The sequence below is a fragment of the Lonchura striata genome, chromosome 15 (assembly GCF_050655825.1).
Source record: "Lonchura striata isolate lonStrDom1 chromosome 15, ASM5065582v1, whole genome shotgun sequence".
NCBI lineage: Eukaryota > Metazoa > Chordata > Aves > Passeriformes > Estrildidae > Lonchura > Lonchura striata.
The window spans coordinates 9,296,176-9,367,205 of NC_140717.1; the positions used below are offsets into that span (position 1 = coordinate 9,296,176).

Here is a 71,030-nt window from a genome sequence, read left to right on the forward strand (position 1 = left end):
AGAAGGCTGGAAGAGCAAAGCAGGTTTCAGCATCATTACCCAAAGAGCTCAAAAAGCTGCCGCGAGCCTGTTGAACACGGCTGGGCTGAAAGGTGGGAGAAGAGCGTTTGTGTGAACATACACGTGTTGGTTCTTGGTGCTTTGCCTCCTGTCGTTCGCTTTCCTGATAGGTTGAAACCAAATTCTGCAGCGCGTTGAGATCGCGGGTGCTTTGGCCTGACCCGCGGTATGTGTGGAACTGCCGCTGTGGGCAGGGGCACACCCAGTGTGTCCCGAGGGTCACCTCGGAGGGTCCCCGCGGGTATCGCTGCCCCGTGGCCGCGGCGGAGGAGGAGGAAGATGCTGCGCGCACCCGGCCGGCCCTGCCTGAAGAGCCGGCTCCCTCCAGAGGGAAGAGCCGGGCATGGCACGCGGTGGATTCAGCACTCACGGAGAATGAAAAGGGCTTCATCTTCCGGAGCTGGGAAATACGCGATGAGAGGAAAATACAGATCAGGGGGTTAAAGGAAAGATTTTATCTTTGAAACACTCTAGCATAAATGAGAAGGGGCAGTCTCCTGTGAGTTACAATTTGAGGATACTCAGCCAGCAATGGCTTAGCCATTGCTCTAAGCTGGTGTTATTAAGAATCCACTCTGCATGTGTAGAGGCCAGTACTTGTGTATGGATGCAACGTTTTTCAAAACATAAACATGTTTTTCTTCATTTAATAATTCCAATTGAATTGATTGCTTAGATACATAATTTACATAGGTATCTGACAAATCTAGGTGAAAGTTTTCTATTATTACCACTATCATGAGCTCAGCATGTGCATATAAAATGTGCTGTTACAGTGAGATGCCTATTGTCAGTGGGAATCTTGATAGTGTATCAGAGGTTTGAGATTTGCAAATCTCAAAGAATAGTATTTAATACTTTTTTTCCTGCCTGGTATGTTGCACACACAGTCAATGCAAAAAGGAAGAGCTGTTTTTAAGATACACGTTAATTTTGAGAAACACAGACGTGTCCCGTATACCACATGTATGTACATGTACAGGTCGGCTCTGCAAAGGCCCACTGTCCTTCAGGAGGGCTGTGTAAGGCATTTTGTGTGTTGCATATGCCAGAAAACCCACCCTCATTCTCCCCATTAATAGAAATGACCTATTATAAATTTACCAAAGATACCATAGTTTTATAAATTGGCCACATATGTCTGTGTAATATATTTATTATATCACATTTCACAGCATTTCTGTTTTATGAAATTCAGCCTTGAATTTGTCACATATGTTTTGCATATATGTGCAATAGTTGGCCAAGTATATCCAAGGAAAGTATGATAAATGTGTTCTTTCCATATGGGAAATTAAATGTTTTTCCAGATTTAAAAAAAAAGTTTATTAAGAGCAGCCTATGCAAAATAATTACAATAAATCACTCACTTCTATTTAGGTTAAAATTATAAATTTGGACTAGTAATAAAGTGATTAAGAACAAGAGCCAGAAAAGTTTCATTTAGGATCTAATTCTATAAGGAGATGGAGCAGCATAGATGGAAGAGGCCCTAGACATTCTCAAGGCTTGCTGCTCCATGTTGTGACATCCTGCCAGGCTGCAGAGCAGCTTCCACCTCCTGCTCCCAGTGCAGCTGGAGCTGCCGAAGGACAGCGTCCATCCCCTCTGTGAGAGCGGCATGGTGAGAGCAAGTGACCTGACATCTGCTCCAGCCCGGGTCCTGCACCTCTGTGAACAGCTCCTGGTGCTCTCTGGAGAAGGAAAGGGAATGTTTTCCTGCAGTGTAACCTCCTCCCTGATGCTCTTTCTGGCAGCCAGTGGGCAGGGCAGGACACCTCAGGTGCCAATGCTGTGCTTAGTGCCTGCCTTCACAGGAGTGACTGCACAGGGCTCCAGGGACTCAGACTGATGTCCTTGGGCTTTAAATTGCAAAAAAGTAAAAAATGGAATAAACAACATGTAAAACTTAGAGAGGCACCTTGGTGTGAGGTGTTAGCACTATTGCTTTTGTCACTGGTTTTAGCTTGGATGATGGGCATTTGTGTTTTGCTCCCCTTGCTTCGTGCTCCCCCTGTTCCTTGTTCCAGGAGGCAACGCTTCCCCTTGTCGCGGTGCTCTGGCCTGGCTGCTTCAGCTGCCCTTTGTCTGGGGCGTGAGCTCCAACATGGGCAGCAAGAACCAGCATGAGAGTGGAGGGGCTGCAGGCAAAGCCATCATCTGGAAAGGCCGGAGGAGGGGTGGGAAGGGGCAGCCCTTCTCCCAGGCTGGTTCTATTTGAGCACTGCCTTGCACATTTCTTTTATTTCAGCAAATATGAAGTGAGTCTTTCATTCTATTCCCTTTCCTCCTTGTTGTCAACTACTTCAAACCAGATGAGCTCAAGAGATAAAACTATAAACACTCAATGTCTCTATTTAGCAGGATGCCAAGTCTGCATGCCATCAAAATATCTGAGGCAAAAAAATCTGAACAGACAAATACGTACTCTAAGTGTTATGTTAAGAGCAGCCTAGATGCTTTTCCATGAACACAAAAAATGCTTTCACGAATCACTAAGATTTTGTATCAGCTATTTTTAAAATTACCATCAGGACAAGTGCCACAGCCACATTCTCTGTCATGTTAAAAATTATTCTGTAGGCCCAGTGCACCCACTGCCTTCTTACCTATGTCAGAACATGTTTATAGCAAGCAGTGCCATGGGGGCTTGGAAAATGTACTTTTGCATGTGTGAGATGCCAGAGCTATGAAGCAGAATAATGGCTTAGCATTTGAACATGCTTGCTAATTTCCTGATCTGGACCTAATCAGGATCAATCAATCCTGCCACTGGTTGGAAAAAGAGACCACTGCTGTCCAGAAAGCATCTGAGGATTTCTATGTTTTTTTGCTGCCCTAGCTTATATATACCGAGACTAAAAACTAGAAGGAAACAGCTGTAATCTCAAATAAATTTAACAGCCTTTTTTATTCACTTTTATTTTTTTAATAATTAGAACTTAAATTTTCATTTAATTTGATACTGTGAGATCCTTACATGAATTGCCATGTCTGTCCCATTCCCCCCATTATGATCTTAATTCTGGATAGCTTCCTTCACATTATAGAAGAAACCTCCAGGATGCCCCAGAAGAGTAGGATATAGACAAACACAGCCAAGTTTCCTTGGAAAAGCTATAGTAGGGGGAATTTCAGAATATTACACATTAGCAGAAACCCCCTTGCCTTTCTCCTTAGTCACGGCTGATACTTTCCCGGTAGCACAATGGTCATGCTTAAACATCAAACTTTAAACATCAAAATCAGCGCTGCCATAACATTGTGTGCTATTAATCCAGGCAGTCATGTGCCATGTTTTATGTAATGATCCACACTTTCACACCACAGACACACAGCCAGAAAAGGAAACACATTGATTTAGCACTCAGTAATCCTTGTTTAATCCCCAGTCCTTTGGTTTACATCACTAACATGGCTCCTGCAGTAGTCAGTGTTCTATCTTTGTTCTTGACAGCCTGAATTAAAGGAAAGATTTATTAATTTGCAACTTGGCTTTGTAGATGCATCTTAAATATGCTAAAAACAAAAGCAGTCCAGAAGACAGTATTGGCTTAACTATAAAAATCTGCTCTTTTAAACTCAAACTTTTTCAACAGTCCAAGTCAAGCTGCAGAGTAATTTTTTGGCTTCCTGTAGCAATTGCATTCTGAAGGACTAAATTTAACAACTGTCTTATTGCATGTCCCCAGCTTACTTCCTTTTCACTCATTACTACAAACACAATCTCCTCTTTCCTTGCTCATCTACATTAAGGACTGCAGTGTTTTATGGCTCATGCACTGATAAGAGAAAGGAGTTGTAACTAATGGATTAATTTGCAAATAATGTTAGAGGGTCAGAGATCCCATTCATTCCAGTGGTGATAAATATTCCATGTAATTGCTGCACAAATGCTGGTGTTTGGGATTTATTTTATGAATGCTCGTTGCTTTCTTCCCTCTCATGGTGCCAAAGACGGTGATTCTTTGATTCTTAGGAGGAAGCCTTTTGTAATAATTTAGCTGTCATCACCTTCACTCCTGAATCCTCCAGGCCAGGTACAGGCTAGCCCTGTTCCTTTCTGGCAGGTGAGATTTCAGAGCTAACTCCAGCACCTTAAGGTGGCTCTTTGCTCACAACCTTCTGCTAGCAAGTCAGTGGAAATCTTCAGTGACAACCATGCTCATGGCACAACTGTAATTTTATTTTCTTTTAATTTAAAAAATGTTAATTTCTTAGATGCAATCAGCAATCTGTATTTCACGGTTACAGTTATAATCAGACAATTGTGTTTTACAGCCTATACTGATACAGACTGTCTTTCCTATTGGAAACCATTCTTCTTTGTGGAAGTCCAGGTTAGTTTCTTAGGCAAATAAACTGTTAGAAGACTCTCACAATCAAACTATGGCATTTAGGCTCAACTCTAAATCAAACTAGTGTAGTCTGGTTGCTCATTTCAAGGAAACTAAAATGTGAAAAAAAAATCTGTTTTCTGTGTGTTTAAATAAAATTAGTAGTGATATTAAGCGTTAAATAAGTGTATTGTGAAAAAGTATGGCATGGATAGTGCCTTGGATGAGTGTGTTCCTGCAAGCAGCCCTGCAGCCTATGTCCTTCGTCCTGAAGCTGATGAAGCTCTCACCTGTGTGTCTGAGATACAGTTCATGTCCTCATTTTCAATTTTTACTTGCATGACAAGTTTCTTTTTAAATCTACCTCATCTGACAAACATAAATATTCAACTCCCAGCAAAAGGTAATAAGTTAGATGAAAGCACCCAGTAATCTTTAGAGTATCTTCCAAAAGCCATATTCGTAAATCTAAACATCCCTTATGAGTCTCCATAATTACTTTAGCTACAGATGTTGACAGGAAATGGCAATTTTCAGAGAAAATATACTCAAGAATTCCTAACTTTCAGCCTCTGATCTAATAATGCTCTTAATAAAGCATTAATCCTTCTTTCCAGAGGGGTGCCAGAGTATTTGCATCAAAAATTGTTTCTTACAGTAACCATTTGCCCAGGATGGGTGAGCCCTGGATTTCCTTTCCTGCTATTAAACCTACAGTTCAGTTCTGTGGAAGTGCAGGCTGCTGTTTGCTGCCATGGAGGAGGAATGCTGGTACCCTCTGGGCCACATGTGTGATGTTGTACCAGACAGCACAGGCAAGAGGAAATCTCTGTGCAAACTTCCTAGGACAGGCCCCTGGACCTCGTGCAACAACACATTCTCCATTTCTTTATTTCATTGTTTGTGTCGATTCTGATGTATTTTGAGAAAGGGGAAAAAGACCAAAAGAAAAGGTTTCTTGCAGCAGCAGGTTTGTGGAGGGTGACTGGATGTCATTCCAAAAGGCTGAGGCTGGAGCTGCCTGTACACTGGGGGCAGCTCCTCTTCTGTGTGGGAGGTGGATGACGGGTGGAGACGTGCAACTCTGTCTGGTAGATGTAATGAACACCACCACCTCCCCTTGACTCGGGATCACACAAAATTAGGCTTTAACTTTCAACTGCAATGTGATCCTCCATGCAGCTACTGAATAGTAAAGAAATAATCAAAGAAATGCATTATTTAAAGTGTCACCACACTTTAAATAATGTGTAAGGCCACATTTTATTTAGAAAAGCCTGGCAACAGTATCCTGGTTCTGTGTTTTAATGTAAAGAGCATCAGGCTGGGTGCTTAAGGCTTTCAGTCCAGCAATATTCTCTGTCTGCAAGGCACAGCTGGACAACAGACGCAAACCTTAATTTGCATGTGTGTTTTCCCTAAAATAATTTTCAAAGTCTTTGATGTTGCTGTTCACTTTTGGTTTCTTTTTCTTTGATTTCCACCTCTCTATGGAGCAGAAACAGTTATTTCCAATAAAGTATCAACAGTGCACAGCCTGGACACAGTTGTCACTGCAGCTTTGTGACGGAATCCAGCAGTACCCTGGCTCTTAGCACACTGGGGTGTGTCTAATACACTTTAGAAGAAGGCAAATGCTGCTTTGTGAGTCAAACAAAAAAACTTAATGAATGAATTTCAGTTTCCATGACTGCAGAGATGACAAGTTAATGGAACCATTCGCACTGTGTGGATAAGGATTTACCCATGTGATTCCCCTAAATATTAATGGGAGCTGTGCAGCTGAATCCCCAGCTTTCCATGCTGAAACTTACCCCTGACTCTCCAAGGAGAAGGGTGCTAATTGGATTGTCGAGTTTAAATCCTTCAGCTCATCAGTCTATGGAAAGGATTTAGCACTGGCTCTGTAAAAGGCTTTACACAGCTTTGCAGTGCAATGTTGGGGAAGATTTTTTTCCTTTCTTTCTTGTGATTAATTGTGAGGCTTGAGGTGACAGGAGACATAATGAAATTCATAAATGCTGAAGGCCATCCCTAGTCACATTCCTGGCTGTTGGTTTAAGTTAGGAACTGACAGAAGTGTGAACAAATCAAGGGTGTTCTGATAGCCTTTCAGTTACGGGGAAGAAAAAGTAACTGACAATGAGAAACCACTGGAGGTGGTTTAATGGGTATAAATTTTCAAGAAAGAGTGATGTTTTACACTGATTTAGATTCTTAGATACATAAATGACTTACAAACAGACATATTCTGCCCCCACTGCAGTTTGAGGGATTCCAGTCCGTTATTACAAAAGATATTGGCACAAGTTATGTCAGCAACCTGCCAAAGGAAAGGTGTTGCAAAACCTGTAGCAGAACTCAAAGCAACTTTGGTCTTTCTTTGTGACTGGCCTTGTTCTGCTTGTTATGAATTTTAAAAATCCACTTTCCTCTATGGAAGACAAAACTTACAGCTTAAACAAGCAGCATAAGAATTAACCTAGGACTCTCACTTCAGCCTGGAGACAGATTCTACTACTTCCCCAGATGCACATTTGAATTACAGTGCTAGGAATTGCTTCACCAGTCCTGTTTTCCTAGTCCATGGCAGTGCAGGATGTGTCATGTCTGAGCATATATGGACCAGACACTGATGCGCTGATCTTTGGAGCCAGCTGCCAGCAGTCTGTCCCGGGGGTTGCTGTGATCCGAGAAGGACACGCAGTGGACGGTTGCTGTGTGATAGTCCAGCACTGCTAAGGGCTTCAGCTTTTTCCACCCAAAGATCCTGATGCGATAGTCCCACCCTGCTGTTGCCAGAATCTTCTTGTCTGGACGGATGGTGATATCAGATATGCCAGCGTTGACAAGTTCGTGTGTTTTGTAAACCTTTGTGAAAAAGTTACAAATGAGCTCTAGTTGTTCGAAACAGAAGAAAAAGGAATCTTTCGGTACTTTAGCAGGTGTTGTGCCCACCCAACACACCAGTGTCACACAGGGAGCATGGAGCTTTTCACCATGTGGTGGATGGTGCTTGGTGAGAACGATAGAGACAGAAAACACCTTAACTTGAGCCTTCCATTTCCAGAGAAATTTTCACAAAATAAACCAAACTCTTGTATGCTTTTAGTTTATTTTGCATTTAAAGCTAGATATATTCTATTACAAGTGAAGCTCTGAATCGAGGTTTTGAGTACAGATTTGCCCTTTTCTTCAGCTATTCTTGTATGACCTGCAATGTTCAGAGCTAAGGCAATATATTTTCCCTGCTTCTGCAATGTTGCCAGGCTGAGACCCTTCTGAGTTGATGCTTAAGCTACATGCTACTAATTTCTACTACTGTGACCCCTTACAAAATCTCCAATAAGTTGTTTTAGTATTTACCTCAGTCTTGAGAAAGGAATGCTTCCAGGAATTGGGTTACAGTGTCAGGAAATCTGTATTTCTAGTACTACTTCCCAAGAGACTTCTATTTACACCAAATCCAAGGAGGGGATTATAGCCAAGTTACTGATTTCAGTCTTGGAAGCCTTTTGTTACTCTTTGGAGACTGCGGGGGCACAGAGGGGCACAATTCAATTGGGAGACATTTGGCTTCCTTCAGGAGGCACTGGGGCTGCACAGGACTTAGCCCCTGAAGAGTTTTCACTGACATAAGTTTCTCTTGAAGCACAAAGCTCAAAGTAACACACCTTTGTTGTTCTCACCTCAGCTACCTTTTCTGAGTGAGCAGTGTGCCTCTGAAACACATGTGGAATATGCACACAAGTGTGTGTGTGTATTGGAACAGCTCAGCTTCTCTCAAAATGGGGAAAACACCTTTGGCTTATAAAGCTGGCCCTGACCTGTTATTTGTAAGTACCATTGGAAACAACACATTACTGCCACTGTCTCCTTAAGCCCGAGTCTGTAGCTATCCTGTACCAAAGCTTAATATCATCCAGTGCCTGTTTTAATTCATTGGGTCATGTTTACTGTTTGTCTGAGGCAGGAAGGGATTGACAAGTACATCACACCTGAGGAGCTTTCCTCCTTCAAGGACATTCCATACTGCATACCTAGTGCAGGGTTATAAAGACATATTACTGCAGATAATTTTAACCTTTATACTGGATGTAGAAAACTCCAGAAATGTTGGTCAAGGTTGATTTCAGATGCAGCTGAACAAATCTTGGAACCTTACAGGCACAAAGCCATACGCAATTATTTTTCAACTATATAAGAACTGCCCAGCTACCTACTCAAACAGCAAGAGCTGTGCAGTTTGGTAAGACAAAAGGTTGAATTAAATTTGACATGCTTCTTACATGCTCTATACCTTTATTTTTCAAAGACAACCTGAAGAATGTGTCTACGACAAATTGAGAACAGAGGACAGCAAGTTTTACTCAAGCCTAATTAGAAATAGCAGGCTATATGGGGGCCTCTTGGTGGGGCTGCTACTGTAAAACTTGTGCTTTTTGTTAGTACATGTGCTCCAAACTCCCCAGGGTAGGCCTAATGCAGCATGGCCTCAGTGGCATTTTTGTTGGCGTAAATGTCCTGGCAAGGGAAAGATTTATTCCTTACATCACCAGCCTGGCAAATGTAGGATGGATCTTACTCCGTAAGTGAGATTATTAGCTAATGGCTATAAGCAATCCCAGGTGTGGTGCTGCCATCATTAATGTCAATTATCTCGGCAAGATCCATACAGCACAATAAGGGCCACTGGAGAAATGGAATCTCCTCAGCAAGCTACAGCTTGAAAAGGAAGCCTGTAATGGCTGTGGAACATGAGGGAACAGTGGGCATTTGTATGTGATCTGCAAATACAAGAGTGAGAGGGAAAAGCAACACAAAGGAGAAAACTTGCTCAAGGTATATGCAGCCAGGTGTAATCCTAGTGCCAGGATTTGTGCCATCCCAGGACTTAGTACAGTAAGTCACTAACTACAGCAGTCCAATACCAACATAATTTCCTAACCAGAAAACCAGCTTGTAATTTAGAAAACAAAGAGGTAAAAACAGGTGAGCTAATTTCAGCCAGTCACAACCAAGGACACTTGCATCTACAGCCAAAACATGTCTTTAAGCCCTCTGCTTATTAGGAAAATAACCAAAATAGCAGCAGACTAAGCCTCAGCATTTGGGGGAAATGCCTCAGCAACTAAACAAAACTTACATTACAGCTTACAGAATTTTTTTCTCTTGTCATATAAAGAGAAGTTTCTATGGTTATCAGATTTCTTAGTTCTGCTTTGTTTATTCACCTGCAGAAGCTGTTTACCTCCTACATCTACCACAAACATCATCACATAATTACACTATCTCATCCAAATCAGAAAGCTCATAACCAATCTCATCATTTGCTGACAGTGATGAATTCAGCAACTTTCCTGTAGGAGACAATACAAACTTTCCTCATAGCAATAAACTGCAGTTACCTTCATCATCTATTCATTGACACACTGGAACATTGCCACTTAAAACAGAGCTGCAGTACCATCATTGCATCATTCCCCCTCCAACGGCAGATATCTGTGCACCATGGTTACTTATTAAAACCTTTTTGAATAAAAATAATGTGCCACTGAGTGGCTTTCCAACATCTACCATTACCTCAGGTACCAGGAATGTCAGGGAAAAAAATCCCCATCTGGTTTATATTATTAATGCAATAGTGGAAAAAAACTTAATCTATGTCTTTGACAATCTCATAGTGCTCATATGAAAGATGCTTTTTTTTAGGGCATTCATGCTCCCATGAAGAACAGGAATATTGCTTGTAGCTTATACTACTTGGCATTTGAATTTCTTCTGAGGCAACCTTCTATCTCTCAGTGTGAGGTGCTGAAGGTGTAGCTAATCTTCCATTCCCTGGGAATGGGAATACCTTGTGGAAAACAATACTTGCAATATTTCAGGTGAACAACTGTTTCTCCTGCAAGTTGTACCTGTAGTCCTGTGTACCATTAGCTCCTAAGTGAAATGTGCTGTAAAGAACAGTATTTGCTTTTATTTTAGGAAAAAAGTGTTGCTATAATTAATATGAAAGAACAACTTTCTCTCTACCACCAGAGTATTTGAAAATTTAAGAAGCCTGTCATGATGTCAGATTTCTGCCACCTTTACCTTAGAGAAAGAGTCTCAATACTGTTTTTCATACTGGGATTGCTCACCTTCCTTCCACTTCCCTTAGTTAAGGACACCCGGTGCAGATGGTGACAAGCAGGAGGAAGCTGGGCAAAGGGAGGCCAAACAGGACCAAAAAGCCAGCCAAAAAAAAAACCCAAACCAAGACAACTGTGTATCAGACACCTTCACTACTTGTTCAGAGTGCAGAGTGCCTCTTTCACGTCGTGTTGCACTGTGTATTAAGGTTCAGCTGCCTCCTCAATGAGTGCCATCTCCTCCAAACTTCACTGGGATTGGATGTGTTTGCCCTGCCACCCCAGAAATGCAGGTGCTGTGGTGATGCCTCACAGATTCCACACCTTTACAGTGTCCTCCAGGTGATGGGTTACCACTGGATGTCCCAGCATGTGCTTTTCTTCCTGTAGCACCATTCAGAAAACAGCATTCACTTGCTGTAAAAAAAACCTCCATAAAAGCTGCAAGGTGGAACAGCAACTATTGTTCTCCCTTGAACTGGTGTATCCAACAGATTCTCCTCAAGGATGACATGGGCACACAGGGGCTGATTCAGGCCCTCTCCATGGGACAACTGCCACTTTAAAAAGGTTAAAGCACCCAGCAGTGGAGAGACTATGCATGGGGCTGTTTTAATTTTCATGAGCCTTTTCTTCACTTTATTTCTACACCTACATTTCCAGGTCGTGCTTACTGCCTTGGCACTGTTGGAACACTTGCTAAAGTTGTCTAGATGAAAGCAGTATTTATGGCCATTCCCTAGCACAGCTCGAGCTGGGGATTACACACCCTCCTTCTAACCCAGCCATTCAGAGTACCACAGCTCAGACATGAACTGGGGGAGCCAATTGCCTGACTTTGTGTCTCTGGCTGGGCCCTGTAGGTGCCAAATGAAGCTGGGCGCCTAAACCTCATGTCCTCTTGGTGCTAGCTGGGCTACTCCTACTCTTTCTGTTTGTGAAGTGCTTAATGGAATACTTCTGTCTTTCCCACAGTGGAAAGCTTGCTATAGCCATTCAAGCAGAACCTTTGGAAAAGCAATCCTTTGTTTCTCATTTTTATAACTCATTTATAATGTTTAGGACATTCCGAGAGCTGGATACTACAAATGTGATAAATGAAGATACAGAGGCAATGGCTTGAATAATGCTAGGCCTGTGTGACTGTTGCAACTTTGGTAAAACCAGAAACATGTGAGAGAGTGTTTTTCCTTTTTTTTTTAAATCCTCACCATCTTTTGCTAAGTCTAGTCACATAGCACAGACATTCTAACCAGTCTGTGATTAATTAGCTAGAGATCTGCAACAACTCCTCTTCATGACTAAATATTTTTTTAGTCTATCAAACTGTTAGTGCAAAGTGGGATAAATGACACTAGAGGGCCAGTGATCCTGACCTGGAGGTTCTGTTGCTCATTGAGGCTCCAGATGCTAAGCACCTTTTCAGATGAGCCTGAGATCCCCTTGGCCTTCTCCGAGTCAAAGTCAAGGCTCATCACTGGCTCCTGGTGGCAAATGAGTCGGCTCAACGCTTTTCCCATTGGCACATTCCATAGGACAACTGATCCATCTTCATAGCCAGCCAGAAGCACAGGTTGTGAACCACAGCTGAGCTGATTAAGGAAAAATAAAATTGTTTGAGAAGTAAATAATCTGTTAAAAAAATTACCATCCCAGTGTAGGTTTTAGTCCAAGCACCAAGAGAATAAATTAAAATGCTGAATGATGTAGAAGTGAAAAGAAGCTTAGATACCTGAATGTCAAATTTTGATATTCCATCCACTTACATAAATTATTACTAGGTAATACGCACTTAAACATCTACATATCAAATTCTAAATTTTATATATATTATACATATTTAACATACACATACATACATATATATGCACACATACACACACACACACACACATATATATATATATATATATATGTATATATTATTTCTGAAAATCCAAACGATTGCCCTCTATAACAACTGAAAAGAGCCTGACTGAAATTTTCAGGAGCTTTACTTCATGGTCTGAACTTTGTTTGCACTTTATAGAAAAAATTCCACAGCGCAGCTGAGAGTTACTCTCAAGCAATACAAGCCTGTGTGGGCATTGAGAGGTGCCAGGCTCAGGGATTCCAGTTCCACACTGCCAGGTGTAGGGCTGCACGGAGGGATTGCCTGCCCAAGTACCCCACAGTGCTTGAAGGTGAACACTGAACCTCCCAGCAGGAACTGGTGGGGCAGTCACCAAGGGGTTAATGGGCGCCCCAGTCCCACTGTAACCAATTGAAAGCTATTTTGATTAATGATGTCACAGGCCAAAGGGCAGGGCACCCTGGGCAGACACCTAATTTATTTAAGCCTCTGAAATAACTCAAAGAAGGGAACATTACTGGATTACATGTCACACTTAAGGAAAATATTCATCATTGCTCCAGCCAAAAGACGAATGATCCTGTAAGCAGTACCTGGTTACAAGAGTGAAGATGCAAATCCCTAATGAAAAGCAACTAAAAACCAGCATCTGTTAATGCCAGTTATTTCTTTAATAGGAGAAGAAATATCAAAATAGACATTGGGATTATTACCACCTCATGCAGGCACATCTAAGAAATGTATCCAATAGGGTACTCAGATCTTTCCAAACACTGTCTGCTCCTACATGATTTGTTTGCTCAGTATTCAATTAAGATAAAGGGCATAAAGAATTAATTTTCACCAGTATCACATTATTGAATGAGTTCAAACTTGCTAGCTGTCAGCGTCATGAGACAAGCCTGTAGTGGCCAAAGGCTCACTGCCTCTACTAATGGTCCAGATTGTTCTCCCACTGGTTATTCTGTGTTCTGGGGAAAGTTAAACTAACAAGAGATGGGTGGTCTGAGTAATACAACTGCTGAGTACCAGCCTCATGTGCTTCCTCAGCCTTAGCCTAGAAAAGTGTTTGAGGAGTACAGCTCAATGAGCAGGGAACAACATTACTCCTTAAAAGAAGGAAACCAGTGGGAAATCCTTGTTAATTTAGGAAATCCCCTACATCATCCTTCTGAATGGTCTGTCCACACCTGGGATCTTGGAGGAGCTCCTTCCTTTTTTTAAGATCCTTTTTCCTTTGAAAAGGTGGGAGCATGCTCTGGCTAGAAAGGCCCACAAAGCAGGTTTCTCACAGTGCCCAGAATTATGAACAATTTTTCTGTCAAAATTTTGATTTGCTAAAATAATATCAGAACAATTAATACCTTGATTCATACATTGCGTCAGATACATGTGAATTAATGTTAACTCATCAGGTATTTTGGATTATCTGGTTTTGGATACCAGATATCAAAAATGTTTTAAAAAAATCTGAATAAAATTAGTATTCCAGATTTTATTTGTATTTAAAAAAGGGTAAAATTTTCAAGGCAAAACAAAATATTTAATAGTACTTTTAAGTTTAAAGAAAGTGCCCAATTTAAGCACGAAAAACCCCACAGTTATTTGTGCTGCTCTTCTGTGAGCACAAGACTCCCTGAGAGCTGGGGTTTCACAGAAGTTGTAGCTGTCATCAGGCAGTGAAACACGTCGGCTGCTCTCCCTGCCCCAAGCGGGATGGTGGCTTCCACGGGAGCTCCTCAGCCTTATGCAGATGGCAGAGACAGGTGAGTGCCCAGAATTTCGGGAATGCCAAGCAAAACCCTTTATTTTTTTGTGTTGTAGGGATAGATTTGAAAAACAGTAATTTGCAAGTGAGATCTCAAATTGGTGTTTTAAAATCCAAATACGGTTTACTATGAAATATAGGTCTCCCACACTACTTCTTCCTGACTTTCCTAACCATATGAAGTGTAATATTTCAATAGGTACATGAACTAAAACAATAAAAGTTATTGAAAGATCAGTGGAGCTCTTGGTCTGAGCCTGGACTCACCAAGCAGTGCTTCACAACGGCCTATTTATTTCAATTCCCAATAACAGACACTGCTGGAGAGAAGTCTCACCATTCATGTTCTGTGTCAGTAGAAAAATTAAATTATAAATCATTGCTCTTCCTAAGCAGAACATTTTGTTGTTGCATTTGGATAACTGTCAAGGAAGGAAGAAAAGGTGATCTGCTGTCAACTCAACAGGAATAATTGCAATAGTTTATATAAAGTAATAACTCGGCATTTCCAGTTTTGACATGTATTATTCTTGTTGAATTATTTTGTTTGCACCATTATGCAATATGATGCCTTCCCCAAGGAGTGCAAAAAATTTAAGGGAAGACTATTCTCACTCCTACAAATCCTACTCCACCCAATTAGTAATAGCAGGAAGGTGTGAAACTGAGACGATGTATTTAAGAACATGAATCTTCAAAAGAAAGTGATTGAACTAATATTTTAAGGACAAACCTAGAAAAATAAGGGGGAAACTGCTCAAAACAACAAAATAAATAGCTGCAAGCTTTTTGACTGCTGAGGAGAAGCTAGTGAGGCTTAATCTACAAGCGTAAGCTCAGTTGCTTTCTGCTCTATAGTAAAGTTTCTCATTCACACTGCTGCTGGGGAGGTTTGTTGTTTACCTGAATTGCAGAAAAATATATCTGGCTGCAGCCCCCAAACTCTCATTGGCCAACCACCCCCAGCACTCTTCCTTCAGACCTTTATGGGGCTCTCCCTGTCAGCCTCTGTTTCAACTTGTTAATTTACTGTGCCATAAGCAAGATCAAATAGTCTCTTAGGCAACCCCTGAGTGCTGGGCTGGGAGTGCTCATCTCCTGGGTATGTCTGTATTGCCCAACACAGCTGTGGGCAAAGAAATCCTGGAGGGCCTCTGTTCAGGAAGGGGTGCAGCTGGGTGAGCTCGTGTTCTCTGGTTTATGGTTACAGGTTACTCAGAGAGCCACTTCCAATGCAACCACAGAACAGAATGCAGAGCATCACCCTGGTACACCACATGCAGTTATTTCCCTAAGGGTACCCTCTTCCTCGTGACTTTAAACCAAGTTGCACACATTTGTAAAAGAGCAAATACAGCAGTGAGACTCTAAGAGATTATCTAGACTTGCCTGGTACAGTCTAGGAAGTTATGGTGAGTTCTCAAAGTCAGAATTTGAATGGAACAATTTACCTCTCCCAGTTCCCACTCCTCTGCTTTATCCCCACTGGCAACAAAATCAAAAACTATATAAAATTAAGACTCTGCACCTGCTCTGCTTCCTAGAGGAATATCAATATTAATGCATGCAGAAAATAGGGCAAGACAGAGGACTTCTTATACAGGCAAGAAAAATTTTCAACACCGAACATTTCCACAGTTATCATCATCTTATTAAAAAATGTCAAGGACACAGAAAGACCCATTCATTTCATCAAGCACTGAACACTGATTGCATTTTTAGGAGAAACTTTGTTTAACAAAAACCTAATCAGCCTATTTAATTTCCTCTTTTTTTTTTTTCCTAACTTTTAATTACAGCATGGAACTTCAACTGTGGCCTCTCTTGGCTTTTGTCTGAAGTCAGCAACTGAATTTCTCTAGCTATCAGTCTGTTCAGGATCTTGGGTGAACACACTGAGGCCTCACTTAGATAATATTTTCAACCAAAACCAACACAAATGTTCCAATGAGCCTGCAGGAATTACAACCCTGGCATCAGCTCAGCTGATCCTGTAGACCTGTAGCAGTGTGTTGTCAGGGGGGTCACATGGGGGAATCAGCTTTGCCACCAGTTCTCTGGAGGTTTCAAGCCAATCACCTGAACTCCTTCCTCCCTCTACTGCCACCTTTTTGTATTACTAGTGTTCACTGTTGGCAACCCATAAACATAATTTGCTAAACATTTTGCAAATGTGGGTTTTTTTCACTAACTTCTCTAATTTACCTTTTTGCTTGTAGTCAGTATCACCATAAATATTTTGTTCCTATTGTATATCTCAAACAGAAATGTACAGAGTGTTTCCTCATCCTGAGGGCACTGAAGTGAATGGAATCTGCCATTAAAACCACTGTTTTTAAGCAACCCAAACATTTCTCATCAGTCTTAATGCAGTGAGAAACCATATCAAACCACTGGCTTTGGTAAGTCACTCATTTTCCTCTTGACTGATGCAAAAACTGTATCTATCCTAAGGATACAAAGCTTTCCTTGAGCATTTGCAAATCTTCCATTAAAGCTTGGAAAGCTCTGAAAGTTACATTAAGGATGTTCACAAATCTTTCCCCCCTTTAATAGTATAATTACTTGATTGGTTTGATTATAAATCAAAATCCAAGTGAAGAAAGATTCATGTACTTCATATAAAATGAATCACAGGGAAAACATTTCACAATTAGCAGGCGCTCTTGCCTTACCTGCCATAACTTCAGACACATGGGCATGCCCAGCTTGGCACCCACCTCTGGTTTCAAGGTACAGACTGACGTCTTGGATGGCAGCTCCAAAATCTGAACCTGACATCAGGAAAACAAAGAGGAATTGGTCAGGCTCCAGGTCAAAATTCTGCTGTTAAAAAAACAAGTCTTTTAAGGTGATTAAAGTTAGTATAGGCTCTTCCAGTAAAAACTGTCTGGAGGAAACGGAGGAATGCATGCTAAGTTGGAATTGTAAGGGGAATCAACAGCTAGCTAAAGAAGTGCATTGTTTTAGGAAAGACTAGAGAAATCTGCTACAGTGAACACATCCTTTTCTTCTACTCTTCTATTTAATTATAGCTTTCTTTTCAAACAGTGGATGACATTGTGCACACAACAGATAATACTGCAGACTACTTAATCTGAACACAACCCCCTGCTTTCTTTCCCCTTTTACCAGCTTTGTTGCTAATTTTTTGGCTGTATTCACCTGTGAACACTTGCATTCTCCCCTCTGTGCTGCTGTGGTAGCACAGCAGAGCTTGCATGGAAATACAGGCAGTGTATACAGGCAAAGGGGATCTTTTATTCACTGCTGACTGCACTAACAAATTGTAGCCCCACAATTACTGGCCAAGGCCGGCTGCAGCAGTGTCTGCACACAGGTATTCTTAGCACAATGTTGTCTGACCCTGTCTAAAGCAGGGTCAGAAAATGCTGTGTTAAACACCTGTTCTCTCTACAGAGCAGCATCCATTGTTGCTTGCTCTGATGGTAATGAATCATGGACCTGGTTTGTGGTTTTTTTTTTTTTTTAAAAACATTGGGCAAGTTGTTCCTCTGCCAAGGAAGTAGCTCATTTCCACCTCAGGATGATGGCAGGCAAGATCACGGGAATCTGCCTTTTTAATTTGGTACTGGAAGATTTTGAGACTCTTGACTGACATGGCAGTGCCTCAGTTCTGGGCTCATTCTCAAGCCTGGAACTCTGGAGAAACAGAAACTCTTGGGTATTGAAAACCTGCTACCAGGAAAGTTGCTGTTTCTCACATGCGCACTTTATCACCAAGGTGATCTTTTCTTCTAATTAAATAAACAATGGTCTGCATTATGTGGTAAAATTAAACTACTTGAAACATTTGATAAATCCAGCATCACCAGCCACTAGGCTCTTCCAGAAATGTGCAAGAGCCCAACAGCGCTGTTGGACAGCCCCAGTTGTGCGAATTTCCTTAAGCATCTGAGATGAGGTATTACACAAATATGGCTCCTCTGGGAACCATCAATCAAGAGCACGGCAGCTGTGATGGCTTTCTAATCCCATACCTTTAGTTCAAAGCTTGCCAGAACATCTTCCTATTTCTAGAGGCTGTCAGCCAGCCTGCCAAAAGCCAGCTGCACTGTAAGACTGCAAGTACAGTGTTCTATACATAACATACAGAACACTTTCAAAAGCCACTGAGCAATAGAGCAGGAAACTGTTTTCCAGATTTGAGGAATAGTGACTACAGCCAAAAGCCATCTAGTCTGCACACCAAACCTGGGAACAGACCAAAGTTTGATCATCTGGGAATTCTGGTTCTTTGGAGCTTCACTCTTAACAAAAGATGCTTTTCTCTTGTCAACTTTCTTGCTAGCAACATAATGACCAAGTTAGCTGTGGCAGGAAATGGGCTATAAATATGAAGATGACCTGCCCTCATCTTGCCTCTTTCATCACTGTCTCTCCAAAGGGCATTGCCTCCTAGGCAAGACCAAAACTGCAACTTTTATGTAATAAAGAAGGGTAAGTGTGCTGTGATAAATGCACTTCTGCAGGTTAAAAGAAAAAAAACAAACCTTCTTTGCTTTACCTTGACTAAAAACAGATGAACTAGTACAAGGCTACAGTTGGGCTTGCAGAGGCCAAAGAAAAACAATGAGAAAAGCTTTGTGCAGAAGGCAGGCAGGCATGACCTGCTGCCTGAGCTGGATTGACAGCTCCAGAGACTGTCTGCATTAAAGGCAACTGAGCCTTAGAAATAAATACTATTTCACATATTTTGACAACTGTAACCTAAAACTTGAAGTTCCGTGTTTATACTGGTTTTGCTTAATAGGAGAAAGATTTGCCTTTGCCTGAGGTTAATAGTGTTCCTGGGTGGCTAAAACTGGCCACAAGGAAACACACCCTTTCTCTTTTTCACATTAATAAAGCTTTTACCATGTTTCTGGCAAATTGGCAAGAAAAGTGCATGTAACTCATAATTGGTGATTTAAATGCAATCATGAACAAATAAATGCCTGTTCAGATCTCATTATTTATGGACTGAACCTCCTTTAAGACAAAATTAGTCTTTTTTTGGACACCAGCCAAGCATAAACACTTATTAAGTCTTAATTTTAATCATAAGCTGCAAATGTACTGTGTCTCACACAGTGCTGTCTGTTTGGAAGCACTATATATTATGGGAGCTTATGTGAACTTATTGAAACATGACACAGTTCTAATGCAAAGGTTCACACAGAGTGAAACTCTTCTACCTCAGGAGATTGCAAATCATTCTTCTCTTGCAGGGCCCAAGCAAACAAATGAGAACAAAACAGAGATGAGTTGTAAGCAACACCGAGGTAAATGTCTTCTATTTGGGTCAGTTGATTATTTAATACTTCATTACCAGGACTTCTCCTGCTGACATGAGAATGCACTTGTCAATTTTGTTTAACTTAAGTATTATTGAGTACTGCTTTAAGATGGGGGGAGTTCTTTGTTTGATCAGAACAAGGTATGGGACTTAGAATGGTTGTATTTACTGATGCAGTGTATGTGTCCACAGGCATATCTAGTTTTGTAAAAGGGTGAACATTCTGACTGTGAGTCAACAAAATACTTAAATATGTGCTAAACTTCTGTATAATAAAAAGATCACATTTTCTTGTAATACAGGCACTTATTACTTCATGTGTAAAATATGCAAATTTCAGTTTCAAGATACACAACGTATAGTCCAGAAAAGAATGTGAACTTTTATGTTCATCAGCAATTTGCACTTAGCTACAATACTTCATTTCATATTTATGCCACTTTTTTCTTCTTTCATAATTTTGGTATTTTGATGTCAAGTATTTAGTATTGTTTTTGTGTGATATCCTCAAACAGTCCATTGTAAAAAACAAAACTAATTTCTTACAAAGCAAAAGTGGACATTGCCAACAAAGCTGTCAGTCAGAGTGCTGCGATAGTGGCATTAGATGTGGACTTACCCAGCAGGAACTGAAACAGACCCTGCAATTATCTCACACAGAGCACACCTCTGGCAGGTAATGGTAATTCAACTATTTCCAGCCCCAGTTCCAGGTAAGGAATTAGCCTGAGGTGAAAGACCACGTATCGCATTACAAATCACCTGCACCTTCCCTCTTCTCACCAAGCCCGATTCAGCTTCAGATGGAATATAAGCTCCTCTGTCTGAGGACAGACCTGCTGACCATTAGTTCCCCAGAAGGACTCTTGTTCCCAGTATTCAGCAGCACCAGAAGAGTTTTCAAAACTCTTGCCTGTAAAGATCAGCAGCAGCTGCAAGTACTTAAATGCCAGATAAATCTTGGGGTGGTATCCTTGTTATTAAAGCTGAGTTACATAATTCAGTCATCCTTGTGGCTATAAAACTAGTGATTAAAACCCTCAAAGGTTTCTTGTGCTGCCTGCTCTTGAGCAGAGAATTCAGTGGCACTGATGTTTCCCCTTCTGAACGACGTCCTTTCAGTACCAAAAGCAACCTCAAGCACAGAGAAAGAGACACTTCCTACCTCCTCCAGGCTTCTGGCTGCCATGGCTATTAGCCAGCGTCCCTGCGCCACCTTTAACAGAGAGCATCTGCAGAATCCCACATGCTCCGTGAAGACAGAATCCGTCAGTGAAGTCCGTCCCTCTGCTAAATCCCACAAGCAGATCCTCTGGTCGCGCCCCTGACTGTTACAGTGAAACAAGTTATCCACGAGCTGCAGTCTGAGGAAGCCTGGCTGCCTGCAGGGCAGTAACTTGAACTGGGTCTTGAACACACAGTAAAGGACCAAGCTTCAAACAGCTTCTGTGGGGGCGTTAATTGGGTATTTTATGAAATGGGGGGGAGTTCAGTGTCCCCGAGACCACCACCTTTCTGCCAACTGTGGAACTGGCCAAGAGGTTCAATTGTCCCTGGGAGGGGAGAGGCTTGGGAGCCAGTCAGATACACTGCAATCACAGTTTCCTTGTGCAGGGAGACTTATCAGGCTGAATTGTGCTATTTATATATAAGAATATATTTATAAAGTCTCATGAGCAATTGAATATATACACAGTAATAAATACTTACATTTTATCATTGGTTAGATCTAATTTAAAAGGAAACAAAAGTATCCCAAAGATTTACACATGTAACACTCATTTGCCCTAGCAATGAAATGGAAATGTCACGTGTTGAGAGCTGAAAGGCAAAAAGCAAGACAAGACCTCATCAGAGATAAATAAAAAGTGCCAGTTAGTCAGTGGTCAACTTCCCACAGCTACAGGCAGGGCACAGAGGGCTCCTAGGACCGTGCACATGTGGAGACATGGAGAGAGACTGGCAGCTCAAGGAAATGCTGGGCTGAAACGCCCAAGGCAGAGCAGCAGCCGCATCCCAGGTATGAGCGCAGCTCCCATGGACTCCTCGGCACAGCCCCGTCCCACAGGCTTTGTGCTGCTCCCAGGCAGGCAGAGCGAGGAGGCCACAAAGGGCACAGCAGGAATTGTTGCAGATTTTTGTGATCCCACTGGCTCCAGTAGCACTGTGCAGAAGCTTCCAATCCATAAACTATCTTAGCACAGGATGCGTGTCCTCAAGTTATCATCTGGGCAAGGAGTCATCAAAAATCCCTTCCCCATGTCTTACTTTAATTAGCAGTATCACCTGAAGAAGCACGAAACCAAAATAGGAGATGTAAATCTACAGACTGTTGGGACTTCTTCAACATCAGTGCTGTTCAGCTGAGTGACAAACTGACACAACATTTATAGCACTGTGGATACAAACAGTGTGATACTGCAAGAAATTGTCATGATTTAGCTTCACAAGAGAGAAATATAAAATAATTATAAATGCTGTCCTAAAACTACACTGCTATGTGAAGTGTTCGAACTATACTGTAAAAACAGAGGTACAGAAAAACTCTATAATTATACAAACAATGCTCATTCAATATGATTTTATGGGGGAGAGTGTTGATAATTGTACTTAAGCAGATAAGAAATATAAATGCTAATGAGCTCCACTGTATATTATGAGATGTCTTCTCTAGATAAACATGTCAGAACACCTCCTAATCATACAGACACTTTGGCATCTACTCTAGATCACCTGTCTAATCCAAAGTACACAAATCTTCCTGACCTTCCCTTGCTAAACAAGAACAGAAGGTATTTTGCAACAAAGCAAAACCATGAAACTCAGCATTCTTGCTCATTTTCAGTCTTTCACTCTCCATCTCTGATTCTTCTCTTTCTTCCTTCCCTTTTCTCCATCTCCCCTCTATTTATAAATTCTTTTTTTAATCTTCCCCAGAACCAGCATTGAAAAGTTAATCAACTTCAAATCCAAGTGTATTTCCTTGACCCAAAGACCATACCTGTTCTTAGTAAAGAATTACAGGTCCCAGGTTCTTATGATATCATAACACACATAATAAATAAATAAATTACATCTTTCACCCTTCACCCCCACTCCCCTTTTTATTCTACAGTTTTTCTGTCTTTTTTTACTTCAGTACATTTTCATATGTGTTGGAGAAACTTTAAGTGACTCTAGAATTAAGAGAATCCTTTGTGCCCCCCCCCCCCTTTTTTTCTTTCAATTGCAGACAAGAGACAAGAGTAATTTCACTGGTTTTTGCCTGCTTTGCTAACCTGAGAAGCCTGTCTTTACCGCCCATTGTCTCCACGCAGTAGACAGATTTTCTTCCATGGCCATCCAATGCTGTGTCCACTCTGTGTGTTTTCAGGTTCCAGACATGGATAAACCCATTCTCAGACCTGGCAGTAGGAAGAGATGCTTTTAGTGTGAGCACTGCATGGAGGTGATCAGAGTCTGATGCTTTTCATTTTGTTTGTTTGTTTGTTTTGTTTCCAAAACTGATGCTGTATGCACAAGTAACACACCCATCATGCAAAACATGAATGCTGCTGTTTTCCCCAGAAACACTTTGTCAAAATAATACACTTAAATTCAAAAGGAAACAACCATATGATGCTCGGCAGAGCCAGAAATCCTGGTGTATTTACCCAGAGAAAAGAAGGGGAATATCAGGTTCTGGAGCTCCACAGGAAAAATGCAGAGTGTGGACTGGAGCACTGGTGCCTCTGAGCACAAACTGCGGATCCGGAGGTGGCAGAGCCATCGGAGCAGTGAACTGCGGGGGTGAGAAGCAGACACAGATATCACAGAGGGTAAAGCAGCCTAAAGTGAAATGACAACTTTAAATACATTCTGAGCAGGACACTTGCTTCTGCTCTTTCCTCTCTGAATTTTCTTTATTGAATGTTCTATTTGCCACCCAGTTGAGGGTGAAGTATTTCCTCTTAAGATGAGCTGACTAAGCAGGTGTCCAACCTGCTCTTTGCTGCATTCCTCTCTCAGCAAGGTGCTGAGCTGGCCACGCGCATGCACCTCTCGCACACTTGTAAATCCCAAATTGGTCAGCTACTCTCCCTGTGCTAAAGGGAGATAAATACAAGAAACTTGACACCCATAATTTGAGTGGGCAAGAAATTTATCATTCTGCTTTAGCCCCCTGGCTCTTTCCCCTTCCTCCCCACAAAAATACTACTTTTGTAGTGTTTTTTCAGAAAAGCATTACAGTGAACATATCAACTGAAAAGAATTTCAGGTCACAGAATCACAATGCTGGAAGAGACTTTCAAGATCACTGAGTCCAATCCCTGCCCTAACACCTCAACTAAACCATGGCACCGGGTGCCACATCCAGTCTTTTTTAAACACATCCAGGAATGGTGACTCCACCACCTTCTCAGGCAGACCATTCCATTACTTTATCACTCTCTCCATAAAAAAATTTTTCCTAATATCCAAACTGTAGGTGTAGAAGAAAGAATTACAAGTAACCTTGCCCCTAAAAAGTCACAGTTGTACTAAGTACCTAAGAAGAACAGTCTTGGTCTTAATGGGTCACAGCTGTGACTAATAAAGATAGGTGTGATAAAAGGGGTGGGTTGGCTGGACAGGGGGAGCCTGGGGGAAGAAAGACCACCTTGTTGAGGAAGACCATGAGGAGGTAAAGGAGCCCTGAGGAAGAAGGAATGATCCAGAGAGACACACAGAAGAATTAAACAAGGAAGAGAGTTGCTGCTGCAAAAGATCTACTGTGAGGTCAGTCTGGGTCTGATAGAGTTAGAGCCTGCAGTCATATTTGAACTAGGTAAAAATCCTGTGGTCAGAGGCAGCAAGGAAGTACTTGCAGTCCTATTCCAGCAGGAAATAGCAGCAGTCAGAGTCTGTCAGAGAAGCTAACAGTAGGAACTTGCTGTAGTCAGTCAGGATGGCTAAGCTGTAAAAAGAATAAACCAGGACCCTTTTAGCGTTGTTAAATGAGATTCTGTGTCTTTGCTCATTTCTACCCCTAACGGGAGATCTGCTGCAATACCTGAGACTAAATAGGATATCTGAAGGTAACCAATAAAGAAGGAGTAATCTACCTATTATTTGGGCTGCAGCATAAGGGAAAAGGAGAGCAAAGGCCATCTCCTACCTACAGACTGGAGAGGTAATGAACACTCCCTTACCTGGATCTAGTGGTTTACAGGCACAAGAGTAATTTGTGATATAGTCCATCTGGAACTGGGAGTTGATGGGATAATGATCTGCCAGCTTGAACACCTTCTTGAAAGCATCATAAATGAAGATGATTGGGGGGAAAATCCTTCTCTAATGAAGCAGGTGAAGTACTTGACCAGGAAGCTGGCACTGGTGGCCAGAAGAATGAGAAACTGGAAGCCTGACCAGAGGCCGATCCAGAGGCAGAACTCCAGGTAGTCAAAATCATTGTTCCTGCAACATCCAACCTGTATTTCCCTTGGTGCAGCTTAAGGCAGTGTCCTCTTGCTCTGTCAGCTGCTGGCTGGAGAAAGAGACCAACCCCCACCTGATCACAGCCACCTTTCAGGGAGTTGTAGAGATTGATAAGGCCTAAGTCTCCTTTTCTCCAGGCTAAACAGCCCCAGCTCCCTCAGTCATTCCTCACAGGGCTCGTGTTCCAAGCCCTTCACCAGCCTCGTTTCCCTCCTCTGGACATGTTCAAGCATCTCAATGCTCTTCCTAAACTGAGGGGCCAGAACTGGACACAGTACTTGATATGTGGCCTCACCAGTGCTCAGCATAGGAGAATGACCTCCCTGCTCCTGCTGGCCACACCATTCCTGATACAGGCCAGGATGTTGTTGGCCTTGGCTACCAGGGCACAGTGCTGGCTCATGCTCAGCTGGTTGTTGACCAGTACCCCCAGGTCCCTTTCTGCCTGGCCACTGTCCAGCCACACCATCCCAGCCTATAGTGTTACAGAGGCTATGGTAGCCAAACTTGAGGACTTGGCACTTGGACTCACTAAATGTCCTCTTATTGGCCTCTGCCACCTATCCAACCATTCCAGGTCTCTCTGCAGAGACATCCTACCTTCCAACAGATGGACATACACTCCCAGCTTAGTGTTATTCACAAATTTACTAATGAAAGACTCAATACCCTCATCCATGTCGATGAGATGGGAGTGATGATCATTTCTACACAAGAATCCCATTACTCCAGAGTATTTTAATTTTTGGTTCTAAGCATGGTTTCTTGAAAAAAGAAATGCAGTACTTCGTATTAATTGAACGACTACTGTAATTTTATTCCAAGGGTTTTGTATTCCTTGAAGGATCAAGAGATGGATGTTTTCAGCTTGATATCAAATGTGGTCCAAGTCAGCACAGAGCAGGACCAGTATACGGGGGGAGCAGCTGCCCTGTCCCACACAAGGAACTCCTGGCAGAGGACAATTCCTGATGAGCTCACGGGGACAGCCTGTGTGATTCCCCACAGGCACTCACTGCTCTGGCCCCTCACCAGGTATTTCCATTCATATTAACAGCTTTGCAGGCAGCTGTGCACAAACACTGGAGAAGGATGAGGACAGATTTTCTGCTCTGACTTGTTGCAAATGACCCTCCAGACCTGGGCTGAGACAAGGCAACTGGCAGCTGATTAAACTAGAAATATAATTTGCAGTTCATCAAAAAATGCATTACAATAAATATTTTCACCATGAGAAGTGTTTACTCCCTGATCTGTGGCATTACTAGCCATACTTGTTTATATGCTTCTTCTTTTCTGACCTAACCTCACAAAGAAAAGGGCAGCTTCTGCCACTGCAATTGTCACCTGTCATCAAACAAACAGTGTTCAAAATTCAGTAAGGAATGATCAGCAGGTGTTTGTTTACCTGCTGGTTCACAGCAGAGGAATTGCAGAGAATCAGTATGGAGTGTAAGAGCTACGCGTTCCATGGCAAAACAGCCCAACTCTTCATTGCCTTCCCACCTCAGGACCAGCTTTCAAATTGTGTTTAATGGATGCACTTGCTAATGCACCTCATTTGCAGGTCTATATTGAGTGTTTATAGATCAGTTATCACCATGGTATCTATAGGTTTTAATTAAATGCAATTATCTTTTAGGGCTAGTGATGAAACAGGATTCTTCAGCATAATGTGCAGTTCTCTCTCAATAGCACTGTGTAATTAGGTATGAAAATAATGAGCTCAGTGGATACCCTCTATGTTTTAGGGCCCTGACTCATCTCTTTTATGAAGTTGTTGGACGATCCAGACTCATGGCAGGCTGGAGTAGATTTTCAGAAATACATGATGTGCATGTTCACCCCCACAGTGAGATGCAGCTCCCAAGTGCCCATCTGTAACAGGCTCCTCCTGTGTTATAAACCTGTCAAATCAAGGACTTTGTCACCAAGTGAAACCTCTTTGGGGCACTACAGCTGAGTACTGGTGCCCTCAAAACAACATTTTGTAGAACCAGATAAATAAAAGAGTAGCTAAGAGCTTGTCAGAGTGTCCCACTTCACAGTGGAGCAATTCTGGCTCACTGCACCGAGCAAGGAAATAGAACTGCAGCAACCCAGAGGCTATCTGGGATTATAAGGCAGGTTTTTAATAGCATTTTTCTAATTACTGACACAGAAGTTTTTGCTGACAGACAGCAAGTGTGTGCGTGGCTGTGGGAAGGGTTTTACCTGGCATGAAACAGACACTACTAATGCATGTCTTTACAAGGATGATATTTCAGAAAAATCCTCAGACCAGTTACAGGAAAAAAAAAAAAAAAAAACCAAAAACTACTGAAAACATACTTCTGAGGAGCAAGCTATTGAAGGGACTTTTTGCTCCTTAGAGTCTGGTTCTTTCCCTGCTTTCTGCTAATCCAATATGTGAATCTGGAAATTTGGCTTAATATTGAATCTAATGTTTATTGAGTCCTTATTACTTCCTGTCATGATCTGGCAGATGAATGGCAGTGTGACAGTATTTAGTATCTCATTTGCCTTCCAGCAGGTGCTGAGCTATAAAATTTCATCTTTGCTGTCTTTTTTATCCATGAGCTTGGACAAATCACTTAAGACCAGATTTAATAAAAAGTTGTTAGATACCTACAAAGTCCCATGAGGTTGCAAAGAGATGGAAATTTGGGGTACTGGTACTTTAATACCTCCAAGAAAGCATCAATCTGCTCCTGGTGACACACAAGCATGCTCAAAAAAATGACACTTAGTCTACCTTCAACTCACTGGGTAGCTCAGTGTCTCTACCTTACAGGGATAATGAAGTACATTGTGATATACTGATTCAAATAGATAATAGTTATGCAGTGCTTTGCTAAGCAGACAGCTACAAACTTGCTAAATATGATGACTGTGAGATGGTTAAAGCCTCTGGGGAAATTTTTCAAAAGTACCTAAGTGATTTAGAAGCCTAAGACTCATTTCCAAATGAATTTTCAATCCTACATCTCTAGGACTTTTTAAAGTTTCACCCCAGGTGTCTAAAAATGAGTTCTCTAATTAGCACAACATTTATTTTCTTGTTAACTCTATCTAGCCTCAGGGAGATCAATCTGTTCTTGTTAACTGGGGATATCTGCAACAAATTTAATTAAATGAATTTGCTTAGTATTTAGTCTGGTCTGAGAGCAAATTCTGGCTCAAGGGCTTGAACAAGTCTGGCTCAAGAGCTTGAACAAGCAAAATTCAAACTACAGAATAAAGTTCATTTAAAAGCATTTCTGGGCTATACTATATGTTTGTCCTTGTGTTATTATCCTCCTGCCTCCTGTGAAAGGAGTAAAAAGATATGCATACATGAATCATTTTGCTCATGGCAGTATTTGCTTGCAAGACAGCATCACCTGCAAGAGAGGCAATACCTCACCATCAGGCTCTTTGATTTTTTTAAAGAAGATGTTCCACTTTTTACCACTTTTTATTTTTTCCAGCCTTTCCCATGCTGGTAACAGCATCAGCCTTCAGGAGCTAAGCTACACTGATGTGGCACAGACAAAGAGAAGGATTTTTCAAAGTGCACTGCAAACCCTTGGGCTCCTGCACAAGTTACATTTGCTACACAAGTGAGGAGTGGAAACCCAGCTGCTCAAATGAGGGTTGCAATTAGTGAACGGCTGAGTGCACCACACATGAGGTACCAAAAAGGGTTTTGTCTAAGAAAATGCATCTGCTAAATGCCTGAACAATTAAACGTACTTCAAAATTACATTATTTTAAAAAACAATTCACTATTAATATCCCTCACAAATCTTACTTTGCTTAGGTTGCAATTAGAATAATCCTCAAACCATTTGAATTTCTATGCAGTGGTATTTCAGTATCATCACTTCAGCATTTGATATAAAAAAGTTAAGCTTTCATTTAATGAGAGGCCTTTAAAATATGTAAATGTCAAAAGGATTACCTTAGAAAAATCTCTCAGAGAATTAAAAACATTAACAGATTCCCACAGGAAAAATTCCAGCAGAATACAGCAATTCTCCCGTTCCCACTCCTGTCACTTGTATTTCTATCACACATTGAAGCAAAAACAAATTGCTATTAAAATATCATCCAAACACCCTCCTCCCCCTAACAAACTCCACAGTTCACTTCGAGATACCAACAGCTCAAGCAAAGACAGGAAAAAATCCTCTTCTATTTTTCTTTAGGCTTATTTAGAGTAGTAAAAACCTCAGTGGTAAAAAAGCTTTTTCAGGTATAGGAGAAATAAATCTCCCTAGGCATGTCTGGCAAAATTATTTGGGACAGAAACCAGCAGGTGTGCAGACATAATTACTACTGCAAAATATCCAACACATCCAGGTGTGCTCACAAACAGATACATGAAATCCCTGTTATTTTTTGACAATTCCCAGTCAACCAGGTGGCACCCTCCCAAAGGAAAAATCAGAGCAAAGAATGAGTTGAGAAAGATTTGAATAAATTGTTCTTCTCCCTTTCCAGGCTTTTTCATTCATACAAAAGCCCTTCTTTAGCCTACAGTTCTGTGCCTACCTGCACTCCCTGACAAACTCTGCCCAGTGTCACAGCACTTTGTGCTCTAGTATATGAATGTGTTTAGGAAGTGGGTCCTGAGCTGCAACTGCCAAGGCAGATAGTGTAAATAACAGATACCTTAAAGAAGTTAATGGTGCAATGCAAACAATTTTGTTTATTCTATTACATTTGCAATCTCCACCATTAAAATCCAGAGGGCAGCCCTTGCAAGTATGAGCTTTCCAAAAGCAATGTTCCCACATTTCCAGCCTCCAACCACTGCAGACAATGAGGTTTCTCAGTGGTTGAAACTACAAACTATTCTCAGTCCAAGCAACGCCCCACACCAGGTGTGCTGGGAGTGCTGTGGCCTTTCCTTGTGCCTCAAGAGCCTCAACAGAACCCAAGGGTTCCAAAGCACCCGATTCTCCTCACTGAATTATGCTAGAACACAGCAGCACTTAGAAATATCTTACATATCCCTGGTTGTCACAAAATGCTACCTGGTTCTATGGCACTTCTCAGAAGCAGAGAATGGGAATTTAATGCTACAAGAACCCATTGGATCAGTAACATTTTCATATATCATTTAAAGAGATGCCAGACAAATCCACGCAAGTTGAGTGAGCTGAAGTTCACCTCATCTGACTGCAAAAGTGAAATTTTTATAGGTTATTGACTACAAATGGTCTGAAAGCAGGTATATGATTTGGTAAACAATTCTTCAGACATGTTGTGACAAATTTTTAAGCCCAGCTTTTCATTCTGCATATACAAACCAAAAAATATCAGAACACACTGAAACAGGGAAGTCAGCAATAAAAAGAGATGTTGTGAAACTGAAAAAATCTCTTTACAGCACCCGAGGTGAAAAGTAACTCAGTGATACAAAGAAATGCCTTTCTAGGTCCTGCAGCAAGGCAACACCCACAAAACACTTAGGGAACAGTGAAAATCCCAACCTAAAAGCCAGACACCTTGCTTTTCCAATTCTTACCCCAGCTGCCTGAAACACAGGATATGTCTGTTGTGTGAAAAGACAGAAACGTGCACCAGCAAAAGTAAAACCAGCAGAAGCTTGATCAAGAGATGAGGGAGTGCTACACAAACAGTTGCAAAGGTCAGAGCCCCAAAATGTATGAAAATTCATCTGTCAGTCACATAACAACGCAGCTTTCAGTTTAAAACTCCCATTTATATCTTCTTGAGATAGAAACTGTATTATACTTCTAGGGTTTCTTTAAAGCAAATTTAAATAATAATTTACTTCAAGTGGAAATTAGAAAACATTACAAATTTTTAAACCAAGAAATTGATGTCAAGCAGAAATGAGTATCAGTGGAAATTTTTGATTTAACCAGTAAATGTACTAATAAAGCACTCTTAATTTTCAGAGGTAAGGATACCAAAATGCTTTCTTTAGAATTGCTTATTTTTTCTATTACTATTTACTTATGACTAACAAAGTAGGGATTAAGAACAGAGATGTATATTTGTGACTTCAAAACCTAATTAATTATGACAATAAAAATTTTATTTAATTTTTTTAAAAATTGCAACAGTGGACTAAGAGTATTCATTAGTTTATGCTTGCACTAGAAAATATCATATCCAGATATTGTAGACAGATTTCTATCTTGCTTGCAAAACTTGCTAGTCAGTGACACATCAATGTCAAAGAGAATGCAGTGATTTATATGACCTAGTTACAGAATCCTTCATTAGCTGATATCATAAACCTGTTGCCACACAGCCAACATTACAGCTGACAAGAGTCCTTCCTCTTACAGTTTGGGAACACTAAATACTGTCAGAGCTTTCATTCTAAATAGTCACCAAATAATTTCTAAAGACTAACTATGACTGCCTGCTCAGAAAAACACTTCAAAAGTCTGTTTGAGAAGTGCTGAGAACCTCCATTTCCCACTGACTGCTAGGGAAGTTAGGAATTCATCCTTTCTCAGGAGATCCCCAAAATTACCTTCTCTCTTGACATTTAGACAATGAAGGATGGAGGTTTCCATATTTTAATTGCATTAGTCAATGGACAGTTAGCAAACAAAACTGCTTATCAGCAACTGGTGATATGCCAAGAAATCTTAAGGGAGCAGGGGAGAAAATGACTAATAACCGTCATGCAACGCAACACATTTTTAATGATTTCCACTCAGATAATGGCTCCTCCCAGCATTAGCACCCGTTTTGTCTGTAAGCATTCCTTACCTGAAAGAAGCTAAACCACAATATATTAAGATTTTAAGTAATGAAGTTTGCAAGAAAAATGTATATAAATGTCAGTGTGTAACCTTCAAGAATATTGAAATCCAAGCTTGTGTCTTGAGGTTCAATTTCAAATATTTCCATCTGCAATTTTTAAAAGAGTCACTGTACAACAATTACTTTCTACATGAACACATAGTTTCAGCATGGGAACAAAACTAAGAATGATTATGATCATTTGAAAGACACCAAGTTAGCATATGGATCTCATTGCCACTTACACATTTTGGTCACTGGAACAAAAAGCTATTAATCAATATGTAAAAGCCATAAATTAACATAAACATTAATCATTCTAATACTCCCCCTGTGTCAGATTGATAATTTTTTTTCAGTCTTTCATTCTGACATATGCGCCTTCAGCTATCAGCTGTTTGACCTTTTTTAACACAATTAAACATTTTGGGCATTGCAAATCTTACTGGGGTAAACATTTTGGAGACAGACAAATGTCATGGATACATTTATGCTGAAAATATGGGATCTGAAAATGTGAGAGCCTCTGCCTCTCATGTTATTGCACTAGCTTTTAATAAGGGAGCCTAAAACTCAGTGTGAAATACAGCTGAAAACAGATGAAATTCTAGTGTTTCATAAACAGGTTCAATTTGCAGATGAGGGAAATGACACCCATCTGTTTTACTTTCTGAAACCATTAATTGCTCGGAAAAGTGCAATGATGTAACTACATCCAGTCTTGTTTGGAGAAAGAAAGCATAAAAGCCCACAGGAGTAAGGCTCTACAACACACTCTGCATAAAAGTAATGGAGACACAAAAGACAACAAATTACTGTTCCCTTTGAAAACTTGAAGAATATGAATATACATTTATATATACACAAAATAAGTTTAAAAAGAAGGATTTGTGTAAGTCTCTCTTCACCATAACATCAGACCTAGAATGAATTTAAGTTTGTACACGTGATAAATCATTGAAATCTAGCAGAAAATTGATGAGCCAAGGACCATCAAAAGACTGTTTTGAGTAGCCTCCAGTTCAGCCATGCATAGCAATCTGTCAGCCACGGGGCTCTGTCTGCCCATCCTCCTTAATTAGGGGTGCTGCACAGTGCAGCATCAGCCACAAATCTTTTGGTTCCAAGAGCTAATAATGTCCTCAGATAGCATGGGCTTAATTAAACATCTTCCAGACATTTTTGCAGACATTCCTGCAATAATCTTGTTTGGTAACAAACTATTAAAAAGAATTGACAGAGAAGAAATATATCAAGTTGTTACAGCAACTGAAGTTATTTAGGCCAGAATTATATGTCTGCAATTAAGGATTCTGTAACTCTGAGCAATTAAAATATCACTTTATTTGAAAACTAATTAATTCTAAACACATATTTTTCCCATGACAAGCTTTATGATTGTTTAATTTATTCCATTCTAATTACACTTTAATTAATCTACTCTTGTATAATATCATACTGTTATTCTGGCACTTGACCAATGAAGACAATAAATTGATTGCAGTTCCTTTGTGCAAGAGCAGAAATTGTCATGCCAGTTTCAACACCACATTTATTTATTTGTCTGTTCTATTACTTCTCCTTTCCCCCCACAGGGCATAGGAATATGGAACACAGGACAGATGACATTCTGCCTTCTATATTTTCTTCTTAGAAGTGTGAAGTATAACAAGAGTTTTCAGAATTAAGGAAAAGTATATGTGACATGGTATTACATAATAAAATACAACCAATAGTAAATGAATTTATACTTCTAAAATATGCTGCTTATTAACGACTTATTAATTGATTTCTGATGTACAGGACCATGTCCAGAGCTGCTAGAAATGGAGTTGTTTCCATGAACATTAGGGTCTGCTCAGGATCTGGCTTGATACAGTCAACAAAAAGGGAAAAAGTGACCAAATCCCATTTTCATACCAATCTTAAATTACTTCAGTATCTTCCTAAGTTTAAAAGCCACTGCATTTTAATTTTGCATCATCACCTGTGGTTTGATTCAACTAAACGAAAGTATATAAATTATTTTATTACTCTGTAGATATTATATTTGGATTAAGCTGCGATAAAATAAATATATACAAATATTTATTACACATGGAATTAGTAGTGTTGCATTTTATTTTCTTTTTTACCTTACATGAGGTAAAAATGGCTGTTGTTTACAGCCAGAAGTCTGCAATTTTTTTTTTTTTTTAGTAAGAATATCCCTGAAGTTGGCAGTTCGCACTCATTTTCTGGGAGGAGACAGTGAGAAGTGACATTTTATGAAGACACAATGAAGCAATCTACTTTTCATGTACTTTTAAAACTTCAGCTTGTGATCCTGGCTGGATGCTTCCCTCTGCTTATGAAATACCCCTGTACTGTGTACACCTCACCATGGGAGAAATGCTGTGCAGAGGTAGGCAATTAAATTAAACTACACTGCAAGTTGAGCTCTGACAGTGCTTCCTGAAATATTTCTTTTACTTTAAAGACACAGTTTACATTACATAGAATTAAAAAGACAAGTAAAAATACATTCACAAAATACATATTCATTAAAAGAAGAAAAAAGACTGCAATTAGCTGAACAGGCTACGTACTTCACCAGCATATGGTGGGAGATGCATTTATATCAGAATATTTTACCTATTTCCTACCCCCATGTTTATATTGTCATTTGTTTCATAACATTTAACAAATATACTTTAAAACTGCAAACAGCAAACAAGACACATTTACATAAACACAGAAGAAATATTAAATAACCAAAGGGAATTTCTATTTGTGACCAGCTTGTATTTTGAACTCCAAATTTTGGATCTGATCTATGCCTGTCCAAACTACCAGATGATATCAGTGAGACTGCTCAAACAAGGGAGTGTTTGCAGGGTCTCTTCATTACACCAGTATTTCATAAAGCATTTTCTCTTTGGGAGCTTTCTGCTTCTGTGTAAACTACAACACATCTCTGAGACCAGTGTTACTCCACGTCCTTCTCTGGAGATGGAAAAGCTGTGGCAGGGACAGTAAGTGACCTCATGAGGTCCCAGAGTCCCTAGAACTGGGATTAGGACTCCACTCACTGACTCCAGGCACAGACAGTCCCTTCCCGCGGACACAGATTCATGTGCCGTGTGGTATTTTAAGAAACAAAGCAATGTGGACAGTCTGTATAAATTCATTAGATTAAAGCCTAAAATCCTTATTCAGGTCAGAAAAAATCTTCTCAAGGTCACAACCAAACTGCATTTCAGTAAAGACTATCACATTTGGTACTTAACACTTTACTTTCTCCAAGATCCCCTTCAACATTGAAAAGAAAGAAAAGACTTAGTGTTGTGTACACCACTTTTAAATATGTGACTCAAAATAAAAGATTATTAAGTATTTTTATGTTATGAAATATCCCCCAAAATTCAAGCTTAATTATTAATAGTATGTATCATTTGTCTACTAGTATTCCTATTCCATACAGCCTACGTATTTGGATAAGCCAAGTTACCGGAGAGTAACTTAGTCCAAGAACTCTAGTAGGGATCACTGTAATTCCACTGCAAACAGGAACGACATTTACAGAGCAAATATTACCTGAATATCAAATGAAAAAATTAATGTTTATTTTAACAGTTTAGGCTAAGCTTATATTTTAGACACAATTGTTCTTTCATGCCAGTCTGATCACATAAATCTACATCTATTTTACATAAGTATGTAGGATGCATTAGTTAAATATGATCATTTCCAAGCATATGAGCATTTGCTCATATGTTAAACAGTTAAACTGTTAAAATGTGAGGGATATTGATAAAAAACTGGCTCCACATTTAGCAGGTTGAATACTGATGATGCTTAATTTCCAGTTTCTGGTACTGTTTCCTGTGTCTGTGATGTTCCTACCAGTTAGTTTCTCTATGTTCTATGGAGTAACACTAACTAATATTTAGCAAACGGAGGGAAATTAGCCCAAAGTTACAAACTGGAATTGCAGTTTACACATTTAACTTCAAGTTTCACTCCTCTCATCCACCATAAATTACTCCTGACCAAAAATACAGTGAAAATGCAACACTGTTTCACCACATTAATTTGAAACTTTGAACATTCTGCCGTACCTGAACTTGAACTCCCAGCCTTTGAATTTGTGCTGAACAGCCCCCATTGTACCGCGCTTTTATGCTGGCAGGAACTGAAGTGTCAATCTTTCGTCAGATAATCAGATTATGTCATGTTCTGACCAAATTCATTAGGAAAACTTTTACCAACCCTATTATCTCAAACCAGAAAATCTAGATCAAAGTATAACTGATTTTACAGCACAATAAAACTGTTATAAATATTTAAACATTAATTAAATGGCCCCTTTTGTTAAAAGTAAATAAATAATTGAAAGCTACCTCTGCTTGAAAGTGCTATCGAATGCAACCACATTTATCACGTTTCTAAGAAAACCTGGTTCTATATATGGTGGAGAGTGGGGAGAAAAGCACTTAAAAGTCATTTGAGAAGATGGAGGGTGGCTAGATTTTTAAAATCATTTGCCTAAAGAAAGTCACACTGAGTTCTCATTCTGGTGACAAAGCATTAGTCCCTGAATTTCTTTGTTAACTCCATTCACATGGGACAATTTTATCAACTTCATGTAGATGTGCTGGATGGACACTACATTCAAAAGGAGAGAAGAAATCCTCTTTAAGGAAATCCTACATCATTCTCAGTAAATGCAATTGTATTGTAATATATTGTTTTCTTCCTGAAATATGCATGATCTTGTCTCCTAAAAAGGTAAATAACTGTAATTAACTTCATCAGATGTATTTTCTGCTTGTGGATCAGATATGACATCTGCATAAACCAAACACTGAACAGAGTACTTACTACTTTCCCCTGTCTCAGTTTCAGCTTGAATAGCAAGCATGGCATAAGAAGGAATCAAATAATTCATATTAATATAATTAACAGTGAGGAAACAATCTTAGACTAGTCCATGAGCAGAAGCAGCAACAGGACAGTCATCAATACTGATTTTGCATATTTTTCGGTACTACAATCAGATTCTCCATCTGTAACTCAAACTTTAAAAGTATGATAATTTACGGAAAGGAGATTAATTTAGCCATTTTGAGTCAAAGACTTATTTCATAGCTTCATCCCAAATCCTGTATATTGTTAGGATCCCTTTCCCCTTTGAAGACTTAGTGAATGATTGAAGCTTCTACTTTCTGAGAAACAGATAACACAAGACTAGTAATCTGACTCTAAGCCACTGGATAAAGGCAGTTTGTTTCCTCTTAGCCCATCTGTCAACACCTCTTCAGTAATTAGTCCTAATTATTACAAAGGGCTATCCTCCCATTCGCATTATTAAATCAGAAATAGTATCATAGCCAGGTATCTTTCAACGCCTACCAGACTGGCGACCTTCGATTTCATTGAATCTTCTATCAGTATCCGCCTTTGGAAGAGCCTCGGCAGTAATTTTAGCATCAGCTTCAAAGATGCAGATCCCACAGTGGAATTCCAGGGATGCATTCATATACACACCCACATCATGTGACAGGAGAGCAAGCAACACAATTGACCTTTGCATTGTTCTCTCAACTCCTGTGATATAAAACACACATTTCTATTTTACACAATGGAACTGGCTTTTGCCTGTGTGCTTCCAAGTGCTCCTTTGAACTAAATGATGGTAGGAAGAATAGTGAAACTGTGTATAAAGATGAAGGTCAAATCTTTGTTAGGAAAACAATACATCTGAAACTTTTTTTCAGACCAAGACAAATTTGCAAGGAGTAAACAGTAACTAAAAATATTCATAAATGTATTTAAGTGTGAAGATTTAAAAGGTTTCTTTTGTTTATTTTTGCCATATAGCTGAAGTACTTCCCCAGAGAAGTGGCAAACAAAAGGATGATGACATCCAAATTCTCACAGAACCAAAGCTCAATTAGCTGAGGCTTTAGTCAGACTGCTTTAAGCTCTTTATTTGCAATAACATTTACTTCACTGAAACAAGAGAAAAGATATTCCTAAGAACCAAACACTAAATTTCTTTTGATTAAAAGCCAAGTGTGTTTCCTAATTACACACCTGAGACCACGAGTGAGGATTTGTTTATGGTGGATTTCTCATCAACAGCAGAGTACCACCAGTTTCCACAGGCACAATGAGCCGACCTGAGCTGCACTCATACAGTTTATGACTCATGTAAGTATCCCTGCTAAAAGCAGGTCCCAGAGTACAGGAGCTACACATAATATTCAAAAGTCTCCATATGAACAAAGCCCATATTGTCTGATTAAAGCAAAGAATGTTTTTGTTAATATGCTTAATGTTACCAAGAAAAAAAAAAAAACATACAGAAGACTTTTTACAGATATCTTTTACAAAAAGCCTCCACCCAAACTCATAATAAAGAATTGTTCTGTGTCCTATATTAAAGTGAAGTAGTGATTTCACCCCCTTGCCCCACTTTCTTTGCAGGTCTCCTCCAAATGCTAAAGATGTAATAAATGAGTGAGCTGCTATGCAAGAAGCAGTAGCCTGAAGCCTGGGGGGAGCTGGGCAGGCACAGAACTGGGTGCTTGGAGAGGATGCTCCAAACTGCAGGGATGCCATCCCAGCTCTGAGTGTCATTAAAGTCCAGTGCCTGGATAGGAACCATGACCCATATTCTGGGTCCCTGATCTGTGGATGTGGTTGGCCTTAAGTCCCTGTTGATTCATTGGTTCAGTTCGGCCTATCTGGAACTAGCACAAAGACATCTCAGTAGCACACAGTACTGGAGCATGAAGAAACTACTCAGATCCAGCTCCCTGCATACTTGTCCTGCATACCTTCCTGCCAGAGCACTCATGGCACCACACAGCTTCACTGCACCTGGATAGCTTTTCCCTTCTGAGATAACCAAAACTCACTGCCAAGAAAAATAAACACACAAACTTAAAATTCATTTTCCAAGTTGTACATTTTCCAAACAAATGCCATATTAGTGACATGCACATTAACAGGCAGACATTTGACTATCAATGGATCAGACTTAAAAACACATTAATATTTCAGGTATCAACAATGGAGTATTAACATGCTACCATTTTTTTCTTGATTATGCTTATGAAAATTCAATTCACTAACAATAAAACCCTTTCAAAGCAGAACATAGTGTGGTACTGTATGGTAGAAAAAAATGCCCTGCAAGGTTGGATGATTGGTCCCATCTGGCCTAGTGACTGACTTCCACCAGTGCCATGCTCTTTAGAGATACTGTTTAGGAAAAAGACAGAAACCTGGCTGCTTTTGGGGTCCATTCCTCCTGCCCCCCATGCGCCCCTCCCCTGTGCACAATGATACAGGGCACACAACTTCACTGTCCCTTTGCAGTTCTGTTTTTTCTATGAAATTATCTGACCTCTTTTGAACCTGCTGATATCCTTGCCTTTGCTACCTACCATGGCAAAAAATTCACTACCTGGAGTTCCAAAAAATGAAGGACTACTTTCTTTTCTTTGTTTTAAACCTGAGCTCCTACTACCTTCACTGAGTGCCCTCTAGTTCTTACACTGCAGGATTTGGAGGGCAACAGTTTCACATCTGGCTTTTTCATCACTTTCATGGTTTTGTAAATCTCAACGATAAATATCCGTCTTTCTCTAAACTGAAGAGTACTAGACTTTTCAATCTCTCCTCGTATGACAGTTGTTCCATTTCCCCAAACTGTTTCAGTTGCCATTTTCTGCACCATCTGTAACTCCATTAAATCCATCTGGAAAAGCAGAGAACTGAACACAGTATGCCTGATGTGAGTCCAGTGAGCTTTTCTTATTAGTACAGTGACATCCTTGATGAGATGAATCTTCACGAACATCAAAAATCCCATGTCACTTTCAAAAGAAAAGTTACTTCTTTGTACAACAGAGATAATTCTAGCTCATACACCTGGCACAGGAAGTTATCTTTGTTCTCAATAGTTTGGGATTTCTCCTGCAGAGCAAGCCAACAGAGAAAAGGCTAAGTGTAAGTGTACTGTACAAGGAGCTACATCCGGAAGAAATAGCATAGTATTTGAATAGCACTTCCTGAAACACCTAGACTTCCTGGAATTAACAGTTAAAATCACAGAGGAATTGATAACGTTCTTTGACAACCCAGGCATAGCAGACTGCCACTGTGTACCTTTCAGGGAAGAATTTTCAAGGTCCCATCTGCTCTACATCAACGCTTGAGAACTCTGGTCCATTTTTATAGCTATATGCCCTGTAGCTTCCCTTGCTGATGTGGGCCAAAATCCCTCTTATATATCAGGCTAGGAGCTGCTTCTCTCCATTCCCAGCTACATCCATTTAAATGGCATATTCTACAGTATAACAAATCCTTTCTATTCTAAGTTTACTTTTTATTATGCAGAAATCTTGGAGTGGCAGTGGGTTGCACTGACTTTCATTTAATGTCATTAACTTCCATGGAAGAGTTTGGGTCAAAGAGAGGCAGCAACTATAAAAGCATATGTGCACAATGTAATCTCAAAATAAAACAGAAATCAGAGTCCAGCAGCAGGAACAAAAGGAAATACATCTTTATTCCAGCTGCATGAGCTACCCAAGCACTGAGGAGAACAGTGCTGACATCTCCTTGAGACTGCACGACAACACTGCAACATAACCACAGCCTTGCCTTGGCCTCACTTCGGCCACCACATGCCCAAGTCAAATTGGCAATGAGATGGATGGATCCCAGGGCCTTTACCTGGCAGTTTTGCTCAAGTACAGAGAGAAAGATGAGGCCCCATGTCCCAGTGCAGTCCTCACAAGAAGAATGAGGTCTGGGCTTCATGACATGGTTAGCAAACAGCTCCTGCAAAGCATATTTTTAGATATGCTTTTTTAGATATCATTTTTAGATACTGCAAATTAAATGTTTTGTAGGAATGCACTTCTACAGTTTCCTCCGTTCCCTCTAAGGTTCAAAATATTTACAAACATCAATACTTACATAAAGGTAGCACCACTAAACTAACATTGATTTTAAAGAGATTACTCGCACACTGAAGATGTACAAACACATCATCAGCAGCCGTGGCATATTAACTGACTTCAGCTCTCTCAGAAGAGAAAAGTCTTCATTATAATGTGCTTTGTGTAAAACCAGACTACAGTTTAACCTGCAAGGTCTCTAGTATGTTCCTTTCTCAAATCTGCAAGTTCTAGTTTCACGGAAGAAGTCTGTGCCAAAGTATATTATACCTACTATGGCAATAAATTCTTCATGGATGAGGTTTTACACATAAATTACCTTCATTTGCAGTCTCTGAATGCTCTTCTAAATTTTATGGGATAATATGAATTATGAGCACCCATGTATTTCTTGTAGCTATATTGTGAGACATATTTTTTCTACTACTTGCAAAAGATTATACTCTACACCTCTCTCCCTCCACCCTCATTGAACAAATGTGATAACACAAAACCAGTCAGTTGCTTATGAGAAGTGTTTGGTCTGCTATAAAGATATATATTAGTTATGTATGTATGTATTAGTCTAACTAGGATTAAATGTAAATCACATGGTAAAACAAAAGCACTACATATTACAGAAAGATTTTTCCTACACCTTATAATCTTAGGTTTCTTAACCTTGATTATTTCTTGGTTTAGTTATTGGATACATCTATGGTTTGGCAAAATATCTATTTTTAAATAAACTGTACATTTAAAAAGCACAATTTATATTTATTTGAAGTTACCATTGTAATTTTTACAAAACTTGGCTGGGTTTCAGTTGCTGGGCTTTAGGTATTTTGCTGGTTCTGCTGGATTTGTAAAACCCCAGAGAACTGGGAATGGAATAAGTCTGTTCACTGTTATTATTAGTCTCTAATACACTCTGTTGGTGACCCACTGGAACCTAAATCCTAGCCATTCTTCATATATCTGTTGAAGACTGGGGACTTTGGACTTAGTTCATACACAACATTTGCCTCAGAAGCAAGGTTCCAGGTTTCCACAGGAGCTCTAATTTCATGAATCACTAGAAACATAAACTGGCAAACAGTACCTGGACCCCAATTCTACAAATTGCTCTAACCCCACTATCTGAAACAGCTTAGTAGTTTCAAAGGCTTCAAAGGAACAGGTCCAGGATCAGTCATTGCTCCAAAAGGACAAGGTGCTACTGAATAGCACCTACTCAAGCCACTGAACCTGAGAGGCCAAAGACAGCAGCAATGGAACACGTGGTGTGGGAACACTTACCCTGCTCCCACGACAGCAGGCAAAGGATCAGGCAAGAAGGCTCATAACAAGATCAGACAAAAGAGAAAACACTGAATCATGTTAAAGTAATTACCAGAAAATAAGACTTCTGCAAAATATTTGCAATCAGCTCGCTGGAGCCTTCAGGCTCAGTCTTGCACTGGGCTGCCTGTAGCAGCACCACCCCAGGAGGCACTCCAGGAAGAGCGGGTGACTCAGTCCCAGTTCCTCCCTGGCTCCTTCCTCCCGCATGGCACAACAAATAACTGCACCCTGTCCCACCGCAGCGCTGCCACGTTACTGCCAACCAGCCTGACAGCACAGCCAGCCACAGCCCTGCTGCCCTATGCTTGCCCTGCCTCCGGGACAGTGAGGGCACACAGACCCCACTGTCTCTTCACCCCAGAATCTCTCATCTCCCCACACCAAAAACTGCTGTCTAAAGCGGCCATATGGGACACATTTACTTCTCACTACTGCCCTGGGGTGCTACTAGGAACTGGAATAATCTAGCACGGAGATAGCATCAGCATGAAAAAGAAGAGAATCCTAGTTAGGAAGAACGTGTGTCGTCACTAGATAATGATAACCACATTTAATGGGCACAAGCATGAAGGCATGAATTTCAGATATTTCTCACTTATTTTAAAAAATAGGGGCTTATTATAAAAATGCCCAATTCCACCATCAGGCACTATACAATATTTATGATAAAAAAATCACTATAATTAAATGCTAAGTGCTGATTTCAATTATTTAGCAGTGGAGCAATAAAATAAGCAGATACCTTTAAATAATTATTTTCATAGAGAAATTGCAGAATACAAAAGTAGCTAAAAAATTACCTGTCAGGACGGACCTTAAACATCCCATAGTAAGATTTAAGCTGAAAGGATTCTCAGATCCATTTTTTTTTCTGCAAGCTTACAGTGGAGCTAGTATATAGGAAAAGAGTGAATTCCTGGCCTGAGTTAGTTACAATATCACGTAGAACTAGACACTTGGGAAAAACAAAGGCATATACAGAGGCTAAAAATAGTGAAGATCTGAAGCAGTGAGGCAGTTCAATCCACAGGGGCCACGTCTGCACATGCCCCTTCACTGAAGGACCTAGGTTTTGTTCCTTAGTATTGGAAAACCTTGGAAGGTTATATTACAAAATATTTAAAGTTGAAAAAATAGTTCCAAAACATAATCTTTCTTGAGAAATAGCATTCAAATCACTAGAAATCAAGGGCATTCCCAGTAGATATCCTCAATAATCTGTCATAGACAGGAGAAAAAAGGCTTCCACAATAAATATTACAAAGTCTGTTCTAGGGCTAAGTAATGCTCCTGGATGAATGGGGATGAAAACAACTAGCAAGCAGGAGTGAAGCAGTGGCAAACCAGGTGCTGTACTATCCTTAAGCAGGATGCAGTGCACACTGTCCTGACCAGGGACAGAACCCTGTCAGTCAATGATCTGAAAGTGGCCATGCCACCTTCCTTTCTTTTTAGTGTAACTGATGTTACACCAAGGAAAGACCTCCATCACAGCTCCAAATTTGCAAGGCTCAAGTGCTGTCAGTGTGCCAGACTCACCATTACAGGGCAAAATAATGGATGGATATGGAGCTTCTAGACTGCCTTCACTCCAGTTGTTACCTTGTTGGGATGGATGATACTAAAAAATTCTTCACATTTGGTATTACATAAAGAATTCTTCTGTCAAAAAAAAAAAAATGCAGCCCATTTCCATTCATGTTTCTGACAAGCTTCTGCTTTTCTTGATAGATTTTCAGCTAAAATAAAAATTGACTTACAGATTTCCAGTTCAAACTAGATGTCTTATAAACCAAATACAGTTGATTATTCCTTGCATCCATACATCCTTCTCATTTACCAAGAGCAAAACAAAACTTGTTGAAGAACACATTTTAAGGCAAGAATAATGACCATTCCCAACCCTAATAAAACAACCTTGAAGGTCTTCCATCGGCTTCAGAGGCTGGGAGGGAGTGGGAAGAATGATGTGCTACATTACAGTGGAGGAAGTACATACGCCAACTGGAAAAATGGACTATAAAAAGCTTTTCTTACACAAACATGAGGAAGCAACCAACACCCTCAATTGTTGAAGCAAAAGCAAGGAGGCCTAAACACACTACTAGAAAAAAACAAATTAAAAAAGTTCTGCAATGTGTCACATGTTCCCAATTACTCTCAGATTTGAGAGCCTGGTTTGATAAGGTCTGACAGTTACCAAGAGCAAAGAGTACAAATGCTGTGGAACTGTAGCAGGCTGGAGACCCTGCTCACACTATCACCTGGTTTTCTGGCACAGCACTATGGACTCTCTCCCCCTCTGCAACCTACTGCAAGTTGGGTGAGGAGCCCTCTGCACCTGGAACAAGGGATCAGAGTGCAAAACCAGGCCACAGTGCTGCACTGCAGGAAAGGTGGTGCCACCAGGGCAACTGCTTCTGCTCCAAGGGCCTTTCCTGACCAGCAGCATCCTCAGCTGCACAGCAGGAACACATCCCCTCCAGTTAACCCAGCAACATGGTTCACCCAACTCAGAACCCGTGCGGCACACAAGGGCAAGAATTCAAAGTACAACTTCAGAAGGTGAAACCAGCTCATTACAGAAGAGGAGATTTATTAGAACAAATAGGTAAATACTGGCAGGACAGAGATGCAAATTCTAACAAAGAAGACTGAAGAAAAGGGAGGTAAACAGTGAAGTTGGCCACACTGATTTTACATGCTTTAGAGAGACTGCTTCCTGGCCCTCTGCATTGGGCAACACCCAGAACAGCCATCCCTGATGTAGACTCATGCACTTCCATGGCCCAAGAAACATTCCCATACACCACAGTATTCTGATCCCTAGCAGCATAAAGCCTCTAAGAGAGATACAAACAAACGGGAGCTCCCACGATGATCTACTGCCACTTCAGGTAGTCTCGTATTTTTCAATTAAGGTCATTTTCCTTGTCCATGAACATATATTGATGTTTAGCATACATTTAGCAAAGCCATAACCCTCCAGTTACAGAGCTTGAACTTGTCAACAATTATTTAGTGAGTGTAATGGAGCTAGGTCAGAACACAGATACACTAACCAGTGATTCTACTAGTCCTTACAAAATCATTCCTTCTCCAGCAGCCACTGTGTGAAAGGACATTAATGGTAGTTGTTTGGGTATGCAATGAAGCTACAGCTTCAAATTAATTTCACTTAGAAATTTCTTACACGGTTTTGAGTATCTACCACTTGTAAATGACTACAAATGAAAACCAGAGATGCCATCACACAATTTTCCAGCAGAAGCAGATAGCCTGCATTCTCTCCCACCCCCCAACATGTCAAATTGTCTTGGAATTTTTGAAAATAACAAGAAACACACTATCACTTGGACAACCAATCAGGGATAAAACTGCAGTCTTCTTCCCCTGCTACTTATTTAGGGTAGGTGTTATCATTGCTTTGCCCACAACACACAGACAGCTTAGCACTTCAAACATCAGGAGTGCCAACACAGGAGAAGCCAGCCTGCTTTGTCCCTGGCATTAATGGTCAATGCAAAACAGGATACTGGATTCTTGAACATATTTCCTTTAATCTGCAGAAGGCACGTGAAGGAGTTCTGATAGGCCATTCTCTCTCCTGATTTCAAAGTGAGAATCCATGGCTTTACAGAGCTCTGCTCAGACATGGCTCTGAGGAACCTCATTCCTAGATGGCTCCTATTCTCCCACCTTCATATCTGTGCTCAATTTATCTCATTGTCTGGGTGGATATGTGGTTCACTGTTGTGTTTTTCACATTAATTGTGTCCATGGGTCACTCCACAGCTCACACTGTGTACACTTAAAGTCCTTGATAGATCTTGTTGGCAGCTCTACTTTTCCCACCTCCTAACACTGATGAGGACAGTTCTCCTCTTAAATAGTCTCACTGCTTTCTCACAGCAAAACTGGCACTGTGGACTGCCAACTGACTCCTAACAATTTCTTTCCATGTGCACAGCATCGTACAATTCTACAATGTGAATTAAGAAAAAATAATCCTCCAATCTTACATAATTTTCCTTTTTCTAGACATCATGAAGTTCCTTTTGTGATACTCAAACTCAAATGTCAATAATAGAAACTTGCATTTTAAGAAGAGGCAAGCAGAAATTTCCCATCAACTGAACATGTCGTGCTATGCTTCTGGGCACACATTACAGTATCTTTTTTGCATCACACCTACTCTACTAAATATACAAAACACTGTGCAAGTGATAGTTTTGTCAGCCACCAGCTAATCAAATGAAAAATTATTAGGCTTAGAAAAATAATAAAAGCAGAAGCCAGCTGTGCATTTGTTGGATAAAAATCCCAGTGTCTCCCATGTTAGCTCATGTGTATTTCAATTTCTGGGAAGAAAATAATGGGAGTTTCTCCACCCTTTCTCATGTGAGCCATAAAACAGATTTATTACCTAGGATATATTCTGTGTTTTCTCCTGAGGAAAAAAGAAAGTGGTGGAACAAGTTCATTTTTTTCCCTTCTAAAACAAGGATTTTCTTTATAATAAACACAGAGCTTAATTTTGGTATCATATGGCCCTTCTATTTAATGCTCTGGTCACACTTTTTGCCTTTCTAAATCTTAAATTGTTGCATTTTCATTTCAGTGGGGAATCTACAGCTGCTCCAGCTGTCTGAGTGTGAAAAGTCTGTCCTCAGATTCCTATCTGGTGTTTTAAAGCAAAATCTTTCCCTCCCTTAAATCAAAGAAATTTAGCATCTACTGAAAAACTATGGAATAACTAAAACAAAAAGAAAAGCTAAACATTAGTCTATGTTTCTTTTTCAAATAGTTCCTGCTCTGCTTTACCTTACACTCAAATGTCACCCAGCGGCTCTGGGAAACTCAGGCTGCAGATCCAGAGGTTTAGGACAGGGTTGCATCTCATCTGGGAAGGTTATCCTGTACAAACAACTATTTTTTTTTAATGTAATGGTCACCTTATGACCTTTAAAAATAAATCACGAGAAAGAAGATTTGCTGACTAAAAGATTTTTTTTTCTCCTAAAACTCTTAATTTGCTCACAGTATCATGTTACGATTCTAAAGACCTGTGCTGGTAAATCCATTTACAGAAAAGGTGACTTCCTCTGGAACTTTTGCTTTTGAGATGCAGAATAGACTGATTCCTATTTTAAACACTTCTGAATCATTATATAGCCTGGATCCTCCAGTTTAGCTGTCTGGAAACTTTCAAGGCTGATATCCCTTTTTAAAATGACATCCAGTAACACGGCTTTTTAAAGTAAATCTGTCGACTCTGATATTTGCAGCCTAAATGTGTTCTACAGTCTCCCATTGCTAACCAGCACCTCTGGTTTAATGAGTCACCTTCCTCAACACGGCAAACCTGACATCTCTCAAAGTTTCAGTTCTTCCGAATAATCCCATGATATATGAGCGTTTACACCAAGTCATAAATGCCAGTGAGACAATTTTTGAAATGATGAGCATTAGCTGCATATAATTAAAATGTACCATAGGAAGTGCATTCATTACAGTTGTGAAATTATTTTATTGCTTATGAAAATAAAAAAATTTGCACTTTTAATAATACAACTGTGCCAGCACAGAGCTCAAAAGGAAGCTGGCTTGCTTGGGCAAAAAATTGTGTAGGTTTTTATAGAAGACCTGTTTCATTCTCAGTGTTTTGTGATCACTTACACTGCTCCACAGAGACCAGTAATTTGGAAACTAAAACCCCAGTAGCTGAAGAGTTTTCAACCTATCACTAATTTGAAATCCTTCATTTGTATATTTTAGTGCAGTCAAACTGCACTCTTACAAAGAGAGCATAAATGCATCCACACAGATATTCTGAGGAGGAAAACACTATTATTGCCACTAGACTTACCATTTTTCTTTATAAAGACAACAAACGCAACAAACATGTAATACTGTGTTGAGATTCCAAATTTGTACAGAAGTATCAGCACTACAACTCAAAAAAGGTGTCCAAAAAGCAAAGTTCAACCTTTGTTTTAATCAAGTTTGTCTTCACAAAGCAAGAAATAGCACTAGCATGCATCTACAATCCTGCTGCAACAGGACAATTTATTACAGAAGAGCATAGTAGCTATTTTTTCCCAATGAAGACAGTGCTTCATAGAATATAATTTTAAAAAATCAGAATCTTCAGGGTTAAATTTCCCATTTGAGCTAATTAGCAATGACTGGTTTACAGTTACTATTGATCTAATGAAATAGTACATTGTTATGGCTGAGCTTGCAGAGAAGTAGTACTCAAATTAAAAATAAGACCTATACAAACACAAAGCATAATACAGCCTGATGTACTTTGTGGTAGAGAGCCAAAAAAATGTGTGTCTCTTTAGAATATAATAAAATATACGAGTCAGTAATTCAACAATTCTCTGCAAAAAGAAACTCACAGTATTCTAAAATGCTCAGAAAACACGTAAACATACTTAGTCAACAGATCTGCTCCCTAAATACCTTCCCATTCCAACACTGTAATTCCAGTGCTTAAAAATAAGTCTCTACACCAATTAACCAAAATCAGACAATCTATCTGATATTAGAAACCGGCATCTATTCCAGTGCAAGCACCAACATAATTCCCATCTGCAGAATCTTTAAAACTGATAATCACACATCCAAGCCAGAATAAACAGAGTTAGACTTGCTGATTGCAGGGTATTTTTAAAACAAGAAAAAACTAGTTTACCTGTAAATCAATGGAAGTGTTAATAGGAATCAATAAAAAACAAGAAGTTGCTCCAGTAGCCTTTAAAAAATCTAGTAATTTAGTTACAAAGAAAATTTTTAAGGCTTCCTTATATTTCTTGTAACTTAGGCAGACAGGACACATTTTTTATGACATTTCCCAGTCACTGAGCCCTCTCTAAAAGCTGCACAGAAATGCTGCTAAAATAGGAGGTTTCAGGAAGGAGCTTTGGAAGGATGAGACTGTGCTAAAAAGTGTGGCAAAATGCTCCTCAAAACAATTCCCAGACGAAAACGTTACACACATATTTCCACCTCGTGTGGTCTGTTTTGTCCAGAGCACACACCATGCTTGCTTTTTTCCATTTCAAAAAGAAGCTGCTGTATCTGAAACCGGGACTGTTTCCCTACTCAAAACTGGCATTTAGAGGAGTTGTTCAAGGCAGTATCGTTATTTAAACAACCAGCACTGCTGAGGAGAAAAACACAGCAAAAGAACGGGGGTCAGTGCGCGATGCCGGAACAGCGCGGCCGCGCTGCCCGCGCCGGTGACGGGCGCTGCCGCCAGAGGGCGCCAGCGAGCGAACCGGCAGAGCCGGCTCCGCGCCCAGAGCGGGCCCGTCAAAGCCAGAGCTCTGAACAGTTGGTAAATACATTATTTTTCCCATTACCATAATGTACTTGACAATAATATGTTTTCTTTTTAAATGCTTCCAACTGAAAGGTATTAAAGCACTTTTAGGTGTTCCTGAGGACTGCCACTATTCTTTTGCAAATGGTGGGGAGAGACCCACCTGAGGCCGTGCCTTCCTTCAACAGAACCATGTTCAGTACTCAGCCAGTGCTGTTTCTGCCTTACCTCCGTCTGCTCAAGCAGTGCAGCGTCGCTTACATACCTAAGAATACCTATTTAAACCTATTTCAAAGTACTGATATTATTATGGGGAGCTGTGAAATTCAGTACACTAGAACTGTGAGCTCCATTACCACCGCTGATGCTGATGCCTGATAGGGTTCGTATGGAACTCAAGGCCGCACACGGTATCACCGCTGCCAGACGAACTCCTGCAGGGACTGTGCAAGCAAACTGCTGCAGAGCATCAAGGAGATGCAGACCATAACCAAAACATTACTTTTTTTGAGCAGATGCCTCAGGTCAGCCACAGATACATCTCCCTCACCGTGCTGGCTCGAGCTTCTTCCCATGCGCGCTGGAGTGGGGCTATGTGGGGCTCTGCAGGGCTGTGCAAGGCTGTGAGCAGCTTCAAAAACCCACGAGTGGCTATGCAGGGCCGTGAGGGACTCTGAAACTCTGTGCAGAGCTCTGAGAGGTCACGCGGGGCTCTGAGGGGCCGTGGGGCCATGGGGGGATCCGGAGCCGCGTGGGGCTCTGAGGGGCCGTGAGTGGCTCTGTGTGGCTCAGAGGGGCCGCGACTGTCTCTAAGGAGCCGTGAGTGGCTCTGTGTGGCTCTGAGGGGCCGTGAGTGGCTCAGAGGGGCCGTGAGTGGCTCTGAGGGGCCGTGAGTGTCTCTGAGGAGCCCTGAGGCTCTGTGTGGCTCAGAGGAGCCGTGAGTGTCTCTGAGGAGCCCTGAGGCTCTGTGTGGCTCAGAGGAGCCGTGAGTGTCTCTGAGGAGCCCTGAGGCTCTGTGTGGCTCAGAGGAGCCGTGAGTGTCTCTGAGGAGCCCTGAGGCTCTGTGTGGCTCTGAGGGGCCGTGAGTGTCTCTGAGGAGCCCTGAGGCTCTGTGTGGCTCAGAGGAGCCGTGAGTGTCTCTGAGGAGCCCTGAGGCTCTGTGTGGCTCTGAGGGGCCGTGAGTGTCTCTGAGGAGCCCTGAGGCTCTGTGTGGCTCTGAGGGGCCGTGAGTGTCTCTGAGGGGCCCTGAGGCTCTGTGAGGCGCCGCGCGCCGCGGGCGGCGGGTGACGTTGCCTCCGTCGCGCGCCCCGCACGCGGCGGCCGAGCCTCCAGCGCGTCGTTGCCCCGGCGACGCCCCGCGCGTGCGCACGGCACCGCCACCGCCTCCGGCCAGTGAGGCGGCGCCGCGCCGGTGACAACGGACTCGTCCCAGCCTGATCCGACCCCGCCGCCACCCCCGCGTCCGAGAGTGGGGTTCCCCCCTCCTCCCTTCCCCCGCTCACCGAAAACCCTTCCGCCCGGCGGGGCGGGTGCGTGGTGGCGATTATTCGGCGATCCCCGCGGGAACCAGGCGGACACGGAGGAACGCCGAGCCCCGCGCGTGACGTCACGGGCCGGCGGGCGGCGCGCACGCGCTGTCGGCGGCGGCGGCCGGCGGGACGGAGCGCGGCTGCGGTCGGGGCTCGTGAGGGGCTCCCCTCACGGCTGCCCGCAGCGCCCGCGGCGGCACCGGCAGGCAGCGCAGCCCCCGCGGAGCAGCGCCGCTCCGAGCGTCCTGCGAGGGGCTTGGCGCCGGTCCGCTTCCTCACGCTCCGTAACCGGAAGGACCCGGCCTTCCCCAGGAGCCCGAGCGTGTCAGTGCTCCGTGGAGCCAGACACGAGCTCTGGAGCAGCCGGGACGGGCTGTGCCGGGCTGCCGCTGCCAGCAGGCCGTGTGTGACCCGGGCGATTCCCCACAGCTGGCTGGGAACGCCGATCAGTGGGTGCGCACTGGGCTGTGGTTTGGGCTCTGCCTGCACAGCATCCACTCATTGCTGTGCATGGTGTTACCGCATGCCTGAAGTCATCTGTCTCCTCCAGGAGCCACTGTGAACTTGGATTTGTTGCGGGATAAAGACCCAGTTCTTTCAGTGCAACACAGGCATACAAGTTTCCCAGGTCCTGCAGGAGAACTTCCTTAGATATAAAAAGTTGCCTCCTGAAATGGTTCCCAATAGAAGTTAACTGATTAGATGTCACAACTGAACTAAATCAGGCAAAAGTTAAATACCCCTGTGTGTATTGTTGGGACAAAACTGCTGTGGGATTGGCGTTGTACCCTGCTAGTGTACCCATCCACCCGCAGCAGGGTGGTGCGAAGCGCAGTGCAGATGTGCACAATGACAGCACTGCAGAGACCGTCCACTCTTCCCCCGTCACAGGACCCTGTCACTCTCCAGCCACACCAAGACTTGTTCAAAGAAAGCAAATAAACCATCATTTGCTTGTGTCACCTGTCTAGGAGTTAAAATCTGTGTCATTTATGTAGTTTTTCAGGAAGCTGTCCTGCTCTAGTTCCAGCTAGAAAGCTTGGTACCTCATAAAACATGCTTTTCAGTTTTCCTACCATTTTTGCCTATGGAGGCAGAGTCTTTCAAAACTAAATTAAATCTAGTGCTGTTAAATGAGTGCTATTCTATTATGTTCCACTTCTATTGATGCAAACAAAGGCATGGAGTTTTTTTGTGAGTTTGGGAAGGTAAATCTGGAGCTTGCTTTTCTACTCATATCAAATTTCTCATCAGTAGGATCACTGATTCCTAAATCCTTGCTCTAAAGGGCTTTAAATGGCATTTGGTGGTTATGAGAAAGAACACAGTACACTGAGGAGGTTATGCCTCTCATTAGGAGGAATGTCCTGAGCACAGATAAATACATTCTATATTGTATAATGCACAAGTACAGCCCCATATTTCCCTGTATGTTTTGCTGAAATGATTTGAATTAAGAGATTTAGAGCAGCAGATCATTGCTATAAATTGCTATGTATAATGGAACCATATGTGCAGTATACTTCAGGTCTTTAATTTGTTAGGGTCTAAATGTTTAGTAGAATATGGTACAGTTGCTATTCCCTGCAGTCGCCTTGAAAATGAAATGCCCCTTTCACAACGCAAAGATAATGAGTTGTATGGCAAGATAAGGTACTTACCAGAATTCAGGAATGACAGAATCCAATTAATTTAACATGAGTTAATGCAAAATCAAATTTACTACAGTTGGATGCAGTTTGTAATTGAAAGTTCCATTACAGCATGTTTTTACATGTTATCTCCTATCAGTAAGTGATCTCAAAAGAGTAAATCCTCTATTTTGAACAGCAGCAATGTGTTTAATATATCATAAATAACTCTTTCCTTACATGTTTGCTTCAGGTCTGAAGAGCCCAATTGTGCACAAGGGCCTGTGCTCTCGCTCTTTCTCACAAGGGGACATGACTGAGCTTAAAGAGAAACCTGGGTTTCATCTCTGACTGCTTTGTTGTGCTGCCCCTCCCTTCGTACTTGTTCATCCTTTTTCCTATTTTCCAGTCTTCTTTGTTTTTTAGGTGGGAGGGGTGAAATCAGCCCTCTAGTCAAATAAACCTTTCAACCTCCTAACTTCAAAATAAACACTTTTATTGTGGACAGTCCAAGCTCCTTAGGCAAAGCTTTAGGTCTCAAATCCAAAAGATACACTGTGTCCTTTTAATAATTTCATAGTGGAAACTCACTATTTGCCCATTCCTGTGGTGTTATGGAGGTTTTCAATGATTCTGGTTTAGGTTTCGGGATTAGCTGAAACCAGAGTGCCTTAAACCTCTTTAGAGGTTTGGGATTAGGTCTGCATCAGGCCTAATATAGCCTTTCTGTGCAAGGCTAAATTAAATGGCAGGAGTATTTGTTGTGCACTGATTCACAGGTGTTTGGCAAAATACCAGAAAACATAAAGAAACCACTGGAAGAATCATGAAGGCAAAGCCATCGAAACATGAGTATTAGCTAAGTACTGAGGTATCACTTGCAACTGTGGGGTCTTTCAGACTGCTTTTAAGTGATTTTAAGCATGGATATCATTTTTATGTGTCTCTTTCACATGAATGCGAGTAAATTGAAGATCTGTCGTGCAAATGGATCATGGATTTTATTTGGGTATTACATTCTGGTAATTTCTGCCTGTTTTATAGCAAATGTATATTAAAATTTGTCAAACAGCTGATATCACTGAAATACTGTTGTTTTATTGTACACATAAATTCTACTCTTACTCTGGAGCATGCATTGCCCTGACAGAATATGCTAGGTCGTGAGGAGAAAAATGCAATAGATTTATGCCTACCATTAAAACACTAGCCTGTCTGGCCCGGGAGGCAGAGGCATTTGCCTCACTGATGACCATGGACTAACTGGAGGAACTAATTTTGTTGTTTAGGTTGTCTCCTGTGAGGCTTTTCAGCACTTTTCACTCACTTTGTCTCTGGTAGGGCTATTTCTCCTCTGTGTGCTCAGTTCTGTAGTTTGTAACATGGGCAAGGCCTGACTCCATGGCCATCCCCTGAGGTACTGTCTGAGCTGAGCAGATTTCATCAGGCAGAAGTGCAGCTCATTGCTGCAGTATCAGGATCTCTGCAAACTGCAGCAGCTGGTTTGGCTGCATTTGTAGGGAAAAGCCTGGCTCAGCAAACCCAAGCCTGGCATCAACAGATGCCAGAGATGGGGAGGCAAAGCACAGTGCCCAGTGGTTCAGTTCCTACAGCTGCCCAAAATCAGTCACTACCTGAGCATAACTGTCTTCTCACACTAAAGTATTCCCTTCACGGATTTTGTGCCTGTCAGCCCTTTACAGAAAAGGGTAGCTTGACTGCATTTATCTACCCAGATAAACAGATTTTAGCTTTGCTTGTAGATTTGCCTGTATTTAGAAAGTTACCTACATCTCAAGAATTGCAGGGCTTCTCTGGAGGTCTTTGTCATACCAACAATGAGTTCTCTTGCTGCTTGCTATTTTTTGTATTCCTATGTTCTAAGTGTTCTGATCAGCAGTGCATACAGCCAGGTCCTCTTTTCTCATGTCTGCTTGCAAAAGCAAAAAAGAAATAGTTAAATCAAGTTTAACAAGAGTATGTCCCCTCTAATCAGATGAGCTGTAAAATAAGAGGGAGGCTAACTAAAAGGACTTAATAATCTTAGAATCTGTAGAAAACATTATTTATAGCTTAAAAGCTACACAAGTCTTGAGCTTTAAATATAAGTTCTTTCCTTCTTTAATGGTGCATGTAAGGAAGAGCAAGAGAGAAATGTTCCAGTCAAGGACAAAATCATAAAATAATGAGCAGAAGAAGAATGAAATGAAAGTATTAGGGGCCAGGGGAGGCTGAGTGGGAGTTTGTCTTCATACATGATTGATCTAAACTTGAAAAGGAAAAAAATAAAAGACTCCTCATCTTTAAACAAGATGGTTATTTGAGCATAAATAACAGTCTCATGTCAAATATGCTGCTATTTCCAATGGAGTCTTTTCACTACAAAACCACAACATTCTCAGCCCTAATCTCCTCAGATAAAACAATACGGCTGGTGGCTGTGAATAAAACTTTGAAACCAACCTCTGAAAACAGCCACACGTTCAGGGTGAAGAGAAACAGAGGAGACAAAGAGCTGCTGTTTATAGATCTTTGCCAGGCGAGGCCCCACCTGGCTTGCTTGGAAACGTGCTCTAACACCTGAGAACTGTTTCTCTTTGGGTGGGAAGTCCAGCTCAGCAGAGCCAGCCCAGGGGACTGGGGCTATTGATGTATCTCTGAGTTTGGTCTCCCCAGGCTGAGCTGTCACTGAAAACTGCAGCAGTGAAATGCCAAAATCCTCCTGGATGCTTGAGCCTTGTGGTTGTGTGAGGAAGGGTATGATGAGAACAAATATCTGGGTTCTCTGTGACAAAATGAGAACTCCTCCTTTCCCAACCCATTTACAGCCACATGGTGATATCCCCTGCCTTGTGCTGACCCCAGCACTCATCTGAGCAGCATTAGGACTGATGCAAGGCAGGTTGCAAGGTGCCAGGAAAGGAGAGAGCCTGGAAGAGAGAGCAGTCACACTGGAAGAGACCTCCCCTGAGCAGTGGCACTGAAAGGAGCAGGCCAGCCAGGACACAAAGGTTTCCATCCAGAAAATGACATCTCACCTTAAGCAGGAAGCTCATTTCCCTCCACAGCCAGTGAGGAAAAGCAGGCTATTAACCACATAGGAACATCCTCTTCACCTTTTTTTCTCATTCCACCATTTCCTAACATAACACACTTAAACAACAAGCTTTGGAATCCAGAAATGCCATCCTATGGGAAGTGGGAGAAGACTTTTGTCTCAGCATAGACCCCCCAGCTGTTCTCTGACTAGAAGGACCTTGCACTGGTGGTGGGGGATGTCCTATGGCAGCAAGACTTGGAGCAGGATCAAATGAGAAAACACTGTGGCATTTGCACTTTCATGTGGGTTTTAGGGGCACTGTCCATAACTCAGAAAAAGTCCTGATATTTGTGAGCCCCTCTCAGAAAAAAAAGGAAATGAACTGGGCATTGTTCTCCTCAAAGAGATCACTGTAAAATGGCCTTTGGACATGGTCTGGAGGCATCAGCTGCACAACCTCCCCATCGGTGCTAACCTTCCAGCAAAGCTTCTGAGGCAGGGCTCAGATGAGAGAGATGTTGAGATGTTGACAGGATGCCAAATCCTAACCCTCTGGAACTAGACAGAAAAGAGAACCAAATGGCAAACCTGTGTCTGTGTCCAGCTGCAAAAGCCCAAGCTTCTGTTAAGTCTGAAAAAAACCTTTGATCCAAACATCCCCACTTTTTAGGGTTTCCAAACTCAAGTGAAAACACAGCAGTTTCACCCCAGCTTGAAACATAGCCTCACACCTTTGATTTCTGAGGAGAGATCATTTTTCTTGGGGTGAGGCACGTGGACAGCAACAGATCCCTCATGTCTGGTCCAGACAGGCCAACCAAGAGGCTTAAGTGGACACACACAGAACCAGCATGTGATGGGATTTAGTGCAAGGAAATCAAACTCTCTGCTCCACCTCCTGAGCTTATCCTTTAAAGACCGGTCCTGTGCTCACAGCTGGAGTTTATGTGAGTCCTGCCTTATTAATTAACTGAAGCCAGTGCCTTTTCCCCCTGAATTCCAACAGAAGCAATTAGAAAGCAGATACTTCACACATAACAGCTGGTTCATTTAACCCCCTGCTCATGCTATTGTCTCCCCTCCCCCAGTCAACTCACATCCCCCTTTTCCATCCTTTCATGTAATGGAGAGGGACAGTAAAATCAAGTGGCAAAACCAGGGGCAGGAGATAACCATATTCTTAATAAAATAATCTAATGTAATGCTGAAAGCAGAGAATTGTTGAGGACACAGTTCTGAGCAGGGAATCATAACATTCACCTACCAGATGGGAAAAAAAGCTTTGGCTGTCTACAGTGTCCTCCTTATAAGGGGATCTGTATCAAAGTATCAGCATATTTTCTTCACTGAAAGCTGTTGATGTCATTAGAGCAAGTCTCATTTTTATTTAAGACCAGAGTTAAGAGTCACATAAAATTGGCACAGGTGAAGGCACCAGGCCCATTAAGTTGTGGAACGTGACTCTCTGGGAACTTTTTGAATGTTCATGTACCTCCAATTTATTTATGCTTGGACAAGCCAGCCCCAGAGCTTCTCCTCCTTGCTTCTCAGTATAAACACAGCCTCAATCCTGCCATTAGGCCTGTAAAAAACCCACTCAATCCACTAAATTTGCCCCACATCCAAGATAGATCCAGTTACAGGAAGAGCAGTTCTGCCCTGCTCTGTTACACACATTGCTGGGACATGCTATGAACATAAAATTAAACTCATAGCCAAAAACACTCACCACAACACTGGAAGTGAAATCTGCTCTTGCCAAACTACCTAAAGTGCATGTTCTACTCCCAAGCAGGTACTGTAGAGGCTGGAACTTGATTTAAGGAAAGTAGAGCTGTTCGAAGGAAACCAAGTTTAGAGGAATGGAGATTAATTTTCTTCTGTGAAACACTTCTGAAGCAGGGAAGTAATTTCAATGCATTTGAGGCAAAGGGGTGGTCAAGAGTCACATTTCTTTTCTTAGCATGGCTAGTATTTTTTAAATGTAGAATTTATGGGTACAATAGAGATCTGGTCCCACACAGGGCATCTGCTCCTAGCATACAGGAATAATAACGAAAGAGTAGACAGCCAAAGTACCCAGTGCTGAGAGATTTTTCTGCTAGATGATTCCTCACTGATCCTGAAATCAGGCAGCATTAAGATGACATTTTCAGTTATAATATGGGGAAGATTTAGGTCCAGCCATAAACTTCCCATTTCCTTCCTCAAAGAGTTTCCTATCAGAGAGGCTGCTGTTGCAGCCAGCCAGCCAGATGTTTGCCATCTTTATTACAAATTTTCATGTATCTTACAACACCTACATACTGTACAGCAGACGGATGATGCAGCCATCTAATACCTACATTACAGACACGGAGAACAAGTTAGGAGGGATTAAATTATCTGCCCAGCTTCCCTCAAGACAACATAGGTGTGGCTAGAAATCAAAACTCCAAGTTTCCAACTTTTGCTGTGTTATACTAATCTCTTTATATGCTCTGCTGGAAAAAAAAAAAAAAAACCAAAAAAACCCAACACATTTCTGTAACATGTTTGTTGGTTGAAATATGGGTACTTCTAATAAAGCAAAAAGATTAGCATATTTTAGAAACTGTTACAGCTGATTAGTACACTGGTCCCCCTTTTTATCTCCTGGATCTTTCTAGAGAAAGAAAAATAAAAGAGAAGGGCATCTTTTTCTAACTGCAAAGGCTCTAGCTAATGAGAGTAGAAATCATATTTTATATTCTGGCAGTTAGTGGTAAACACTATTATTAAAGCTATAATAAGATCAGCAAATGTTGTATGAAATATTAGTGATGTCTGAGCACAAAGCAGAGTCCCCATTTCTTTAGTTAAAATTACAAAATGATTAACAGCCCAATTAAAAACATTTTTATTTTTGACATGATAAATTATACTTTATCTACCTATCTGTGGATATAATTGATTATTTTATCCGTTTGCTGTTGGCTGTCATTAAAAAAGACAGATACCATGGCTTTCTGGCCTCTCTCCCACTGAGAGAAAGAACAAATCCTGCTATTAACGACAGACAGGATCATTATGAAAAAATTCCATTTGCCACTAGGCAACATAGCCGAGTTCCAGTAATTATTGTATTAGTCAAGCCGTTGAGAAGTTCCATAAAATTGAGAGAGTTTTTAAGAAGCATCCAACATTATTTGGCAACTTTTGTGATGTAACAATTAAAACCATGCTCCAGGCCCCAAAATGTGCAGGAGATTGCCAAAATCAGATAAAACCCTAGAGGGCCCCTGACTTGCAAAGGAAAAAAAAAAAAAATCAAACTGTTTACTTTTAGGATCAGACATTCATCAACGTTTGGCTTTTGTTTCAGCTGGTGTCAGATAATAACAGCACCACGTTTTCAGTTGGCTTCTAACAAAACTCTGCACTGTTCGATGTCAGGTCCCAGGGCTGACACTGGCCTCTCTTCAGGACCTGATGCTACCAGCTTTGCTTGGCAGATCAGATACCTGGGAGCACTCAGCAGTACCTTCTGGAGTGAATCACATCTGTAATCCACCAGTAGCATCAAGAAATCACTGGGGAGAAATGCAAGTTATTCCTTCCTCTGACATCTAGGAGCCGAGCCAGGCAACACCCCAAATTATCAGGGCTGCAGGGGATAAAGCAGAAGTCTCTTGTCCATGTACCCCATTAACCTGTCAAGGAACTGATAAAAAAAAAAAAAAAGATCACACTTTAAAACTGCTAAGGGAAATTGCTACTGAAAAAAACTTACAGCCAAGTTTATAATTTACCTACTTCTCTACTGAGTGGTGTTAAAGAATAATGATGTACAGTACCAAAAATGAAGGTACGGGATCAGGCTTCTGCAGCGGAAAATGAAGTTGCAAAATGTAGACTTGTTTTAGCTTAATGAAGACTACAGGAAGCACTTCAAGAACACATCTGTTTGCAAAGGAGTTTCTCCTTTCCCAGAATAACATGCCCGGGTCAGAAAGTTGCAATGTTTTAAAGCACTGTGATGGGAGCAACAGTTTCCATGGCAGACAGAGGGAGCTGGGTCTGAGCATGGGATACTGCTGTTGTCACCAGGGAACAACAGTAGGGCAGGGTTTAGCACCAGCACCTGCCAGTCTCCACCTGGAACATGCTGTACCAGGCAGGACAGATAAAAAGATACACTGGAGCCTGCCATGATATGGCCTTTCATCACACAGCTCTGGGACTGGAGATGGCTGCCAAATGTTAGGGCCTGCTGACCTATTTAATAAAAAAGATCAAACCTACAACCCTTAACCATCGTGCCTTTTATCTGATGTAAATGGGAACAGTGGCACAGCACTACAGGCCATGGGCAGCCCTTGAACCATAAGTTGGATTGCCAAGGCAAAGGCAGAGGCTCAGACTTGAAGAGAGGGTGTGTGAAAAAAAATCTGCTCCTCTCTCCCAGCTCTGAAACTGATCTTGCTGCTCTGCAAGGCATGCCTGAGTCCTAATAAGCTCAGGAATCAGCTAATGCTGGAAGCTTCTGTCACATTTTCCAGCACATTTACCCTCTAGTTTGAGTCTGGTAAATGCTAGGGTGTGGTGAGATGTGTTGCTAGAGAAGTATAAAACCCTAAATAACTACTAGCTGCTTTTGGAAGACAGCATGGCCTTGTAGTTTTCTTCAGCAGAACTAAAGCATATATTGTGGTAGTATTCAATTTTCTTGCTTTTGGAGATGTCATCTAATATGAAGCATCCTAGGTCAGCTCAAGAACATAGGTCAATAGCTGTCAGTGTGAAGAGTGAATTCTTATTCTTGATTTTACAAGGAAATTGTGCCAAATATTCAACATATTAGAGTAGTGCCAGATGAAGATCTAGCAAGTTTTTAAAATATATGTTCTTTATTAGCATTTAAACTTCTATTATTAAAAGAGTTATGTTACAACATACATGCATGAGATCCATCTAATCTTAAAAAATAATTTGAAAAAGATACATTCCTATTTTTTTTTGTTAGTGCCTCTGGCTTACAGCTCATCAGAACCATGAGTGAGGAAAATTCAAATCTCAGCAGACAGAAAAGGGCTGTGATGAAAGAGGGAGAGTGGAGTGGATTGACAGTGCATTGTTGGTGGATATTGCTGAGAACAAGAAGAACCCACTGAACAAATTATAACTTTATATTGACATTGTGAAGACTTTAGATCAATGGCTACAAAGAAGGCTAAACTCCCTGATTCAGGCAGCTTTCCTCAGATCACTGCTGTATTTTCTCTGTGGGCTACAGCAACAAGCCTGAACAATTCAACCAGTTTCCACCCCGGCCTGGCTGTTCAGGCTCTAGTTTGTAGGTGTTTGCATCTCCCTCCATTGTGTTAGCTGGCTGGTGCTACTTTTCAGAAGGGTGCCAGATGGCTGGTGCTTTAGCCAACCTGATTTCCAGATAACTGGTTTTTGTAGATACCTATTTAATTAAAATAAAAATTAATGTAAAGGACAAGTTTATCTGCTAAGACATGCCATGGTTGTCTCTCAGTCAATCAGCATGCAGCAGACAGAGCTGCAGATTTCTCTTCTACACCACCAGTATCCAGAAGGAAAAAAATCAGTCCATCTGCAAAAGTGATCAGACTCTCATGCTTCCCAGCATCAATTCCCATTTACAGGAGCCAGTGCCCTCTGCTGAGGAGAGCCATACTAAGCATTAATGTTTCCCAGGCCCACAAAGGGACTGTTCAGGTACACCGGTGTGGAGCAGAACAGTTGGAAGTTCACTTCCATGCCCACCCCTTGTCCCATCTGCCATCAGTGCTTCCAGGTCACTGTAAAGCAACACAAAGAAAGTATCAGGGGAGCTTGCAAAGGCTACAGAGCTGTGAGAAGAGGAACATGTCCCTTTCTGGAAGGGGAAATCCATGTGGACATATGGTAGTTGTGAAACGAGATGGACTAGCAACCTTAGCAGGCTGGAGCCGAACAGAAATGTTGCTGCTTTGCCTTGATCTTTATTTACAATAAACTCCTGGGCTCCAGCTCAGTGTTTTATCTGGGAGCAGCCGCCGGCGTTCCTGCGCCCGCGTTCCGTCTCATTGCTGCACTGACATATTTACACTCAGGCCGGGGCCCGGGCAGCTGTGAAAAAGGGGCCATATATCAAGAGAGGAAAAAGGGATGCAAAGATGAATTTTATGGAATATTTTCCATTTTTCTTTGACTTGGTTGTGCATTTTGCTACGGCCCATTGGGCACTCACTCAGCACTTGGACACTTTGCTCCGTGCAGTCTTGCCTCTATTTCTAATTGTGTCTACATGCCAAGCCTAGCCCAGTACCTGAGGCAGCCTGCAGGGAAATGGAGATTGAAAAGGAAGGTGGGTAGGAGGGAAATTTCCTGCCCTTCGATGGCATATGCTATGGGAAAGAAAATCATGTAAATTCACCAGTCTTTTCCGAGTCCTGCAGGACACTTCTTAGATTTGAGTGCCAAAGTGAGAGGAAATACTTACACTAATTTGTGAGAGAAAATAATCAAGTCTTTTGCCATTTCAAGAGATTGTATCATCTTTGATTTCTTCCCTGGGCAATGAAAAGGTTAATTCCTCACAATGTTGACTTAATCCTTTCCTTTTTCCCAGTGGCTGACTAATAAGTTAGATGTGTTGACTCTGTTTATAAAGACAAGCTTTGGACATAATATTAATGATATTGTGTGTGCAATAACATTAGAAAACAAACACAGAGGCACCTGGGGAGTCTGGAGGCATCTTCTGGCCCTTCTGGGCTGACAGCACAGCGTGGCCCTCCAACATTTCCATGTGAAAAAACACTATCTAGCACACGAGAGTTTACTTTGAGTGACCCTCTTGCCTTTCAAACAATGAGAAGTCAGGACTGTTACAAAACTGAAAACTTGTTTTATAAGGACAGGCCATTGCTCAACCAGCTGAAGAGGAGGGGAAAAATGGATTCCAGAGAAACAATTGGAAATGAAATCTAGACATTTGAAAGAAAATAGCGGCTGGTGTCTTTACTCTGGCACTGACATCCTAACAAAGGGTATAAAAGTTTTTTTCTTATGTTTTTGCAAGGCAGAGGTGGGAAACGAGCATTGTTTGTTTATTCATTTGCCTTAGAGCTCCATGAGCACAAAGAAGTCACTTGACAGTTGCAAGCACTTAGCCAAGGCTCAGGTTCATCCCACTGCAAACTTTTTGCTCCCTTGATAGCCCATGTGAGATCCAAAACAGCTCGTGGAAGTGCTTATTTCCCTCCATTGTCTATTTAGGAGGTTCAGGGGAGTGAGGCACAATTCCTGTTATGTCACCATGGTCTGAAAGCCAGGTAGGCCTCATTGGTCATCTGGAGATACTGCTCAGCGCAGGTGTGGACAAGGCCTCACCTCAGAGATTTGTCAGGCTTTTGCAGATGTCCTATCCTGAGTGTCACAATGCAGGCAGAATAAAATACTGCTGAACCATAGAATTTTTTTGGTACAGCTGTGTTTAAATGGAGCTGAATCAAGGTAATCTCATCCTTGGATTAAGAGCCATCAGTTCCCAGGAAGAGATCTGCTCCACTGAGTAAAATGTCTGTCAGCACTGCTGAAGAATCTTCTCAGATGGTTTCATTACCTTGCACTGGAGCAGCTGAAGTTGCACTGGGAAGGAGCACCTGAGGTCATCAAACTCAGAGCTCAGCAGGAGCCTGATAAAAAGACAGTCACCACTTTAAGCTAGGACATGGGGATCATTTAGTGAGTCACCCAAGATCACACAGATGGTGCTTATGTCAGGAATTAGACCCACCAAGCCATCCAACACCTCTGGATTATTCATTGGGGATTAGAGTCCATTTAGGAGTCTATTTTAATATATAAATGTAGGATACGGAGCTATGATGGAATGGTAAATTAAATACTGAGAAGTCTGCCACATCTCTGTTCAAAGCAGGCTAACATTTCATGTAAGGAATTACATGCTTCAGACAGTTGCAATCATCTTCTGCAGAAATAATTTAAGCTTACTTCATCTGTTGTATTCTGATTTAAATTTTTATTGGCAATATAAATACCTATGTCGGTCACCAAACCAAATAAAACAAACATATTGAGTAGGGTCTATTATAGACTAATATGGAAACAAATAATCTGCAAGTCTGGTTTTATTTATAAGCTTATTTGAGTTTTTACTCTAGGCTCATATTAATCGGGTTTGTGGTTTCCACATCTGTACTGCTGATGCCCAGTGCAGACAGCATGCCAAGACAGACCTGGGCATCCTCCAAGCTCTAAATGGAAAACAGATGCCTCAACTCCAGCTACCTCAAGACAAACAGGGCAAGTAACCTACCAAGTAACCACAGCGGGTGCAGCAGGCAAAGCAAAACCCTGGGGAGCTCTCTGAGGTGCCTGCTTGCAAGTTTCTTGCTTCTGACTTGCTCCAGGGGCAGCCAGACTGCCGCCTGTATTGTATTTGCTCTCTCTGATGATCAAGAGATACCAATTCCCTTCACAGCCTCCCTTTTCCTCAAGCTGTAGCTAGGAATTCCCAGACTGGACCAGTTAGTTCAGAGTGTCAGCTAGTAATACATATTCTAGAGGAAGATGGAAGAACTCCTGCAGATGATGGTAATGCAGGATGAATTCTTTCCAGAACCCTTGATTATTTTTAATATTTATAAAAAGCATTTTGAATGTTCACAAAAGCCATAAATATATATAAAAAAATGCCCATGCCCCTTGTCAAGCCAAAATGGATCCAGCTGTTCTGCGGTGCTGGTCTCTGATTGCAGAGAATCCCTGTATTAATGGAAGCTGTATAAAGGGAATCCCAAACTGGAAATATGATCTCTGCTCAAGGCTGTTCAACTATTAAAGAATATTTCAGGGAAGTACATCAACACAAGGCTGATTCTCAACATGGCTGAGATCCAGTCATGAGAACCCATCTCCACGAAGGCATCTGTACTGCTTGCAGATATTTTTCAGAGCAAGTTGCTTCCAGACAAACTTTGTTTTGTGCTGGTACATGGCCAGAGTTTTGTGCCAGTGTAGCTACATCATTGCAAACCTATTCCCTAAGGCCCAAGAGAACCTCAGTGCAGTAGGAATGCCAGACCTGCTTCTTCCCTAAGCACAGGAGGGAGGCCAGTATGAGAACTGGAGCAAAATCGCATACATGACAGTAATAAGAGAAAAAGAAGCATTGTTGCTGATGTAAACACTAAAAATTTGGCAGAGGCATTCAAATTTATTCCTTGTGTATCCTCTGATAGCCATCCAGCAGCCTCTGCCACCTGTAGCAATTATCTCTTCCTACAATTTTCACCAAGGGATGCATTGCAACCTGTGCCATAAAATATGTTCTTTCAAGTAACTATAGCACCTGAGTGTTGTTCATAGCCAAGGTTTGTTTTAAGAATTCAGAGCAGGAAAAGGGGGATATTGGGGAGGGGATAAAAAATTAACACAACCTCAGTGCCCTAGCCATGTGGAAGGGAATCACTCTGTCATCCATCATCATCCTCCTCAGGCAACTGCTTTGCCCCCAGCACAACTGTTCCACTGGCTCCCAGGCAGAGGCAATTCTTAGGAAACTGAGATGGCAAAAGCAGTGTCTGATAGCAGAGGGGCAGATCTGTCATCAGCACAGAAGGCTGATTCCTTGTGGCAGTGGCTGCATAAAAGAAGATGCAATTAACAATTAGCTTTGGTAAGAGAAGACAAAACCCTTAAAACACAGTTTGTACTGCAGCAAATCAAGTCACAGACTTAGGAATTAATGGTTCAAATTATTGGTTCTTGCTTTCCTAGATTCACTAGAAAATGAAAGAGAGAGTGAATTTCTCCTGCCACTTCATTCTGGCTGGCTAAGAATTGGGGCTTAGCTATGGAAAAGGGCCAGCCTTGCAAGAGTTACAGGAAATGAGAATAGCTTTGCAGCCTTTCCAAGCAAATTCAGCACACCTTTGGATTTGTATTTTCGGCACAAAATTCAGGCTTCACACCTCAGATAACAAAATTGAGGCTTTTCAGTAGATGTTGCATTATTCATTTCCAGCAGAGGTTAGATTCACGTGATTCAGATTATCTGGAGATGTGCAAAGAATATAATCAACTTACATATGCATAAAAGGAATGTTTCTGGTGCAAAGTCAGGTATCTTCCTCTCTCTGAGACATCTTGTGTGTGGATTAATTCAGACTCTCAAATGACATTGAACATCTTTTTCTATTATTTCACAGTCCACAGGTGCATGAGACCAAATCTGGCAGAGCCTACGTGCCTAGCTCAACATCCTGTACAACACTGACAGCCATTCCTCCTTCCCAATTACTTTGGTTCTTTGTGCCCTACAATAATTTCCTTTTCTAGTCTCTCTTTTTTCCTCCTTTGTCCATAGCACACTACAAATTATTTGTGGTCACAATGATTAATTTCACAACTCACACCTAATATGACCCCTAATAACTTTGCCTGAAAAGGGGACAGTTCCTTGTTGATCCAGACAACTTATCACCCCATGAGCACAATAAAAAGGCAGAGCTGGTTATCAACTGGGAGATGCCCATTAGTATTTTTACAGGCAGAGTGTAGGGAGGTCCCTTATCAAGTGGGGTGAGAGCTGGCATGTATTCCAGGCATGCAGGGGGAGGCAGATTGCTTTCAGCCTGCAAGGCCACACAGTATGGGAAGTGGTGGCTTGAAAGAGGAGTGGGAGAATGACAGATGGCTTGTGCCTGTGCGTTTCTTTAGAGGACACTGGGTTCCCACCATGGGAACAGCGTGGACAGTAAAGGCAGCGACTCGACGTGAAGAGTGACAAAGCAAGTCAGCCACGGACAGCCCGTGGGAGGCCAGAGGAAATGCACCATTAGTCAAAGTTGGAGGAAAAATAAAATGCGATGACAACTGGGCCATTCATGTGCTTCCCCTTCAAGGACTGACCAGACCCTTCACAACTCACAAGACTCAAGTATCAGCTTCTTTTTCTCTTCAGCCAGGCTAATGTGCACTGGCAGGGTCTGAGGAACTCCCTTGTCACTTACATTAATTCTTATCTTGTTGTTCTTGGCTACACTTCACTGAAGTACAGTGAGGGAGAGTGCTTCAATCAATAATGTAGATCCAAGGGGCCACCCCTCTCTGCTATTCCTAGGGATCAACACAATGGCTTAAAGCAAATGTTCACCCAACTTGTGAACTTGGGAAATATTAGGACTTCCCGAATTAGACATAAGACAATGAGGTGGCCTCACAAGGATGTTTAAGCCCACACATGAACAATCTCATCACTCCAGGGTAGCTTTTTACATTTTGAGCGTTTGCTACTTGATACAAAAACTGCAACACCTCAGAGCTCTCTCTCAGTAAAACTCACTGACAAAAAAGACAGCCTTGCATTTCACAAGCAAATTTCATCAGATGTTCCAGTTTGCCACTGTCCTGGGTACCCTGAGGCATTGCTGACACAGCTTGTGAATCTGATGCATTTTGTCATTAAGGAAAGATGATGCCCTTCAGAAGGTCCAGCTGTAAGCACTCACAAATGATTGGTCTCACATTCTTCAAGGAGGACAATACCACAGCTATAGACAGGACTTCTTTAGAATTGCCTCCTCTGGTGCTATGGTCTTTCCAAATTTGGAAAGTACAAGGGAGTTAAAGGAAGATGCAAGCAGAAAATCCCAAAATGCTCTCTCAGGAATACATTGGACTCTTAACCCATCAAAAGGGACTTCGCTTATTAACACTTAAATAGGGCTACAAGTAGCTAAGTAAAATAGAATGATCCTCTTGCAAAATGGTGGAACAAGAAAAATTCAAGAATAACAATTAAATCCTTAATTAAGAAAGAGAACCCAAGTCCTGACCTGAAACTCTTAGAAACTCTGGATATACATAGAATGAACAAGGACAGAAATGCAAGCAACGTCTGAAGTATCAAGAGAACTCTCCTTATTCTCCTGTGTTTGAAATATGTCTAAGAAATAAACTCAATGAAAAGTAAAGAGGCAAAAATCAAAAGTTGCTGCCATGATTTAATTAGATCTCAGTCTGGTGTAAATTAAATTAATTAAAAAAAATATCCTTTGATGATCTAAGAGCCATTTCTTAAGTCTCCAAAGCAGCCCATGTTCTTTAAATTACTTCCTGTCATATGGTTAATAATTTCTGCTTTCTACATTACAGGAATCATTCACCTAGGACAGCCAAACTGAACAGTACTATCAGTGTGAGCACACTGCTACCTGAACTGCTGTGCCTAACAACATCTTCCCAATGATCCAGGAGTCTACTGCCAGCAGAACATTACTTGACTCCATTTCTCAAAGGAAAATGCTTGCATTTCCTGATGTTTTCAGCTGTGTTTGTACAACTTGCCTTTGCATGAAGTTGAAAATTATTGCATTTCCTCTTGACCCTTTGAGAGAGAGAAAAAAAGGAAGATTATCAAGATTAAATGAAAATTCCAAAGCTCAATCCTTTGTCCCCATTGAACAAAGGTATTTAAAGAAAGATTGCTGAGCTCAACCTCCTGCATAAAGCTAAAAGCTGCTTTCTAACCTGTTGCTCTGACACAGTGTGAACAGAATATTGGTTGACTGCATTACCGTTCATTCACACATTAGAAAAAGAGAAAAGTAAAACAAGCTTTCAATTTTAACTGTTTTGTTGTGAGTACACCATGGAAAAAATGCATTTGGGCCTTTCCTCACAGGGAACCAACAAAGAAAGGAACATTTACTTATTTTCTCAATTTTTGTTTAAAGCCTAAAGCCTGTCTTTTTTTCACTATTTTCTTTCCCTTGATATTTTACTGGAGTTACATAGTATTCTAAAAGACAAGGGCTGAAAAGGTATCTATAGCCTAGATTTGTTTGAGTTATGTTACCACATAGGTAATTCCTTGCAGAGCCTTGAGAAAAAGTCTCCTTGTGAAAGATTTAAATAGAGGGATCTTGGTCTTTGGCTTTATGGTTAAACAAGGAATAACAAGCCCAACTCCCATATTGCTTTAAAGTAAACAAAAGGAGGACAGAAAATAACCCAACAGTCTTTTTGGTGTCTGTATGATCTGGAAAAAAACAGAGCCGGAGGTGCAGTAGGGGTATAGTTCATCTTTCATGGAGTATAAAGGCTTTCCTTAAAATAAATGTATCAATATATTGGACATACTCTATTACAAACTGCTGAGACTTCTACCTGGAAAAATTTCCCCCACCCCCTCCTTGGAGATGCTGGTTCTGACAGGCTGCAACTCCCAATATCTCTACCCAGCTAACAATGCACAGCACCTTGTTCAAACAAGACTGGTCTTCATTTCACACTCCCCCCCAGGGAATATCCACTTTTCTCTTCATACTATATCTTTATGACTGATGCAATCAGATTCTGGAAACCTGCCTTATTAGTTTATATTCCAGCTTCTTAGGGAATGATGTTAATTTTCCATTGTAGGACCAGAAGATTTTAGATGTGCTAGATCTTGTCTATAAGAAACAACAAAAAAAGTGGCACACACAGTACCATGCTAGGAAATGGACTAGAGTAAGCAGCATTCCTTGTACAGAAAGTCTAGAGGTTCCAAAAAAAGACACTCTCTTCAGTCCAACAGTGCCTGAAGCAAGGTATTTTACAATTACATTATTAATAGATATATGTGCACTTTCTTATTTATTCACCTGAGATATTCTACTTAATTTATTCATCAGTTCACCATCATAATTGTTTTCTTCCTAGATCTGTGGTTTACTAAGACTTTACATTTCGATGGCCAGAGTTCCATTATATCCATTAAAGATTAGATAATTTTCTTTTGTTTCCCACAGCAAATAGGATCCCATTTATGTCCCAAACAGAATGTCAGTAGTTGGAATGATGTTTTCTTAAGGTGCATATAAGATTAAAGACTGAAATCAGATGCACTGTTGCCAAAGCCTTTGTAATATGCATGTTTTTCATGGCAAGATGATTGACAAGAATTGCAGTAAGGTGCTGAAGGGGATATTTCACCTGGCCCATCAAAATTCAATGTAGAGGATTAGAACTAAGAAGAGCTGACAATATTGACTTTGAGTACCACAACGGAAACATAATTAGCTTTTTGACATGTAGTGGACAGAAATATTCCATTTTATAAAAAAATCAGTTAGAGTAATTACTGCATATCTGTTGCATGCTGCCCTGGGAAAAGGAAAAAAAAAAAAGAAAAGAAAGAAAATAGGTCTGCTCTGTTGTTTCCTCTTTTCCCAGTAAAATCCAAGTTTGGCACTAGAATAAATGCATACAAACCCAGCCTTTCTGCTGGAAGAACATCAGGAAAACTTTGTGCATTAAAGTAAAAAACCTCTCTTAAAAGAGAGCACACAGATCTGAAAGAATGAAAAAGTCAATGAATTTTATACAAGTTTACGTATTGCAAAACAAACTGTCTGCACTATGCTTATTAAAGGCATATTTCATTGCCTAATCATAGATGTCTATTGTACCTTTTATGTTTTGAATCATAATTGCAGCCTTTTCCCCGACCTTAATAATGAAAGACATTTTGGCATATGCTTATATTGATTCCCCTTTAACAAAGCACTTAAGACAAATACTTGCATCCCACAGAAATTAATGGCCAACCTTAGCTTTGAGTACACTGATGTCACTGGCATTTAGACAAATGGCAATTTATATGGGCACAGAATTGCCTACTTTGTTGGACAGACATGAGCCTCTGAAGAGAAGTCTTCAAACTCAAAAGTCGTCAAAATATTCAACTGCTTTGGTTAGAAACACGATGGCGTCCATGGTTTTTATGCTTTTATCAGAATCAGTGTGCTAGCAAAAAAATGTGCAGCTGTTGTACTGAAGTATCTTTTCCAGCTCCTGGCCTGGAATAATCTAAACTGTAGAAAAAATTTTCAGTAGATGTAACAAAATACAGTACACGCAGAAATGGGAAAGGCAAAGCTGAATTGTACACAACACCTTGAGAACAAGCTATCATTAGGTATAATATAAATAATGCACTAAATTCTATTCCAAAATTATTTTGTCTGTATGCTCATCTGTTACTCTTTTTGCTTTAGGATCAAATGGTATATGAAAATAAGCAAAAAAAAAAAAAATCAAGAATTCTGCTTACCTTATTACATTTTTTAGGACTGTTACTAGTTATCCTACTTAGTTAAAACCTGCAATGAAATATTTCAGGAAATTCAAATAGATTAAAAGTGCAGAAATAGAAATGCCTTTACATGGAGAAAAGTCTATATTAATTCTCAGCATTAAAGCCAGGGCATACACTGAAGCAATACTAACTAGCCTGTTTCAGCTCAGTATTACCTGACTTAATGGGAACTTCTCATCAAAATCAGAGGACTTAAAGATATAAAAGAAAATTGAGATTAATTGAACAATGTACTCCCTTTTCTGACAGAGTTTTTCAGAGTTCTAAATACATTTTGCTAGTCATTTCTCTATTAATTTTCTAATATTTTTACCTAGCAGTATCCACAACTACTAATTAGCTTTGTAGCACTGCATTTTCTCCATTCTGTGTTCTAGTTTAAACCCCAAAG

General features: G+C 41.1%; 1 protein-coding gene across 2 annotated transcripts; it reads right to left on the minus strand.

The window, feature by feature from the left end:
* Positions 1-6,545: 6,545 nt before the first annotated feature.
* Positions 6,546-50,899, minus strand: GNB1L (G protein subunit beta 1 like). 2 transcript variants are annotated; one of them, XM_085592716.1, is made up of 7 exons: positions 50,797-50,899; positions 23,104-23,231; positions 22,729-22,854; positions 20,616-20,778; positions 16,827-16,925; positions 11,908-12,123; positions 6,546-7,268 (listed from the first exon to the last, which is right to left on the minus strand). In XM_085592716.1, exons 2-7 carry the CDS (start codon positions 23,217-23,219, stop codon positions 7,002-7,004), a joined length of 987 nt encoding a protein of 328 aa, XP_085448842.1. In that variant the 5' UTR covers positions 23,220-23,231; positions 50,797-50,899; the 3' UTR covers positions 6,546-7,001. The 2 variants fall into 2 exon arrangements, with proteins under 2 accessions (XP_085448842.1, XP_085448843.1); XM_085592717.1 differs by lacking the exon at positions 50,797-50,899 and adding an exon at positions 42,011-50,093.
* Positions 50,900-71,030: the final 20,131 nt, after the last annotated feature.

Excerpts from the sequence above, each read along its gene's own strand:
- GNB1L (XM_085592716.1), bottom strand. The coding sequence starts at position 23,219 with ATGGCTCTGCCACCTCCGGATCCGCAGTTTGTGCTCAGAGGCACCAGT. Across the intron at positions 16,926-20,615 it reads CAGCCAGAAGCCTGGAGGAG|GTTCAGATTTTGGAGCTGCC; the intron begins GTAGGAAGTGTC and ends TCCTGATGTCAG. Across the intron at positions 12,124-16,826 it reads TGTGTCTGAAGTTATGGCAG|CTCAGCTGTGGTTCACAACC; the intron begins GTAAGGCAAGAG and ends TTCCTTAATCAG.